Source organism: Papaver somniferum, unplaced genomic scaffold (genome assembly GCF_003573695.1).
Source record: "Papaver somniferum cultivar HN1 unplaced genomic scaffold, ASM357369v1 unplaced-scaffold_128, whole genome shotgun sequence".
NCBI lineage: Eukaryota > Viridiplantae > Streptophyta > Magnoliopsida > Ranunculales > Papaveraceae > Papaver > Papaver somniferum.
Window position 1 is genome coordinate 12079997 of NW_020621936.1, and position 72089 is coordinate 12152085.

The following is a 72089-nucleotide window of genomic DNA, read 5'->3' on the forward strand; positions in this document are numbered from 1 at the left end:
TGTTAATTTTGAAAAATCTGCTCTAGCTTTTAGTAAGAAAGTCCCCAATTCTGTTAAGAATGACATTGCCAATATCTTGAGAATTAGAAGAACGTCACTAAATGAGAAATATTTAGGTGTTCTTCTTCTGTTACAAAAAAGAAAATCCCAATCCTTTAGTCATCTGGTTGATAATGCAAAAGGTAGACTTGCTCATTGGAAACCAATTTATTTAGCTCCTCCTGGAAGAACTATTATGAACCAATCAGTTCTAGGTAGTTTAGCTAGTCGCCACCTAGCTGTTTTCCCCATGCCTAAGGAGATTACTGATAAATTGGATAGCCCGCAAATGAGATTTTGGTGGGGTAAAAAAGATGAGGAAAAAGGTTGTTATACTAAAGGATAGAAGGACATTGCTCTCCCTAAAGAGTTAGGAGGTTTAAACATAAGAAGAACTGATGTTTTAAATCTTGCTCTCCTTACTAAACGAGCTTGGAGATTGATTGAAAACCCTGATGATAAATGGACTGTTATCCTAAGAGGTAAATACTTTATGGATTCTAACCCTTTGTGTGACAATGTTTCAAAACAGGGTTCATGGATCTGGAATGACATTTGTAAAGGTTTGGAAATTGATAAAAAGTTTCATGTGTGGGAAATTGGTAATGGTAAGTCTGTGCATATATGGAAACACAATTGGATTCCTAATATGCGCAGACCCCCTTCATCTCAATTCCTAACATGAAATATGTGAGCCAACTAATTGATCAAGATTTGAAATGTTGGAAAGTAGATACTATCTCTGTTATTTTTGATAACAATACTGTGAAGGAAATCCTAAAGATTAGAATACCTTTCAATGGTGAAGACAAGCTAAGATGGGAAGCAAGTAGTAATGGCCATTTCACAGTTAAGTTTGCCTATCAAGTGATACTGAATGACAATCTCTTATCCAGACCTAGTAAAACAACATGCATATTAATTGGAAAGTTTTCTGGAAACATAAGCTACCTCCCAGAATTCAACATTTTATGTGGAAGTTTTTGCATGGTTGTCTGCCAATTAGGGTTAAGCTTGCTAGAATTACTAAACACAAGGAAACTGCTTGCCATCTCTGTGATCAGAATGTGGAATGTCCTCAACATCTTTTTATTTCTTGTAATGTTTCCAGGAGTATTTGGATTAAGATTGATGACATATTATTTAATACAATTAGTAATTCTGATCTGCATCAGTGGGTAAGTCACTTTTTCCCTATAGGTAATAACTTAACTACTTTGGATTTCAAACAGTATGAGACTGCAGCTTTCTGTATGTGGTCAATCTGGAAAGCACGCTGTGCTAAATCCTTTGATAATGTTCAACCAAATGCCAACAATATTCCAAGCACAACTATGGTGCATATGAATGATTGGAGAAGTGCTCAGTTGGCACAACCAAGTGCAGTTCATGTTTTAACTCAACCACAGCATTACTGGACTCCTCCAGATAATGACTGCATGAAATTAAATTTTGATGTTTCTTTTGTGGATAATAATGCTTTCTCTAGTTGGGCTCTAATATCTAGAAACTCTGCAGGTGACTGCGATGGACTGCGAGGAGGTGCAGCTCACGCAATAGATCCAGAACAAGCAGAGGCGCAAGCACTTTTGGAAGCAGTTCTATGGGCAAAACAAAAGGGCTTGACAAAGTTGCAACTGGAGGGCGACTGTTTAAATGTCATAAGTGTTGTGAATGGATCTCTCACAGCTGTGAAGTGGACTACTCATAACCTAATAAAAGATGCACTAGATATCCTTAGTTCTTTCTCTTTTTGGTCATGCACCTATGTGCACAGAGATGCAAATCATATAGCAGACAGCTTAGCTAAATTTGCAAGATCTCAAATTATCTGTTTTCAGTATTACAATGATTTTCCTGCTTGGATTCAAACCTTGATTCAGCAGGATAAAACGCTTATTTAAGTTTATTCAATCAATCTATCTTTGCTATTAAAAAAAAAAGTCAAAACCAATTGGCAATGAGTGGAGCGGCCCTTCCATATTATATTTAAGTTAATTAAGCGGATATAGCGATGTGGGCTATTTGTCCTTTCACACGCCCCCTCACGTGTAAGGCCAGTCACTGGACCTCACACGTGGACCTACGTATGAGTTACCAGTCCATCGGTAACAGGTGTACACAGGTGAGTGACAAAATCAGGGGGTAACACCTCGGCCAGTATCGATAATGGCCTACACCCCGGGTGTACATGTGACAAAATCGGTTAAACACTTCGGCCAACTCGGTCTACACCCGGCATACGCAGGTCTGGGTCTGGGACTTACCTCTGATACCATGTTAAAATCTGTGGGCATCCAAGTCAAAACCAATTGACAATAAGTGAAGCGGCCCTTCCATATTATATTTAAGTTAATTAAGCGGATTATAACGATGTGGAACTATTTTTCCTTTCACTACTCAGTATCTTCAAGGACTTACAAAACTTGATCGACTTCGTTACTCAGTCTTTACTTGACAAGACTTATAAAACTTAATCCACATCATTACTGATTTTAAGCTTAATTATGACTTGGTTTCCATTTGTTAAACTAACTTAAGGACTACGAATCCTTCCCTATCATAAGTTCCAAAATAAAAGAGACTTACCAGTGAAGTATTTTCTGCTTTTGCTTTGTCCCAAAGAAATAAAACAAGAGAATGAAAAGAAAAGGATCCATTAAAAGAAAAGATAAAGAAAATTAACCAAAAGAGAAGAGATTTGAGGGAAAAGTCAAAGTTGATATATGTTTTTAAGTCGAAGGTCATCCCTTTGGGCCTTTTCCTACGTCGGATACACCACATATTTACATGCTTTTTGATTCCCATGTTTAGACATTCCACAATTCCCATATAATCTAACTTAGTTTTCGTACCTTTTTTTTTTCTTGATGAGGTTTTTCTTTTTCAAAATGAGTATCTCTTACTTTTCGCGATTCTCCATTGAGCTTCGATTACTTCCTTCCATTGATTTATGGTCTTTAAGTGGCTAGCTTCTCCCTGTACTGTATAGTAGGGAGAGCATCCAAATTAAGTATCTGGTCATTGGTTTATGAGGTTTCAATGGCTAGCTTATCTGTGATTCTGTGTATACTAGCTAGGGAAGCACCCAAAATGAGAATCTGAAATCGATTTAGTAATGTCCTATTCTTGACTTTTGAATATTAAACCAAGGACAGTTGCATTAATATTCTACATATTCGATATTAAAACAAGGACATCGGTGATTCTATGTGTTTCTGCTTTTGTAAATTTACGCAGATGTCGTAAGAAAAGCGGGTCGTGGTATGGTCGACGATTCTAACCTGCGAAATATATGAGCCTGAGTTCGATTTTATGCATACTCTTTATCGAGTGTGGATATTTTAATCTCCACCATTGATTTGATTTAAGAAATTATAGAAAGAGGATTGAGATTTTAAATATGACAGTATCATTAGTTAACTAATTAACCAATCAAATGAATATATCAAATATACAACCTATGGCCATGGGGAATGATTTTTTGATTTTGGATGTATACTTAATAGTTTTTTTTTGATCGGTAAAGAAAGGATGTATTGATAATAAAAAAACGGTATAAAAGAATTATACCACCCCTTGCCAAAGTACAAAGAAAAAGGTGCTCAAAACAAGCTAAGAGCACTCAAACAAAAACATCAAGCAATATCAAAGTAAATTTTACAATAGTTTTTCATCACTTCCTTTGAATCAATATCCTCAAAGTCTTTGAAAGCCAAGGACCAAGTGAACAAGACATAGATTGCCTTATGAGCAACAGTAGCAGCAGAGTTAGGACTGTCATTGAATACCCTGTTATTTCTCTCATTCCATCAGCACCAAATTATAGCTATTGGAACAAGCTTCCAGATTTCACTTCTAGCATTGTCAGATAAAGAAAGCTTTCATGCTTGAATTGCAGGTACAACATCTTCAGGCATTGCATAAAGGCATTTTAAATTGGCATTCATAATATCCCAAACTGATCTTGCAAAGGAACAATGAAGAAATATGTGAGAAGCATTTTCTGGAGCAGTGCAAAAAAGACAATTCTCATGCACATTAATTCTTCTTTTGATGAGCATATTTCTTATTGAAAGTCTGCCATGAACAATTAGCCAAAGAAAGAAACCAACTTTTGGAGGACATTTTAAACTCCAAATATAAGAAAAAGCAGTAGAATTTGGATGAGAATCTTCCACAGATAACCTGTCATACATTGACTTTACTGAAAAAATCTTCTTTGAGGTGAAAGGCCAAAACAACTCATCCGCATTACTCTAATTGAATTTAAAGGATTGCAAGTCGGCTAGAAGAAGTTCTAACTCAGATCTTGCTGCAACATTAAGTCTGTAGGATCAGAATCTCGCAGCGATAATGCCTCAGTGAAATTATCAACAACACAACACAACAGCGTCGCAGAACAATTTTAGAAGTGACATAATAAACGACGTCAGCTAAAATCATGAGAAAAATGTAATGATTCTGCGAAAATAAGAGAGTTTGCGAGAGTAACATTTGTAAGGTTGTGAGAATGTCGCGAGACATATCCGAAAATAAAGGACAAATTAGCTGTCATCCACTAGGTACTTCCCTATAAATAGTCGTTCAATTGTAAAGGAAAGGGAGAGATCTTTTTTGAGTAAGAAACAAATAAATAGGAGAGAGAAAATCTAGAGCAGTGGTTATTCTTGATTCCGTTATCTTTTCTTGTAAGATTGTTCAAAGATTCATCAATAAAATTAAGATTGTTAATCTAAAATGAGTTGAGTATTAATGAAATCATATGAGGGGTGTAGTGTAGGATTTCCTGCAACTACATAATGGCGCTAGAAACAGGGAGGCATCGAAGATTATTCTAGAAAAAATTGAAGATTAATATTGAGATTTGTGAAGATTTGGAGTGATTGATTAAGAATTTTACATAATTTCTTGCAATTCGTTAACATTGAAGAAATGGCTAGAAGAAGAAATACATTAGAACAACCAACTACTGTTAGAAGAAGCAAGAGAATTGCTGGAAGGGAAAAAAGTGAAATGGGAGAATCTACTAGAATGAGAAGTAATAGAGAAAATCAAATTCAACCACCAGTTCAACAAACACTAGTACAAGGGAGGAATACAGATTATCATAGGGTGAGTGTACACACTTGGCAATCAAATTCAGCAGAAGAAGTAGAAGAAAAGCAACAAACCAGAAACCATAGACAGGTAGAGAGAAATCAAGAAGCAGATGAAGGAATAATTCATGCAGATAAGGAAATTGGAGCGTTATAAACGTTGAGACGAAGAATACACGAAGAAAGAAGAGCTGAGGCAGAAGAACGTGCGAATTTAACAAGACAAAATCACGAATTGAGGATGGAAAATATGAGACTACAGAGTAGAAGATCGAGAAGTATTACAAAATCACATTCAAGATCTACTAGAAGAGAGATGAGGCGAAACTCACCCACAATTAATGCTGGAAACAATATTCAATAAGAAATATCAAATCCTAATGAAGAATATTGCGAAAATAGAGAAAGACCTAATGATCGTTATGTTCCACAAAATGAAACTTTTGATGATAGGAAAAATGGTAGAAATCAAGAGAATGGACAACGTCAGGGACGAAATGATCAAGATGGCGAAGGAAATCGAGAGGAAGGAAGGAGAATTTTACATGAAAGAGAAACTCAAAGAAATCAACAGACGATTGAAGAAGAAATTGAAAGACATTATGCTGAACAAGCACGTTTAGTTTGCGAACGTGAAAGATTGAGAGCAGAAATGGAAGAACAAGAGCTTCAGGAGACAATTCGCCAGAACAATCACGACAATTGAGAAAGAAGGCGTACACAAAACCGGAATAACGGTAATATCAATGAAGAGTATGATAGAATACAAAGGATGGTTGAAAGACAGCGAATGGAATTAATAAGAAATGAACAAAATCATGAAGGGGAAAATGAGAGACATAAGCATATGCGAATTCAAGATAGAGATGAAGAAGAAACTCGTAGAAGAAGACGAGATGAGGATAATGAAGAAGAAATGCAAAATTTCGCGAGAGAAGAAAGACATGAACGCAAAAGAAGAGAGGCGAAATTAAAAAGACCAATGGATCAAAATTCAGGTGTAAATAAACAAATCTTGAAAGAGTTAGAAGAAGTGAGAGGAATGCTAAATAATAGAGGAGAAGTAGGCAGAAAACAATTGGATGAAGCTATAGAAGAAGCTGCGAAAACTTCATTTACAAGGGAAGTACAATTAGGAAGAATACCACCGAAATGCAATTTGCCCGCATTAACCAACATTTTTGATGGAACAACTTGTGGAATTCAATACATTAAAGCCTACGTGAGGTGCATGTTGCAGTGGGAAAATCATGATGCTGTATTATGCAAGTATTTCGCATCCAGCTTAACGGGGGAGGCGTTAAAATGGTTCGAAAGTCTACCAAAAAATACAATAGCATCCTTCAATCATTTGCAGACTACATTCCTGGGGGCATATATAAGTAATAATTCTTCGCGACCTGGTATTGAAGACGTGTTTGGATTAAAACAAAGGATTGGTGAAAGTTTAAAGCACCTAACTAAAAGATGGAGGACTATGTGTAGCGAAATGGCTGGCCGTGTAGATGAGAGATATCTTATATTATCATTTATCAATGCTATGTTTGCAACCAACCTATTGTATGTCCAAATTTTCAGAGTCAAGAATACAATCACAACTGAATTGCGAGAACTTCAAGAAGAATATATTGCTCTAGAGGAAAGGCAAAATGAAATGGAATCATACCCAGTTGCGAACACCAGTTCACAAACAGTGAATGCAAGCTTATTACCCAAGCTAATAAACACAATAGCGAATACTTCGCAAGTACAACAAGAGAAGATGACGGGTAACAATCAACAGAAACTGGTAGCTATGGGAAGCCGAGATCAAGAGGAGTATGAAGGAGAAAGAAATTTCTACAATCGTGGTGGAAATAACAAGATTCAAAGACTCGATCAACCACAAGAAACTTATGGAGGTCAAAGACAAAACTATAATAGAGGACAAGGAGGTCACAAGGTAGTATGGGAAGAAATCAAGATGCCACCTCTAAATGCAAGTGTGGAGAAAATATGGGAAGCTATAATTTTGATGGAGAATATACCAACACCATGGAACATGGGAACGGAGCCACCTCCAAACCACAGAAGTCATGAGTTTTGTTCTTATCATCATTTTCATGGACATACAACAAATGATTGCAGAAATGTAAAAAGAATTATTTTGAGAATGATAGATCAAGGAAAGCTAAACCTCTTTTTGGTAGGGAACCCACAATCTCAACCATTGCCACCACCACCAGAGCATCACAAAGTAAACACTATGAAAAAGAAGGAAACATTCTGCATAGAAGTTGGTGCAAAAGCAAAGAATCTATTTTGTCACTCTATCGTACATTCATACAAGACAATTGAAGATTTTCATGACAATGTTTTAAGTAGAGTGTTCGCAAGATATAATGATGGAAGAGAAGTTATGAATATTGCGAAAATCTCGCCACTAAAGGAATGGCAGAAACAGATCATTTCTTTTACCGCGGAAGAAATCCCCAAAGGTGAAGAGGTACATGATAATCCATTGGTAGTAAAATTAGAAATTAATCCAAAACCAAAAGAAGATGAGGATGATGAAGCTGAAGATTCATGGGCAATTAATAGAATTCTAATCGATACTAGAAGCTCTGTGAACATCTTATTTTATCATACTTATAAAACTATGGGAGGAAGAGATGATGATCTTATACCATCAACATATAAGATATATGGTTTTAATGGTACTGCTAACAAGCCTAAAGGGGAGGTTACTATGCGAATTCCATTGAAGGGAATATCTTCTGAAACCCTATTCTGTGTCGTTGATGTAGAATCACCCTACAATGCATTAATTAGTCGACCTTGGCTACATGGGATTCTAGGTGTAGCTTCAACTTTCCACCAGTGTATCAAATTCCCTCACCCCGGCGGTGTAGGAATCATAAAGGGAGATTAGGTTGAAGGAAAGAGGTGTTACTAAACTGAGATAGAATCTTGCGAAGGAAGAGCAAACAAAAAGGAACATTGGCGACACAAAATCAAAGAGACACAAAGAAATGAGAGGTTGATGGTGGATGCAATCGAAAGAAAAGAAGAAGATATGTTGCGAAACTAATGCTAGCTCTGAATAAAAATGATGAACATACCACTACCAAGGAAACAGTAACAGAAAATAATAAAGAAGCAGAGGATGGCAAAGGTAATAAAAACAAGAAATGTATGAATGATTAATTTGTTGCGACACTCTCGCAATAAGTAAAATTCTCAAAAATACATTTTATTGGATGAAAAAATTGAGATTGCGAAATGCAAATACGATATGATAATATGCGAGAATCTCGCAGAGATAATGAATTTTACAGAAGACAATCAGAGAACAATGACAAAAGAGAAAGGGGCGAACCTTTATGGCGTACACCCTAGTTCGCGAATACAATTTCGCAAGAGGCAAATGTAACACCTAAAGTACGTCATATAAGGGGGTACCTGTTGCATGGCTCAGGAAAAGGCTACACCGCCACTGGAACCTGAGTCATGGAGATTTGGGGTCAATAAAGCCCATCCGGGAGAGGCACCTTGGATTCTCAGCTTAAGCATATGACTTAGGTTGGGCGACTAAGGTAATAAGGACTCTCCCAAGGAGTGCAGAATCTGATCAAGGCGCCGAGGTACACGGTTGAGTCAAGAGTGCCAGGGACGTTTGAAGCGTACCTTGCCATTCTTGACAAGTCTTGGCTTATACTGCACTCGGCCCGAAGAAAACCCCACTTAGGGTGCAGTCTCGTAACCATAAACCCTATAGGTAAAAGGGATAAGAGGCTGCGAAAACAACTGGTTGTTGTTAAGACCGGATGGGAGGAGCCAACCTTGTATGGTAGAGGTACGCCTCCTTAAAGGGGCAACCAGGGGGAAGATAAGGGCGGCACCCTCCATTAGGGAGCTGATAAGTGTCTTAAGACGCAAATGTCATGAGGATTTTTACTCGCAAGGGTATTAAGGCTTGTCATATTTGTGTGACAATCCTGAAGAGGCAATAATACAAAAGAAAAAGATAAGACGAGATCAATGGGTTTTCGCATGAAAGTGCGAAGACGTCCTGCGATTTCGTCGCAAGACGGCAATGTCATGGGGCTTTATTTTCGCAAGAATATTTAGGCATGTCATATTGTCGCAACATTCCTGAAGAGGCCATAATACAAAAGAAAAATTTAAGGCAAGATCAATGGGTTTTTCCATGAAAATGCAAGGACGTCCTGCGATTTTGCCGCAATGACAAGAGATGGCATAATAAGACCTTTAATTAGGAAGGAAAAATAAGACCACACAGGAATGAGATTTTGAAAAGAATCAAAATTCACTTCGCATAAGATTGCGAAATTATACATAAATAACTGCAAAGTTGAGGAACAAAATAAGAAAATTCTGCAAAATCTCTCATTTGGATACAAATAACAGAGGCAAGTATGGGAATGAATGAAATCAGAAAATGTTATTTGTCTCCATATGATAGATTTACACAAAAATTCAACTCATATGATTATATTGATTAACTGTATTGCAAGGAAGAATTATTTTAATGAATGCAGGTCAAAATGAAAGAAACTCATATATTAAGGAATATGGGGAACCAAAAGAATTCGCAAATATACAGAAAGAAGGAATAAATGTACAAGTATTACAGAAGATCAAAGAAAGAAACAAAGACTACTTCTTAGTTGATCCTTCATCATCTTCATCAGACTTGTTCCCTTCTTCGTCTGCGAACTTTCATCTCCATCAGAACCTTCATCACCATCAGATTCTTCATCATCAGCTTCGCTATCAGAAATAATCAGACTGGGAATATTCTTTGGGATCTCTCCAAGAGACAAGGATAATCAGAATGAGGATACTATGGTCATCACAAACCATTTGATAGTTTGATTGCGAAAATGCATAGCATCATTCTTAAAGTTCGCAACAGTGATCTTGATTTGATTCTTTAATCTAGAATACTTGTCGTTGCGAGAAGAAAGATTCTTTGCGAGTTCCTCTTTTTCAGCTTCAAGTTCCTCAATCTTTTCACGATATCTACTTTCAGAATCTGCGAGCAAAAGACAATCAATTATAACTTGATGAAAATTCATAAGAAACAAAAGATTAGTAAGAAGAACAGTTAATAACCTTCTCTGTCAGAAATCATATCTCTAATCAAGGCTGTATGCTCAACTTGGAGACTAACATTTACACCTAAATCTTTTCTGGCATCATCTAAGATTTTCGCAGCCCAAGCAAATTCATCCTCATTACTTATAAGAAGACGAGAACGAATTTGGTTTTCTCTTTCGCAGAGCTCGATGTTCTTGCGGTTAGCTTCATCTCGTTCAAGTTGAACTTCAAGAAGGTCTCTTGGAATTTCGCCAAAGCCTTAGCACCTTGATCAGAGATGCGATCCTTATCATCTATGAGACCGCTAATTTTGGTTCTCAACTCATTGATTTTCTCTTTAGAATTAAGAAGGAGACGCTTAAATCGGTTGGCTAAGCCTAAACTAGATCTATGGTCAATTTCTAAGAGGCGAAATTTGGATCTAGTTCATTCAGAGAAAGAGATGAAATTCTATCGTTTGAGAAACTATTTAAATATTTATTAAGACGTTCGAGAAGGGTATCATTATCCAAGGCATTGGTAAATGAACGAATAATGGTAGCTTCATCAAAAAGACCATAAATGTCTGCAAAAAGGATCGTTTAAATAAGATAAAACGACAAGATGAATGAATGAAGGGAAAGGAGAAAAGTAACATACCATAGAGCTGATTATTAGCTTGCTGAAGGCTAGAGATTTTGTTCTTATATGAAGAAGAATCAATTTCTAGTTGTCTGTTTTTCTCGCGAAGACATTTGACTTCAGCTTCCAGTTCTTCATTCTTTGTACGAAATTGAAGATTCTTCTTTTCAAGATTTTCGCGTCTCCTCTCTAGATCTGAGGCAACAGCGAAAGAAGCTTTTCCAGCCTGCGATAAATAATATAGAAAGAGATTTTGAGTTACAACAATGAAGAAGTAAAAGGATGAAAGTATACCAGAGTATTAAGAGAATGCAGGAAATCGGGAGTCACTGATCTAGAAACTCCACGAAGAGAACTATCACCATCCAGTAAAGGGACATCGCAAACTGTAGCGAGATCTTTGCAGGTATTAGCGAATTGGCTATCTCTCATTCCTTGCAAAGAATCAGAAAAGAGGCCAGAGAGCTTAGCCATAGAAGATTCAGGTGGAGAATCTTCACTTGCGGCAAGGTCATCATTATCCTCATCATCCTTGTCACTCTCGGAGTTTTCATGAGATGGAATAGTTGAAGGAGAAGAAGAACGGATTTTTCTCTTCTTTGAAGGAGGAGCAGTTGATTTTTCCCTACGAAGAACACCTTTACCTCTATCACCAGTCTTCGCAACATTGGAAAGCTCTTCTATTTCAACAATAATCTTCACACACAAATAGAAGTAAGAAATGGAGGCAACAATATACTGTTTAAAATCATAAAAGGATATTTCTTACCTCATCTGTGTAGAGCGAAGAGCTAATAAGGTACTAGCCTTCCCAGTCCTGTGATAGCTATCTTTCAGTTTCTGGATCTGTAGAATTTCACAAGAGTTGGCGAATAAAAGAATAAAAATAAATAAAGAGATGGAAATGAGCGAAACTGGAAGAAACATACCTCTTTCTCCTTCTCGGGCCAAGAGAATACCCAAGGTTGATAAGTAGCGAGATTCTCAGGAAGAACATTTGACCCAGCAATGTAAGGTCCTTTCAGCATCAAGGGAAAAATACACCATTTATCATCTTTGGATTGGCGAGGAGTTGTGTTCTTACCAGAATGCCAATCAATGTCTTGCATGAGTATTTTAGCTTCATCAATGTTATCTTTCCTTTTCAAACGAATACCCCAGCGAGTATTCTCTTTCTTCATGGAGATCAATTCATAATTTTCAAAGAAACTCGCTACTGTGTATTTCTCAGCAATTATCTCCAAGTATGCTAATTTAGGATCCCTAAGTTCTTTGGAATACAAAGATCCTTTACCAGCACCACGGTTAGCGAACTCTAGCATCAGACGGATGCAATCCCCACTCAACTGAAAGATAACTCACGAAAATCCCAAATGAGCGAGAATTTCATAGAACAGAGGAATATCTGGGTCGTAAAGAGGAATGGGGAGACCTGCGAGAATTTGACCTAGCGAAGATGATTGATTGATCATCATAATATTGATCAGAAAAAAGTTTGATATAAAGAATTGACTTGGCACTTTCACCAAGAATGGTAGAAAGTGTGAAACCTTTCTCTGCAAGATCTTTTGGACGTCTTTTAATTTTTTCTCATGTTTATGGCCACTTGGAGGCATATTTGAATATAGAGTATGGGAATGAATAAAAAGTAAGAAGATTGAAGAAGGAAGGATTACAGTAGCGGAACTTACGGAAGAACAATAGAGTTGCAGAGATGAGAATAAAAAGAGAAGAGAAAGAAAAAATAAAGTGGAAAGAAGAGTAAGAAGAATATATAAAGAAGAGTTTTTACTCGAAGAAATAAACACCATTAAGACGAAAAGACATGAGCGGTTGAAAAGCAGCGGTTACAGAAGACGTGTCAAGAAACAGATGGAAGAAAGAATATGTGTTATAAATGCAGAATATGAAGAGATGAACAGCTGCGGCATTCCTCACATCATTCTCTACTTTGAAGAGAAGATATGAGAAGAGGCAAGATGTAGGATCAGAATCTCGCAGCGATAATGCCTCAGCGAAATTATCAACAACACAACACAACACAACAGCGTCGCGTAACAATTTTAGAAGTGACATAATAAACGACGTCAGCTAAAATCATGAGAAAAATGTAATGACTCTGCGAAAATAAGAGAGTTTGCGAGAGTAACATTTGTAAGGTTGCGAGAATGTCGCGAGACATATCCGAAAATAAAGGACAGATTAGCTGTCATCCACTAGGTACTTCCCTATAAATAGTCGTTCAATTGTAAAGGAAAGGGAGAGATCTTTTTTGAGTAAGAAACAAGTAAATAGGAGAGAGAAAATCTAGAGCAGTGGTTATTCTTGATTCCTTTATCTTTTCTTGTAAGATTGTTCAAAGATTCATCAATAAAATTAAGATTGTTAATCTAAAATGAGTTGAGTGTTAATGAAATCATATGAGGGGTGTAGTGTAGGATTTCCTGCAACTACAAAGTCTTCTAGGAATGTTAAGATTCCAAGTAACCACATTGTCACTTATCACACCCATAGCTGCAACTGTAAAAAATTTAGCTCTAGATAAACCAAATAGAATTGGATAATAAGTTTTGTGGTTGTTCATACAACCAATTGTCATGCCAAAATTTTACAAGAACTCCATCATTAACTTTGAACCTGACATGCTTTAAGAAATAAGAATTAAGTCCCGTTTGGGATTGCTTTTTTCAACCAAAAGCACTTTGTAACAAACTTTTACCAAAAATTGTGTTTGGTAAAAAATTTTCAAAGTGCTTTTGGAGATAAGCACTTTCATTTTAGGCCTGCTTTTAAAAGCTACTCAGCACTAGATTTTAAAAGCTGGAAAAGCAGAAGCTGTGGACCCACATAATTCAATTTAATTGATTCTCTATTTAACCTTGTTAATTTATCATAAAGACAAGTTTTACCCTCCAATATTGTACATTTAACATTATATTTCTAAATTTTATTTTATTTCTCCTTTCTTTTCATTTTTTTGTTTAATATAATAAATACAATAATAATTAAAAATTATTATTTGAAATAATAAAAATTTAAAAAATATTAAAATAATGATATTTTCTAAGCAAACCATAATCAAAAAAAATTTATTAAAAAAAAAAATATTACTTATATTTTATTAAATATGTTAAAATTAGAAATATAATTTATTATAATAAATGTATTTAAAACTAGTTTTTGAAATATGTCTATTTTCGTCAACTACATCACCAACACTTTTAAATACCAGTTTACCAAACAGAATTTACAGTTTGTTAATTGCACGGTGCTTTTTAAATTATAGTTTACCAAACGTCATGCCGATTTATTTCCACAGCACAGCACATCAACGCATAGCACAACACAACAAAAAAGCGCTTTTCTGTAATTCACAGCAATACCAAACTAGCCTTTAGTCTTCATAATAGCTCTCCAAACTGATCTACCATACGAGCATTTAGGAATTTTAGGACACCACACAGAATCACTAACACCATACTTTTCATCAATAACTTGCTTCCGTAGAACATCCTCTTCAGTTGCATACCTCCAAGACCACTTAGAGAGTAAAGATTGATTGACTAGCTTAAAATTTTTAATACCCAAACCTCCAAACTTTTTCTTTTTACATAAAGCATTCCATTTAACAGGATGTATCTTATTTTTCCCCTTATTATCACTCCAAAGAAATTTCCTCATAATTTGTTCAAGCTTCCTCAAGACAGAAACTGGAATTTCATAAAGAGACATGTAATAGACTGGTAGACTTGCAAGAACACTATTGATTAAAGTAATTTTACATGCTCTTGAAATAAGTGGTTTCATCCATCCAGGCAATCTAGCAATGAATTTGTCCACCACTTTGTCCCATTCTGCAACAGCTCCACATTTGTCACCCAATGGCAAACCTAAGTAAGTTGTAGGAAGAACTCCATTGTAGCAACCAAGAAGAGAGGAGAAAGCATGCAAGTCACCATCATATCCAACTCCAAAAATCTGGCTCTTAGCAAAATTGATCTTCAAACCTGTAAGCATCTCAAAAGAAAGAAGAATAATTCTTTAGTTTTTAACTTGCTCAATGTCAGCGTCTAGAAAAATAAGAGTGTCATCTGCAAATTTCAAGTGACCAATCAATAAACCATCAGGCTTAAATTGAAAACCAGATAATAATCCTTGTTCTTGAGCTCTCTTGATCATAAATGTCAAAGCTTCACCCACTAAAAGAAACAAGAAAGGTGAAATTGGATCACCTTGTATTATTCATTTTTTACTTTTGAAATAACCAGTTGCACTCCCATTCAATACAACATCTAATCCATTGTCTCCACTTGACTCCAAAACCCATTAGCTGAAAAAATTCATCCAAGAAATCCCAATTTACATGATCAAAGGCCTTTTCAAAATCCACTTTACACAAAATTATTGGCTTTCCACTTCTTATTCTTGAATCAATCGATTCATTTGCAATTAAGACTCCATCTAAAATTTGTCTCTTTTTGACAAAAGCAGTTTGATGTTGAGATATAATAGTAGGCAGCACTGTTTTTAAATCTTTCTGCTAAAATCTTAAAGACAATCTTATAATCCCCATGAATGAGACTAATTGGCCTCAAATCTTTAATTTGTTCAATAGAATCCTTTTTGGGTATTAGAGCTATGAAATTGTTCTTCAGTCTCCTGTCAAGAAAAGATTTAACCTGTAATTCTTTGACAATGTTAAGAAAATATTGCTTAATGAAATCCCAGCATAAGAGATAAAACTTTACAGGAAAACCATCTGGCCCTGGGGCTTTGTTGTGTCCCAAGTTTTTGATAGTTGCAACACATTCCTCCTCATCAACATCTCTTTCTAACCAAGTACATAAATCTTCTGAAATAGTTAGAAAAGTCGTACCATTCATGTTAACTGTTCTTTGAGATTGAGACTGAAAAATATTTTGAAAAAAATCTACAATACCATTCTTGATTTCACCTTCATCAGTAGTAAGAGTACCATTAACTTTGATCGATCCAATATAGCTTCTTCTTCTCTTACCATTTACAATTATGTGGAAGTATTTAGTGTTGTGCTCAAATTTCTTTGTGTGATTAACTCTTGCTTTGCTCCTCAATTTTTCAGCTCTCAGAATTGTAAGTTTGCAGTATTGTTGTCTTGCTGCAGCTCTCTCCTCCCATTGAGTTTCAGTGAGACCATTGTTTTCATTTTTCAAAGCATCTAAATCCACAAAAATATTCTCCAGCTCTTCAAGTTGCAGTTCCAAATCCACAAAATGCTCTTTGCTCCATTCCTTCAACTTTGGCTTTAAGAGTTGCAGTTTTTTGCAGAAGATAAAACCTGCACTACCTGTAACATTGAAAGACAGCCACATTTCTTTGATAAAAGGAATAAAATCAGGATGAGAAAGCCAGAAATACTCACAACGAAATGGAGAGGGTCCATGCTTCACTCCTTTACAGATTAAGGTAATTGGATTACGGTAAGAGCAGGGTCTGGCAAGTGCTTGTTAAATTACATTAGGGTAGAAACTTTCCCAAGAAGAAGAGATTAGAATTCTATCAATACGGCTTTTAATACTTTGAGATTGATTGTTTGTCCAAGTGTATGTTGCACCTAGAAGAGGAAGATCAACCAATTGATGCTTGGATATAAAATTATTGAATCTTCTCATGCCATTAGTATAATCACCACCTGAAGATCTCTCATGAGTAAATCTTATTTCATTAAAATCTCCCCCAATAACCCATGGAAGCTGCCAGTAACACCTAACTTCTTCAATCTCCCTCCAAAAAAATTTGATTTCATCAGAATTAGAAGGACATGGTGCATACACACATGTGAACATCCACTCAAAGGAATTTGAGATAGTCTTGCAATGAAGAGTTATAGAGTATGGCCCAATTAAATAATCAATAACTTCTACTTTAGAAGAATCCCACATGCATAAAATTCCTCCCGAGCTTCCTTGAGATGGAGAATCCAACCATTTAATATCCTTATTACTCCAACATTGCCACACTAGAAGATCATTACATTGCTGCAATTTAGTTTCCTGCAAAAGAACAATACTTGGCTTCCAATATTGTATTTTTTTCTTTACAATGTCTCTCCGATTCATATCATTGAGACTTCTTATGTTCCAAAAGATTGTTTTAAAATCCATATAATATTTAACCAAAATACCAGAAAAATAAGAAACTCTAATGAGCCTTCATGTTTTCCAAATTTGAAGTTATGCAAATGAACTTTCAATATATCCATCATAGCATCATCCATGTCTGTCTTTGTACCCTTGAAATGAATTCCCAGTTTTGGACAAATGTGAATCATCTGCATTAAGACCACTTCAAAGTCCTGTCTTAGAATTGGATCAACTTTTAACTTCAATGTACTCCATTTCTCAGATGTGTTTAAGAAGTAATCAAAATTCTTTGATGTGTGAGTTGATTGAACCAAATTCGATGAGGGAATAAAATCTGAAGGCGATACAAATGAGGACCCAGAAGCATCAATCATCTGTAAGTATGGAATAAAACCTGCGGTCTTCAGATAATCATTAACTTCATCTTCATTTTGAAAGGTTGCTAAGATAGCCGTTGAAGTCAAGTCCTTTGAATTTGAAGAGGTAGTTGAATCTGAGTCATCCACACGTGTTAAAATGTTACCGTTACTACATTTTTGGTTTGCTTAAAAAACACCTGAATCCATATCCGAAGTCCGCACCCTTTTCCATTAGTGTTTGAAGTAAATTCAAAATTTAAATTATCAGTAACCAACTTTCCTTTTTCAGCCTGAGAAAATTTCTTAAACATATTTTTACGGCGAGAATCATGTGGATGTAGAATATTTCGAGGAATTTGAGGCCACTCTACATTGAATGAGAGATTCTTTACCGTATCTTCATCTGCAGAATCAACCGAGACCATTTCCAACCTTTGAACCCTCACTTTTTGATGACTATGATCAAAAACTCCATTGATGATTTTGGAAGTAGTAACAAGTATTGGAAAGAAAGCTTCTCCAAAACGAAAATTAAACGAAGTGTTAAGACCATTAAAATTTTTGACCTTAATTTTGATTGCTAAAGCATCAGTCCATGCAAGAGTTGATGAATGAACTTCAGGTAAACCGCCAAAAATGGAACCCAATTCTTCAAATAATTTTGAACCCCAAAGATCAAATGGAACGCCTTTAACCTCCATCCAAGAACCTTCTGAAGTTAAAGTTGGTAGTGCTATAGAGTTTGTTGCATTCCACCAAGGCATTAATCTAATGAAACACCCATCAAAATCCCAATGGCCTTTGCTTAATAAAGCCGCTTTATCATTCATGGATGCAAAGAAAAAAGCTTCCTTAGCTGAAGATGGGAAAATATCGAAGCCAACATCCAACGAAAAGTGTTTCGCTATTTCAATTCCAACTGAGTTCCAAGAAGATACTTCAATATAAGTTTTTATCAGAACAGCTTTCTCCCAATTTCCTGTTGCTGAGTTCTCAGAAGAATTGTTTTGAAAACATACATCAGAACTGGGGATTGATGTAACTTCTTCAGCAAGTTACGACTCAACCTGTTCATTTGAGACATTCTTCATCGAATCAGTCTGTGTGTTCTTAAGCATGACAATATTTGAAAAACCTTCAAAAAAAGGTAGCCATTTGGAGGTGTCGTCTTCAGCAAGAAAACACATATAATGCTTTACTTTATCGTAGGAATAAGAAACTCGAAAAAGTTCTCCAAATCTATTTTGATCCCGAGAGAAAAGAATATGTTCACTACCTCTGTGAAAAATCCAATACCACTTCCCATAAAAGCTTTTCTTTGATTCTCGTTTCATAATATTTTTCATCCATATCACCCCTGCATTACTGATCACGACCTGTAAATTCTTTTTTGTATCCCTGGTTTTTTCATCAAAGAAAATGCCATTAGATCTGGATGTAAGGATAAAAGATTTAAACTTACAATCGACAACAATCTCGTTTCCTGAAAGACCTTGGTTGTTGTTAGATTTCTTCTTCCTAGAAGCTGTATGCCAATCTTGCATCTCATTATCCTTTGAATCCTTAGAAGCTTCTCCATTAATTGTACCACGAACTTTCTCAACCCATGATGTAGATCCTTGTCTAAGTTTTGCAATACTCTGTAATCTCTGCCTTCCCTGAAAACCCTGCTCGACCTGTTGCTGCGAATCCAAAAACCCTAAACTACGAATTTGAGAAGATGAACTTCTCACCATTTTTGCCGCGAGAAATCCAGACATTCTCTCACCTACTTCTTTACTGAGTTATGTTTGAGTCATTTAATAGAATTTGGTTCGTATCCTTAATAGTTGATATTATGAAAACCAAAATGAGTTGAAGAAAAATTTAAATATTTTCCCATGATTGTAATACCCCAAATTTCAGAATTCCGATTTGAATCCAAAACTTCAAGTGGTATGTAAATATCATAATCGAAGTTTGCTAACTAAGTCCAAACTAATTAACCAATTTATTGGAGCAAAATTATTCATGTTTTGTGTTAATATAGTTCTGCCGCAATGGATATTAGAGAATTAGTTAGAGTAATCCAACCATCTACGAATAGAAATTTTAAAACCACTTAGAACTATAAGACCATATATCAAAAATATAAATCCACCATGAAAGATCAATAATCCATTTCAGAAAATAAAGTTTTCCACACTGACTTAATACGAACCCGATTAAGGTGTATACTTACAATATTACGTTTTTTTGTGTAAACTCCAAAGTTTATCATCATTACATATTTAAAACTATTTAGAAAAAGTATTCATCTATTAACCGAAATTACAAAACCAACGGAACAATAAGACATTGTAGATTATTAAGAAAATTTAGATCCACCATCAAAGATCATCACTCCATTCCAGAAATAAAATTTTCAACATTGATTTAAAACTGATACAGACCAAGATGTACTCTTATAATTTTACGGTCTTTATATGAACTATAAATTTTATCATCATTACATATTTGAAACTCTTACAATAAATACCTTAAAACTAACTTTCAAGAATTTAGTAAATTCCTTAATACTACCTTTCAAGAATTTACTAAATTCCTTAATACTATCTTTCAAGAATTTAGTAAATTCCTTAAAACTAACTTTCCAAAATTTATAGATTATGAAAAATGCCATAAGACTAGTGTCAAACATTTGATTGATAGCTCAAATCGGGATCATAACTGTGTGCTTTAAAAAATTCATATCAAAGAAACTACTCAGAATTGAATAACGCTTGTCATTCTAAAAAGATAACGAATAAATTACGTTAAGGTCTACAAATCATTGGATCATACTTTTAAAGTAGGATAAATTTGATAAAAGTAAAATTATCGGAAAAATCTGGATTCTTTATCGATATAAAGAATTATTATTATAATACTTTTAAAACTCATAAAATTATGAAACGTTTTACTATATATTCCAAAAAGAGGTTCACACTCGCCACAAAAAAAATGAAACCAAAAGTTATTATATACAATTGTTTGTACCTAAAATTTGGTCCTTGGTTAAACAATGTACTATCGAAGTACTTTATTTAGGTTCGGTAAACAAAATCGTACAGGACGAGCCTAAACCAATACGATGGTCGTTCACGTCCTACTTCGGTTACAAGGAGAGAAGATGGGTTGATCTTAGGGGAGGAAAAGCAGAAAATTTGAGAAATCACAGTGGTAACGGATTGTGTGTGTTAGGTTGTTGATAAATGTGCAAAATCAGAGCTCTGAATGGTAAGCTTATTATGTTCTGACGAATAGACAAACGAGTCTATTTATAGTTGTAGGGGACACGCAGTGTTTCCTCGTAAGTAGTCGAGTTCGTGAAGATATTGATAGGTGAAGAGATTGAGAGATGGAGACATTGAGGGTAATGGTAAAGCCATACCCATCAGTAAAAACTCCGTATATTGATACTCCATATATTAATAAACTCTATGTATTAATAAAAAATCATGGTCCCAACTTAGGCCAGTTATAAATAGTGATAAACTCCACATTTTATTATTAATAGATTTTTCTAGTCCCACCATAAGGAATTTACCTCTATATATTAATATAATAGACATAATCGGAAAATTATAGATCTTGTTACACCAAAATTTAAGATAAAAAAAAATATTTTGTTTGAGAAAATGATGTAATTTCTTAGATTGTTATCGCATCTTTTGATTTACATATGCTTAAGACCTCGTTACTATGTGCACCTTCTTATTGAAGCTAAAATATTTCCAACTTGTCAAACATGTTTAAAGCTTCTTGTCGAGCAATTTTTTTAGGTATACCTCCTATATTAATAAACTCCATATATTAATAATTTTGTGAAGTCCCAAGTCTATTAATATATGGAGTTTTTACTGTACTAGGGAAGTTTCTGGAAAATTCTAGACCATTACTCCATCATCTCTTCAACTGTTTTTAAATGTCATCATTATTCGTCACTTTCTCATCACGGGGTGTTGCCACACCACATGCTACTATAAGCCACCAGGCCAATACCCCATGAAGAATCCCCATATGTAACATGTTTTGATTTCTTGTAGGAATTAGAGGAGTCATGGACTACCTCTTGTTTTGATTAAGTTAATTATAGCCATGATGTGCTTTGAATGAGTATCCATCTCTCAATAGGTTGTCCAGATCTCGTGTACCAATGTTTAAGATTCAATAATAACTCAGATTCAAAGTTTGTATGAGTAATAAGAAGTTTGTCGTAGGATAGCATTACCAATAGGTTCATGGTCATGTAACATGGTAGTGGTATATTTGTGGCATGTTTGTGTCATGTTTGCAACATGCAAGTTGTGCTAGCAACAATAAAGCACAATAGGTGTCATAAACATGGACGAGGCATTACTACCACATACTAGTGTCGTGGCCATGGCTTGGCCAATGTTAGCGATGGATCATTTGGTGTCACAGCCAAGATATTTCCAATTAAATCCCCTTAATGTCGTGGCCATGACTTTGGCAGTTTTGACAGCACGTATTAGTGTTGCGGACACATCCTGGATGCTTCAAGCTCTTATACTCGGGAAAACAAGATAGTGGTGAGGGATATCGCTGGAGAGGATATTTCCAGATCTAGGAGACGAGAGCTATTGAAGCTAGCACATAATGGCGCAGCCGCCAGTACTGGCAAGGTGGTGCTGCTGGCACAGACAACTTAGAAGGCAGGGATGCTGGCAGGCTATATCCATGTGCTGGGGAGAATAACATTGACAAGCAAGCGAGGGATGACGTTGATGAAGACGCAGTCAAGAGCTGCTGGCACAGACATGGGATGAATTATTACTGGCGTAGTCAAGCGAGGAAGCTGCTGGCCCTGACAGCTTGGGATAGCGCTGGTATGGGCGGGCGTTGTAGCTAGCGCTGGCATCTTGACAGGGATTCAAAAGTGCGATCGATACTTCCACCTCAACAATATCATAGATGAATCTTATAAGGTAATCATGGCATTTATGCATCTGGATGGTAAGGCTGATAAACATTTATCTAACCTACAGTCATCTAGATCATTTACTTGTTGGTTTGGATTGTGTGAACAAGACGTATTAGACTTGAAAATCCTTCTCATGATAATATTCTAAGAATTTTTAACAAATTATCTCAAATAACTACTGTTGATGATTTAAAGATTTGAAGGCCTTCCTGGTCAGTCAGTACTCATTCTTGACTGAGCATTACTTTGTTATGAATTTTATTTGGGGTTTGAAGGAAGAGATATAACATTTGTTCTCATGTTCCAACCTACTGCTCTTATGCAAGTGTTTTCTCTTGTCAGAATGCAAGATCAAACTCTGGTCGATCCACAAAAGAATACTAAACCAACTCGAAAACCTTTTTAACAATCATTCTCTTCTACTAGGCAATTAAACCAACCACAATTCCTTTCAATACCACTATTAGTACCACCCCTGAATCAGAAATATCAACCTCATTCTTCTCCCACTACCAGTCCCACCCTCCCTCCCATTAAACTCCTTACTCGTGAACAAATGAAGGTTCGAAAAGACAAAGGGTTGTGTCACAATTGTGATGAAGTTTATAAGAAGGTACATATATGCAAAACTCAACAATTATTTTGGATAGCTGGTGAAAGGACAGAAGAAGGTTCAGGATTAAGCGGAGGTCTCCAATAATGAAGTACTTGCTTCTCCAGTGGAGAGTGACATGGAGATTTCATTACATGCTCTGACTGGTAATCACAATAGTGATACTATTATAATTCCTGGTTTTCTACATAAACATGTTATTATTTATACTTATTGACATTGGCAGTACCCATAGTTTTTTGGATTTTGACTTAGCTAGGTCCTTAAAATTGGTTGTTCAACCAACTGATAATCTACTTATTAATGTTTCCAATGGTGATAAGACAATCAGTTTTGGGTTATGTGCTACTTTACAGTGGCAGCGTCAAGGGCATGATTTTTCTGGAGATCTTAGATTATTTCCTTTGGGTGGATATCACATGGTTTTGGGTGTTGATTGGTTAAAAAATCTTGGGGAGTCTTATTCAATTTTTCCAAATTAAGCATCATCTTCAAACATGATGGCAAGAAGATCACTCTAGTTGGGGCTAAGGACAGAGCTTCTTTTATGATGATGAGTAGTAGTGCTGCAGTGGACTACTTTAAGAAATCTTCTTATGGAAATTGTTGGTCACGTATGCTCAGTTTCTGCTACCCCTCCACCTACTGACATTCCTGAGGTTATCTCTGACCTTATTCATTCTTACTTTGATGTGTCAATACACCATCTACCTTGCCACCTCACAGATCACAAAATCATATCCAGAAATCTGTTGTTGAAAACTTAGTGCAAGAAATGTTATCTTATGTTATCATACAACTAAGCCATAGTCCCTTTGCTTCTCCCATTATGTTGGTTAAGAAGAAAGATAACACCTGGAGGTTCTTTGTTGATTACAAAAAACTCAACGACATAACTATCAAAGATAAGTTTCCAATCCCTGTAATAGATGAGTTATTTGATGAGTTAAACAAGGCCATCATTTTTACTAAGATTGATCTTAAATCTTGATAACATCAGATTCGAGCGCATCTTTCTGACATTTACAAAAATGCCTTTAGAACTCATCATTGCCATTATGAGTTTAAAGTGATGCTATCTGGCCTCACTAATGCGCCTTCTACAGTTTAGGCGCTAATGAATGACATCTTTTTATCCTTATCCAAGAAAATTTATCTTAATGTTTTCTGATGGTATTTTGGTGTATAGCCCATCCTAAAGGAACATGTGCAACACCTGGAAGTTACTCTACAACTCCTTAGACAACACCAGCGTTATGCCAATCTTTCCAAGTGTAGTTTTTCTTAACCAGAATTGGAGTACCTTGGACATATCATCACATCTAAAGGGGTGGTAGTTGACCCTGCTAAAATCTCTTGCGTGGTACAATGGCCAATTCCTAAAAACATTAAATAGATTGTAGGATTTCTAAGACTTACATGCTATTACAAAAAATTTGTGAACAGTTATGTTTCCATTTGTAAACCACTAACAGATTCATTAAAGAAAAATGTTTTTTCTTGGTCACCTCAGGCTACTGCTGCTTTTAACTTTTTTAAGGAAGCAATGCCATCTGCACCAGTTCTTGCTTTACCTACTCTACAAAGCCATTTTTCCTTGAGGCTGATGCTTCTGGTACTGGTATCGATGCATTATTGTTGTAAGAAGGGATACCAACTGTTTATTTTAACAAGCCTCTAGGGATTAAAGCTAGTGCACTTTCTACGTATGAGAAAGAATTATTGGTCATTGTTCAAGTTGTTACTAGATGGAGACACTACTTACAAGGTCATCATTTTATCATCAAAACTGACCAACAAAGCATCAGATTTTTCTTGGAACAGAAAATCACTATCGTGTGTCAGCAAAAATGGTTGATGAAATTGTTGGGTTTTGACTATGAAATCCATTATAAAAAAAAAGGTAGACAATAAGGTAGTTGATGCTCTTTCCAGACTTCCTCATTCTGAAGCTACTTGAAATATTGTGACAATTTCTTCACCAACTTAGATTCAAGATATTTTAGAAAGCTAGAAAGGAGATGAGAAGGTGCACACACTTATTTATCAACTTCTAGTGACTCACAATGGTGTTCCACATTACAGTCTTGTTGAGGGTATACAGAGATAAAAAAACAGATTGTACATTGGAGAGACTAATTTAAAACATTGGACAAACTATCATGGCCTTTGTCCATTCTTCAGCTGTGGGGGGTCATTATGGTACTTATGCTACTTACACATGAGCCAAAGCTTATTTTTTTTTGGCATGGTATGAAAAAAGATATTTTTTGGTTTGTTAGTTCTTGTGACATTTGTCAAATGAACAAGGGAGAACACACTCATCCTCCTGGTCTTTCACAACCACTCCCAGTCCCTGAGCAGGCTTGGCAGCATATCTCAATGAATTTCATTGAAGGGTTACCAAAGAGTGAGAGGAAGCCTGTTATCTTAGTAGTGTTAGACAGATTAACTAAGTACAACCATTTTAGTGGGATGTCTCATCCTTATACTACTATCACTATTTCTAGAGCACTCATCACAATGTCTTCAAGATTCATGGTCTACCCTTTTTTATAGACTCAGACAGGGACAATGTATTCACTAGCAACTTCTGGCAAGACCTTTTCAAATCCTTGGGTACAAAGTTGAAGCTTAGCATAACATATCACCCTCAGATAGATGGCCAGACTGAGAGGGTCAACGCTTGTTTAGAGAAATATCTTAGATCCATGACTGCGTTTCATCCTAAACATGGTTTTGATTGATACCTTTAGCTTAATGGTGGTACAACGCCAATTATCATTCTAGTATTATGATGAGTCCATTCCAAGATTTGTATGTCTATCATCCACCATTTGGATTTTCTAGTGCAGACTACAACTTCTGTGGAGGCAGTTGAGACTTATTTGAAACAAAAGGAAACTGTTCTGGAGATTTTGAAGGACACATTACACAAAGCTCAAGAGAATGAAAGGTTTTGCTGACAAGAAGATATGTGACGTAGTCTTTGAGGTAGGTAACTCGGTGTATCTTAAACTTCAGCTTTATAGATAAACCTCTATGGCTCCGCGTAAGAATTTTAAGTTGTCTGCAAAGTATTATGGTCCATTCCAAGTGTCGCAGAAAGTTGGTACATTGGCTTACAAGTTGCAGTTACCTGCTGGAACCAGAATACATCATGTTTTTCATGCTTCTCAGCTGAAGAAACACAAGACATTATCTATGACATGTCTCATAGCGAACTATGCATCTCATCAATCTTATCAAATAATAATAATATGTCGGAGCGAGAAAAGAAGAATCGGGCGAACAACTCGGCGAACAAATCGGAGTGACTCGTTTTTTCTGAATAATCAAATCTTACTTCCGATCATTTACTTCTCCACTTGCATGTTAATTTAATCACTTTCTTTATACTTGATCATTTTTTATTTTCTAATTTATGGATTATGTTATCTCTATTCACTAAGTACTGGCTTCGGTGCTGAAAGGTTGCTTGAAGATTGGAGTGGTTTTGCCTAATTTTCTTGTAATCTCTGCTTAACGGTTCCATGGCTCTACTTTTGGTTCTCATATGGCACGCGATGATACAATTACCACCTTTGTGTTCTGTGTATCTGTATGAAGTATTAATTGATATCGGTTTATTCTCCCCGTGGCTCCTTTTTAAGGTTTTGAAGCAAGTTAGCCATCTATCAATTAATTCTAAGTTTAAATTATGTAGATGTAAAAACTTTTCATCCAGGTGTAGAACATTCACCCATCAAAAAAGAGGGAATGGATTACTTATGTTAATCGTCTACCTCGTTGTTTTCTCCCAGTTGTTTTTTTACTACTTCTGCTCTCTTTCAATGGATTTTGAGCTGGTTCAGGTCCAAGAGAAAATGGAGTTTACATCGATAACTGATATATTGAGAGCTTTGAGAGAACCAGATATTTCAACAGAAGATATTCTACAGGGAGCAGTGCAGTTTAAGTTCATTTTTTGTAGGCAAGGTGTATAGCACTAAGGTTTACACAGTTAGTGAACTTGACAAAGAATTGAAAAATCTTTGGACAAAAAGCAAATACATCTTTATCAAAAGAGAGGAAAATGACTGCTATCTGATAAAGTTTCACACTTCGGACGAATATGATATTGTTCTCAAATTTAGACCCTGGTTTCTAGAAGGAGACTTGCTTGTGTTGGAGCCTTGGAATCCTCAGATACCAAAAAGTCTAGTGGATTTAACTAAAGTACTTCTTTGGTTACGTCTCTACAACATGCAGTCGGGGTTTACATATCCAAATATTGTTAATGGCATAGTATCTGTAATGGGAGAAGTGAGAGAACTTGATCCACCTGATTGTGTAGTTCCAAAAGGAAAAGTTCAAAAAGCACTTGTTCTATTAGATGTCAGAGATCCACTCAGGAGAGGCTTTTGGATCAAAAATGCTGCAGGGGAGGAAGTTTGGATTAGGTTGTTTTATGAAAAGCAACCATTTAATTTATGTGGTTACTGCTATACAATAGATTATAAAGAGCTTGAATGTGAAACCATAGCAGCATATCTTTTACAACAACAAAGAGGATATCTCTCATCAACCTCAATTCTTGATCCTCCATCATGGACAAACCTAGATACAAGAGGGGTTAAACCTGTAAACCAACATGCAACAGCTGATTCACTGGAACAGAGCTCTAAGGAAATGGAACAAGTTGGTTCTCATTAGAGAGTTGAAGATAAAGTAATAGTGGATGGTTCCTCAGACATGCATGCAGCACCTAAAAACATTCTTCCGGCGCAATTTAATATAGAAGTGTCCAAAGATGCAGTCAGTTTGAAGGAGCAAGGTGCAGACAACAACATTAGGAACATTCATATGTCCTCTTCTTCTCCAGTAATTGTGGTTGGATGTAACTCTCAAGGTATGATTGAGGTTTATATTAATAACAATAAAACATCAAGTCAAGTGGTCCATAGATAAGGAAAGAGAATCACATTTGAGTATGGTGGTCCTAGTACTATTAAAAATACGTATCATGGTTTCAACCACAACTTAGGGAGCAGTAATATCTTAGGAAATGTGTCTGAAGGTGATGTGGAGCAACAGTTACAGGATTTTAATGCTTCCATGGGTCAGGAAGGTGGATATGGGTCAAATATGGATCTGTTAAAATCCTACATTGCTTTAGGTGAATTGGATGTATCGTTTGATGATTTTAATGCTAGCAATTTAGATCCAGATTCATATCACCCAGAGCAAGCTTTTAAGGAACCTCTCCAAGAGCTAGTTAATCAAATTGAAGATAATTTGTCTGGTTATCATTCTTCTAGATATATTGTGGATGTCTCTGGCAATGAACGTGTTAGTCATGATGAGTTTTCTCCATCTCCTAACTCATACCTCATTTCATGGAACTGTTTCAGAGCAAAACCATTCTAAAAGACGCAAAACAATCTCTTCAAGCACTAATGGCCAGGTAATTCCTCTTCTCATCTTAAATTTACACAATATCCATTTTCCATTTCAAATCTTATTGCTTCAGATCTATTTTGCTGGTTCAATATCATTTCCTAGAATTTTATCAGGAACAACTTTCTTTCTTAACACTATGAAGATTGTGTCATGGAATGTCTAAGGTTTAGCTGGTAAAGAAACCAGAGATCATCTAAAAGATATTATTAGAATACATAATCCAGATATCATTTTCCTCGTGGAAACTAAATGTGGAGCTCTTAGAGCAAAATATTTAACTTCGCCTTTAAATTATCAAAATTCCCACTTTGTTAGTTCTATTGGATTATTTGGGGGTTTAGCTCTTCTTTGGAATGATGGATTTCATTGTGACATAATTTGTAGTAAAGATAATATGGTTCACATTATCATTACTTCAAATTCCTCAAAACAAGAATGTCTTCTTTCCTATGTTTATGGGTCAACACAACATGATTTGAAGAAACAACAATGGGAATTCTTAAAGGATCTCGGTGAAAAAAATTTCAACCATGGATTGTAATGGGAGACCTCAATGTTCATATCTCAGCAGAAGATGCATCAATTGGTGTTGCCTCTCTGGACTATTGGATTTGTAATATTATTAACAGTACAGGTCTAATGGATATGGGGTTTACCAGTTCAAGGCATACATGGTCAAACAAATTTAATGGAAAGGGGTACAAAAGAGCAAGAATAGATTTAGTCCTTCATAACTCGAATTGGATCAGAGATTACCCAGACTCCAAAGTTCTCCATCTCCCATTCTTAGGTTCTGATCATTGCCCTTTACTTTTAATCACAGAGACAGAATCATTTAAACCTAGGAATGTGTGAAAATTCTATAGATGCTGGATTAAGGATTTAAACTGTTCTGATGTCATATCAAATGCTTGGGCGGTGTCTAACAATCATAATTTATCGCAGAAACTCTGTCTGACTAGGGTAAGCTCCCTAGATGGAATAGAGAGTATTTTGGGCGCATAGATTTCCATGTCAAGAATTTAAGAGATCAGTTATCCACTCTCCAAGCACAACCATATAGTGAGGATATCTCGAATAAGATACATCACATTATTCAAAGGTTAAATCATTGGGAAAAGGTGGAAGCAGATTTTTGGCATCAATAATCAAGAGATAATTGCTGAAGAGATTCTGATAATAATACATCCCATTTTCATACTCTGGCAAATAGAAGGAAAGCAAGGAACCGTATCTCAGCTCTTAGAGATGAACATGGTCAATGGCATCATTCCTACAATGACCTTCAGAATATTCTTATCAACCATTTTTCTTCCATTGCCAAGTCAACTAATCCTGTTTTTTCGGAACATACTTTTGACATCATTTCCCCAATTATTACACAAGAGGAGAATGATTCTTTAGTATCATTGCCTACAGAAGAAGAAATCCTAAATGTTCTAAAAAGTATGCCTAGTTGGAATTCACCAGGACCTGATGGTTTCCAGATAGGATTCTACTTATCACAATGGGCAACAATGGGTAATGACATAGTGCAATTAGTGCAACAATTCTTCATTAATAAAACAATGCCTTGTTCTATAAACCAAACTGTTACTTTTCTGATACCAAAAACTCATCATCATCCGACACCAAGTGATTACAGGCCAATTGGCCTTTGTAATATCACTTACAAAATTATTTTTAAGTTGATGGTAACAAGAATGAAACCACTAATGGGGAAGATAATCTCACTAACACAAGCTGTTTATGTCCCAAGGAGGTATATTAATGACAATATTGTAATGGCATATGAGTTAATTCACTCCATGAAGAAATCTAAGAAAAAGCAAGAATTAATGGCACTTAAATTAGACATGTCGAAGGCCTTTTATAAAGTAGAATAGGTGTTTGTTGACAAAATGTTGTTGTCTTTGGGATTCTGTGAAAAATGGCGTACTATCATATATCAGTGTATTTCGACAACAACTGTCTCAATACGTTTAAATGGTAGTAATTGCAAGTTCTATATTCCATCGAGAGGTCTGAGGAAAGGGGATCCAATATCCCCTTACCTCTTCATTATATCAATGGAATACCTAGTTAGATCCTTGATAAATGCAGAGGCTCAGAATTTGTTGCGTGGAATTCAGGTGGTGAAGAATTCAATTTCTATAAATCACCTTCTATTCGCAGATGGCTGCATTCTATTCTTTCAAGCTGATAGTAAAAGCATTGAGCAGGTTAAGTTATACTTGCATAATTTCAGTAATGTCTCAGTACAACTAATTAATTTTTCGAAATCTTCAGCTTATGTTACGTGAGACCTTACACATAATGCTAAGATATCTATCACACAGGAACTTGGGGTTAAACAACTTTGTACTTCAGATAAGTACTTAGGTTTACCTATTCTTTTGGGGAAATCAATGCAGCAATCTTTTAGCTTCATCCAAAATTCTTATGAAAAAATATTCCAAGGTTGGTGTTCCAAAACTCTTAACCAAGCAACACAATCCACTTTGGTTAAGTCGGTTCTGAACTCTATACCTACCCATTATATGAGCAATTTCAAGCTTCCAAAAAAACTCATTAGAAAACTAGATTCAGCTCAAAGAAGGTTTTGGTGGGTCCATAAATCTAACAGAGGACTAAATCTTGTTGCATGGAATTCTATGTGTGTTTCTAAAGATGAAGACGGCCTGTCATTTAGGAACTTAGAGCAATTTAATGTAGATTTAATAACTAAGATAGATTGGAGGTTGTGCACAGAGGAGGACAAACCTTGGGTTCAGCTTATGAAATCAAAGTATTCTCCTCATTGCAATTTTCTGCATCTTCAAGACTCTCCCTATATTTCTTCTTGGATTTGGAAGGGTCTGGAGGTTGGTCTTCATTATGTAAGAATGTTTCACGGATGGGATGTTAGAAGTGGAAACAAAATTTTAGTGTCGTATGATAAATGGGTAAGGGGTTTAAATTCACCACCAACCCCGAAAGATACTTTTCGAGAACCAGCTAGAATTGTACTAGTATCTGACCCGATGCTGGATAATCCAAGAAGATGGAATACACAATTAGTCTGTGATCTATTCCCAGAAAATATTGCAAAAATGATCTTTCAAATGAACTTTGTACAACAAGGAACTGATAAGCTTATATGGGAACCAAGTAGGAACAGAGAATTCTCGGTTAAAACAACATATAAAGCTCTATCTAACATGCATCGCAATGATAGGTCAACTTCAGGTATCAACTGGAAAGGATAGTGGAGATCTGGTGCTCCATATAAAGTTAAGTTGTTTATATGGAAGTGCCTTAAAGGAATAGTACCGACTAGAGTCAAACTTCACAGTTGTAATCCTAATTTAGAGATAATATGCCCTATGTTCCCAAACATAAGAAATACTGCAACATTTATTACTTGACTGCGATCATTCAAGATTTGTTTGTTTATCAATGAATATAAATGTGGCAGTACTTCAACAACAACAAGTACAAGTTTCTGATTGAATTTCTAGTTGGTTTCAGACTCAATCTAGCTCGAATAACCAAGATAGAGCTTATTGAATGTTGAAGCTTATGATCACTGCTTGGTTTATTTGGAAGAACAGATGTTCAAAGCTGTTTGAAAATAAAAATCAAAACTTACTTTGCACATCTTATTCGATTAATAACATGCTCAAGCAATGTTCTCCTGTGGTAGATTTTAAAATAAAAAAACAGAAGGAAGCTTGGTCTCCACCACAAGACAGGGAATTCAAAATAAATATGGATGCTGCTTTTGATTATCATACCAACACTTTTGGAATCGGTTTACTAATTCGAGATTCTACAGGGAATTGTCTTTGAATCAGGTGCAGGCACTTCGATGGAGGAGTAGACCCAGAACAGGCGGAGTGTCTAGCCATGAAAGAAGCTATCTTATGGGCTGGACAATGCAAATTAAAGGAAGTAGTGTTGGAAAGTGACTGTCTTAATGTAATTAACTATATCAAGCATGCCAATCCTTCAGTTCACTGGATGAACCAAGGTGCAGTAGATGAAATAAGGCATTTGCTCTTTTATGTTTCTTGTGTAAAGTTCAACCATGTTAAAAGATCAACTAATAATGCTGCTCATGTAATTGCTAAAACGACTAGATCTAATAGGTTGTCCTTGGATTACTATGTTAACATCCCAGACAAGTTCTATAATGCAATCAGGGATGATCAGTTAGTCTGTTAATCTAAGTTATGTAAACAAACTTAATTTATAAAATATGTTTTTGCATCAAAAAAAAAAAAAAACTGAAGAAACAAATTGGCCTCTCTTACACTCCATCTCTACAACTTTTTCTGGTTGATCATGAAAGACAAGTGTTTGTTGATCCAGTTGCCGTCTTGGACACTCGACATATCCTCAGAAATGGTGTGCAGATTCCTCAATTAGGCAATTACTCATTCAGTGGACCAACTCTTCTGTGGAGGATGCAACTTGGGAAGACACTTCAACTATTTCTGCTTATTTCCTTGATTTCCATCATTGAGGACAATGATGCTTTCATGGCGGGAGTATTATCATGGACCTGTGTTGGAGTAGTCTTTAGCCTTTGGGTTTAGAGTGGGTGCCCTGTACTTTGGTATCCCTTAGCTTAAATTCTGTCTGCTTTATAATTCCTTGTCTGTGTGCGAGAGAAGAGATTGAGTGGATATTAGTCTGCCAGATGGCACGTTCTCGGTGGGTAGAATGTCCGGGTCTGTTACCCGGTATTAAATATGTAAGAGGAACATCCCTTCTCTCATGAATAATCAAATAACTTTATGTTTAGGCTGCAATTGCAGTGGTTACTCTTATTCTTCATTCTCTGATCTGCTAATTGTATAGGGTTCAGTACACCGTCATCCAACTTTCATGACGACTTATGATAAATATCAAATGTCGTCATGGTGAGTGAAAAATCGACTATTATGACTAGAACCCTGAAAAATCACTATTTTCAATGTTTTGACTTAATATACCAATCATATGACAAAATAAAGCAATGTGATTGAATTTAGATCATCACTTTCTGTCCTTTTCTCGCCATTGATGGTTTTTTTTCAACAGTTTTATTGATCTCTTCAACGAGTTCACTGGTTGCAACTTTTCAATTACCTTTTTTCAGTTGACCGGTTAATTTTGGGATTGATAGTTGCTTCAGGTTTCATATTTAATTATTGCAGATCATTCATTTTTCTAGGAGATTAAACGATGATGATTTTGAGAGAATTGATAGAAGATGAAGGAGTGGATAAAAAGAAAAAAGGTTTAATTTTTTGGTTAAAGTGATTTGATTTAGGTTAAACTGATTTTATGAAATGAAGGCTACTTTTAATTCTAATTAGGTCAAGGATATTAAGGTAAATTTTACATTGTTTTACCTTCCCCTAACATATTTTTTTGGTCCACTTAAATTTTTATAACCCCTATTGATCCACCTACCTATATCCAAACCGGCCAGTAGGCCCAGTATCCCATCAATTCCAGTAAGGAGAAAGTTAGGGGTTCGATCTCCACCGTAGTAGAGACTTGTATTTAAATTTGTTGTATAGAGGGGTTTGGCGGGGTTGGGTTTAGCAGTGGGACTAGTCCAACTGGCTGGATTTGGGTAAGGGTCTGGGTCCGTCTTTAGCCTATCATAAAAGAACGGGCACCTAGCTCAGCTGGTCATCCCGTTTTCCAAAAAGTTTCATGCGCTCCAGAAGGTCCCAGGTTCGAGCCCCCAATGACGTAATATTGCAGGAATTAACATGGAAGGTAGAGTTAGCTTGCCCCCTTGTGACACAATCTCAGCCCCCATCCGCTTCGGCTCCTTTGGATAGGTTACCCATGAGGCTGGCTGGTAGGTTAGCACAACAACCTGTTCAATTAATGTAGTAGTATGTTGTTGGAGCTTAACTTGTTAGGCTTCCAACTAGTTAATGTAATACTCTTTATCCAATAATTAATATTTAGAAAAGAAAAAGAAAATTATAATCCAAAATAATTTTTTCATGTAATTTTTTTAGCACCCATTGTTATAGATGCTTTGATGTTTCTTTTTTTTTTTTATTTTTGTTGGTAATAAACAATATATATTACAACAGAAAACAAAATGAACCTTACAGATCTACGGAAGGCTCTCTCCGTTGTATCACCAAGCAAAATATTTTGTACAGAAATGAGGGGATTATGCACTCGTACATTCAATATACATCCGTTAGCAATTTTTTTATTTTTTTTTGCGAACAAAATATGAGCTCCGAAATCCCCTCCCTATAGTGATGTTGGAAGACCACCACCTGTTCGAAAAGAAGAGATAAAGCACAAATCATTAGTACAAAACAAAGTTAGGATAAGTTAGCTTGTGTTAATGGTGGTCAGGATTTGTCCAGACAAAGATAAGTTAAGGGTTGTGGTTCTCCTGACCACCTCCTACAACTCGCACGCGTGGCATTAATTCCAATATTATGAATGAAAAATGAATACTCAAACCAAGATATGGATTTTCAAAAATTATAACGGGGAGGTTCGAACTCATGACCCATTGTGTCATAAGAGTGGCCTCTAACCAGTATTCCACTTTGGTTGGAATTAATAGAAAAGATAAATCAATGGTGGTGGTTTGTTCAACTTAAATATCATAATTGCTTTATTAATTAGTATTTCACTAATTGCACATAATAAATAATCTATTCATTATAAAGTGTTTTATTAATATGTGTTTCACTAATTGCTCATAATAAATGACTAATCATTTTTTAATTATAAATATTTTCTTAATTAATTATAATATGTATTTGTATTAATAAGTAATTTTGATAAATAATATCAATAGACATTTTTGGCGACAATGAGTAGTAAAAGAGGTGGAGGCCGAAAGATTAGTGGTGGTTAAGGGCGGCACCAAGCACAATTATATTTATTTTTTTTCTTTTATCATAAAATCCGATACAAAGTCCATTTTTCACATGTACCCAACTTGCCAAGAGTTTTTTCTCCCTCTTTCCTCAAAATCCTGGCTTCGCCCCTGGTTTGTGGTGGAAGAAGTAGTGACGGTGAGTGCTGTGAGTAGTGATGGGCAATATTAATTTTATGTTGTCGTTACAACATCGATAACATCGTAGTGTGGAAGATGTGGTTGGTTGTTTTTAACACTTTTGATAAAGGAAGGTACCATATATTTCTGGGATGATATCATACAAGATAATATTTTCATGATCGTAGTTGGATCACCCAAATGGTACCCCTGTTATCTTTGGTACTATATCGTATAAATCGTGATTTTTTAATGTTCAAATAAAATTGATTGCAATACAAAAAAGAATATATACACGGAAAAAAAATAATGAAACCAATCAATTGACGACATTTTGTTCAATCTAAACCTCATACATGGCATTTGTAATTGAAAATTAGAATTGCGTCCAAGAACCTACATGGGGTGGGCGGCAGTGATGGAGTCAAAAATTGACATTGGGGAGGCATATTCTTAAAAAAAAAAGAACACATGTAAACTTTGTTGGACTAAACCATAAATATATATGGACAAAATACTATTTATAAAATAAACTAAAAAATTCATGTAGTTATTAAAAATTTAAGGGGTTAGAGCCAGGTTAGTCAACCCTTGGCTCTGCCACTAGGTGGTGGTGGATAAAAAAAATGGATTCATATGGTTTTATGGTGGTGGAGGGTATTGGTGAACAAAAACATATCATGCTAATTTTGTAATGCCACAAAATATGTAATGTTATATTATAAAGTATAAAACGTGGTTGATCATTCTAATGTTAAAATAAATTCGATAAAACACATGTCCATTTTAAAAAATTGGTGCAATCAATTGCCATGTTATGTAATAACTAAACGAACGACACGAATCAAGATCAGAACATAAGAAATTATTTATTATCAATTTGTCTATGTAAAGAATGGTCAGGATTTGTCCTTGGCAAAGATAAATTTATCGCTGGGGTTTGTTTAACTTAACCATTTTTAAATACTTTATTGATTAGTGTCACATTGATTGTTCATAATGATTAATTAAATTTCTATTATAAATGTCCCTTTAATAATCTAACATAAATACATAATTTTATTAATAAATAATTGTACTAAAAGCTATATTAATTCTAATGGTGGTAGTGGAAGTAGGGTTAGTATAAACGGTGGCGGGTGTTTGTGAATGGTGGAGGCGGTAACATTACTATTGGTGGAAGAAATAGTGGAAGTGGATGGTTTTTATGGTGGTGGGTGTTGGTAATAGTAGTGGATAATACTAGTTTTTGCTTTTTAGTGAGTTTTATTGACCAAGTAAAAAAAAATCTTCACAAAACATGCAACATTGTATTGTGAAAGATGTAATTGGTTGTTTTTAGCATCATTGATAAGGACAAAAATCAAATATTTCGAGGATGATACCAGAACGTATAAGACAATATGATCATGACTGTTGGATCACCAAAACGGTACCCGTATTATATAAAGGCAATTGGTGTGCCCGCGTAAGAGAACATTATCGCTCTCTCAAGTACTATTACATTTTTTTCCTGAAAGACCATCAATGTCGAGTTGTTTCGCGACAACTACCTACAAAGACAACAAATATTTGAAAATATTTATTTGTTCATCAAAATCATCATAAAAAACTCTAAATCATAAATCTAAATTTCACCTCCGATGTTTATAGAATACTTTTTATATTTTACATTCTCAAATCATGCGACCTCTTGATTACAAATCAAATATCAAATACGGATCAATATGTATAGGTTTCATTCACTGGGTTAGAAGGTAGAGTAGATACAGATGGGTAGATCACACAAAGCAGAACATGACTGAGAATACTTCAATAATTTGGTCAAGAAATAAGGTCAAAAATTTAAGATTAACTTTCTATAGGACTAATTAGATCGGCTTCGATAGGAGCAGACTAAAATATGGATTAATAATAATTTCCACGTAAGACAATTTCAAAACATAATTTGGCTAACTCTGCCTATGTAAAGAGTGCTCAAGATTTGTCCATCCTCAATTGCTATGTTATGTGAGAAGAAGGTGATATCTAAGATTGAGGTACAATTCAAATCCATTAGATTCATACCATTTACAACTGGACGCCTTGAAAAAAATTGACGTGTTGTTATCATTATTACAGGTAAGGGATACATTGACCACACTTGCGCAAATAGCTCACTTCGCAAATGATTAGTGTTGCATGTACTGTCTAGAATGCAACGATGAATTTGAGGAAACAAGGCACCAGAAGCAGTGTCCGGAGTATTTTGGATATAATAACTTAGACCCGATGAAATACTTATGTTTTTTTTCTTTTTTAGTTTTTCAACAATCTATTTATTTAAGAAAATGAACATTACAAATACATAACATCAACAAAAATTAGATAGATTGCATTTGATAATAATGGCTACTGATGGTCCGGAAACGGCAAAAGAAAGGAATTGTTGTAGAAGAATTGTTGGGATATACGATGGATTACTTGATACGAATGAAAGAGGTATAACTATTTCGATTCTGAAATCACATAAAGTTCACAGTAGAAGATGACATCAAGTTTAAAGTTAGTAACAAACATAATATGGCTAACTAAAATGTTAAAAACAAACATGATATATAAACTTAGAAATCCGTGGGACTTTAAGAGACCAATTTTGAAAACTAAAATCTTAGAAAGCAACGATCCACAATACCATAATTTTTTTTTATAAATATTCAATGTAGAAGATGTCAACTTTTGGTAACGGATCTATTGACAACCTATAAATTTGAGATAGGATCAGGGAGTACAATATGTGTTCAAGGTTCTTTATGAGGTAATGTGTCGCCAGATTGTATTCCAAGTGAAGGTAGGAACATATGGAAGTGACAAAATTTCCAAGACTTTTGAAGTTACCAAAGCCTTCGTTAAGACGAACAGTTGGGCACAATACTTTGTTGAAGATTTAATGGCAGAGGTTTGCATATATACAATCCCTTCGAAAAGGTAATTGGTACACATTTTAAACATTGTCATCTGATGGGTGTTGAAAAATTACAGAAAAATCATGTCACATTGGAGAGTTTGTATCATCTGTTCGATGCAGAAAAATATTATTCTCTGCCTATTTGGAGGATCGATAGCATGACCATGATAAATGAGTCAGCTGGAGCGAAATAGGAGCACGGGGAGACTTTTATGGACGATATTGATTAGTTGATTTCACTGAGATGAGCGTTGCTGACGACATATCTCCAAAAAATATTTAAACTTCCATGTTCATGTAGAGCATTATCTCATTATAAGCAATGAACCTAAATAAAAAATTGTCTAGAAGTTAAGATTATATTTCTTTTGTTTGAGCAAATCTCCGGCGGTAAAATATTAAAGGAAAAAACAAGAAAAAAAGAGAAGAAAATCTCGACTATTTTTATGACAAACCCATATTAAATCATAAGGAGTTGATAAGTAGACGATATATTAAAAATGAACCAACATCGTGGCCCGTGCTGTTACGGCACGGGTTAAGGGCTAGTATTTTTAAACAAAACATCACAAACCTTTAAAGCATTTCGTTTGTGCAAATTGAATGCCACAACTAGGAATTACTGGTTAATCCAGTTTTAGAAGAACCGCTTAGTGTGTGGTCCAGTAATAAAATAAATTTAATCGCTGGTCCAAAAACATGTTTTTGGACCAGATTCTTTACTCGGTCGTCCATAAAACATGCGAGACGTTATGCTGCCTTTTCTTAAATGCCGAAATCACCCTTTGTGTATAATACCGATAGAGATGATATACTTCAGTTCTATACAAACAAAGTTCTCGATCTCTTCTCTGATGATGACGATTTCTCGATCTATTCTGTGTTGATGGCGATTTTCGTTAGGTTTTTCAAATCGTTATTATGGTAAGTTAGGTTTTATCTCATCAAATCTGATTTTTTTTGTTCTTAATTTCTATTTTATTTATGAGTTTTAATCGAATTGGATCTGTTTTTTTTCTATCTTTTTGTGATTCATAGATTCATACCTTGTTTTAATTGAATTGGATCTACTTGTTTTGAATGAATTTGATACTGAAATCGATAAAAGGTTCTTCCATGGGAGTGATTGTAATGGACTCATTGGGTTCTCTAGGTTAGAAGGACTTGCCGGTAAGCAAAAGAGTTTTGCTGATATCTTTCAGGTGACCTGCTTTTACTATCTTCAATAGTTTTGCTTTTTTAAGTTTTTTGGTTTGTGTTATGTATTATAATTTGGATCAGTTTACATGACCAGGCTCAATATTTGATTTTTATACCATCACTAGACTAGTTTGCTCTGCCTCTTGCGAGGGATTGAGTGGAATACCGAAGTAAATTGGAAGTATCATCATATTAGAATACAAGTGGATTCCTTTTTGAGATTTTAATGCGTTCAATAGCCTTTTCATGTTCGTTTGATGTTTCTTGCAGTGGTATTGTATACCTTAGATATTACTAGGCTCAAAATTTTAATTGTGCGTTGCTTTTAAGGCTAAAGGGTTGAATATGACTTATACCTTAGACATTCGTGTGTATGTTACTCATTATAAGTCTCATATGGTGAATTTGTTATTAGTTTGCTTGGAAAATCACTAGTTAACTAGAATTACCTTTAATCAGCATGTTAGATTAGTGGTGCAAGCCATGGTTTTAAAAAGTCGCCTCGCGCTTTAACACCTATTTTTTGTGTTTTTATGCAGTACATATCGAGACGTACTAGGTTTTCACTTAGTACATATTAATGTCTGCTAGCTTTTTATGCAGTACATATCAATGCCTATTAGGTTTTTACACAGTATATATCAATGCGTTGATTTGCCAGTTTTCAGGAATGAGGCTTCTTTGGAAGACGAATCGAATGGGTTAGTGAAGATACGGAACTCAGATGATTTTAATCTTAGTTTCAGCATCTCTTCAGTTGGCTGCACCCTTGTAGCTTTGGATTTAAGATGCTAAAAATATGAAACTTTTTTTGCCTGTAAGTATCTAATCGCTACATATCAACATGAATCTTTTTTTTCCTGTAAGTATCTAATCGCTACATATCAACATGTACTAGGTTTTCACTCTGTACATGTGAATATGTACTAGGGTTTTCACTTTGTACATGTGAATATGTGGTTATCCAACAATACGGGGGATATTTACTAAGTTTTTAATCGCTACATATCAATATGTACTAGGTTTTCACTCTGTACATGTGAATATGTTCTAGGGTTTCACTATGTACAAATCAATATGTACTGCTGCAAAGGAAACCCGAGACTCGCAAGAGGTACAAATTGATCTTGACATTTTGTACTGTAGGGTAGATTTTTCCGTTTTAAGAGCATCTCATTTTGTATCATAGGCAATCATATCATTAGGGTAATGTTTACCTGAAATTGATTTTCATAGCATTTTCGTTAATACATATTCGTATTTTGTCACTACAAATTTTGTCATTGAATATGTAACCCCAAAACTAGTATTATTGAAGCATACTTTTGGGAATTATCAGGTCTTTTGGATCAAATAATACATTGATCAATCTACTAGGGTTTCACTCAGTACATATCGGTATATACTTGGTTTCACTTGGTACATATCAATATGTAATGTAGTTGGTTGAGTTACGTTTTTAGTGGGTTTTCACTTGGTACATATAAATATGTATTGTAGTTGGCTGAGTTTTGTTTTAGTACATATCGGTATGTACTGTGGGATCGATCATACACTTTATCCTTCAGTACATATCAATATGTACTGCTGAATCATACATAACTAGATTTGTGGTACGTATCCAAGAGTAAATATATAATTAAGACTTCTTAACGGGGGTCGAGGGGGCAACGCCCCCTCGTAAACAAGAAATTTATTTAACTGAATGGATCAAGATCCTATTGGTTACTCAACTACTGGTATAATATGAAGGAAAATCATATTTGCAGCTTTTAGTATGACGGAATATTCATCTTTGTCTCATGTTTGCAGCTTTTAGTATTAAGGAAAATCAGTTTGGTTGAGTTTTATCCTTCGTAATTCTTGAACAACGATGGCTAAATCATAAATTTTATGGTAATGCAGTAGCGCACTCAAGCATATGTACCAAGTTAAAATGAACTTTGTGTACATTCATTCCAATTACGTGAGTACTGTCCACCGTAAGTCAGTTATTTGAACCCTTTGTTTATATTTAACGTATTAGTACTATGTTTACAAGAGCTTCCTGTCAAATCTATTACAGAAATGGATGCGCTCAGTGGTGCAAGCTTGCTAGACTAATTTTAGTCAAAATATTTTTTCACTAGGAATAGTTGAGAGACATAATAAAGTACTGAGCGAATTTTCATTTTTCCATTATCCAACAGTACATATGTGATATATAATGAAAGTAATATGTTTGTTGTGCATCTACAATAGTATCCATTTTTGTCTAAGATCTCTAAGTTTATAAATCTAATATGCCGTTTTTGTTTTTTCAATTGAGTACATATTTTGATGTATCGGAATGGAAATGAACTATGCGTTTGATGGACTGCAGGGAAATGACTAACAAATATGCATAAGAAGGGGCAAGCATGGAGATAAAGGCACTATCTTTGCAAGGTTTTGGAAGTACATCTCCATATATAGAGTACATATTATGTTTTGACAATTCAGTATATTTTTTTCACAGTACATATGTATATGTACTCTGATAACTAGTAGGTTTTAGCTAAATATATATCGGTATTTTATAGGTTTTTACTTAATACATATCAATATGTCTTAGTACATATTAATATGTACTAGGCTTTCAATTCTTATTTTCTTCACATGTATCTATGTACTGCAATTTTCTGTTTCTATTTGAATTTTATGACAAGTTTCTTTCAAATAAATCTTCATCAGATTAGGTACTTTGTTGACGACAACATATCACACTCCGGGTTTGCGCAGAGAAAATCACACGCCGGGCTTGACAGCTTGCTTACCCGGCATACTATTCACCTGACGCGTGTCATCTTATGGAGAAAGAGGTGTTGCGTGGCGGTGAATTGTGCAACCACATTTTAAGATATAACTCTAGAATATGCTAAACCAGATCCTCACACTCCAAAAAAAGGCTCATCCAACGGAATTTCTTATTTTTAATAGAATTAATAATAGACTTGAACTTGTAGTACTTGATAAGTTTCCAGGGAGGATGTATATTGTTAGTAAAATCGTCATTTTTGTTTATTTTCTTCCTATTAGTCGTTGTTAAAGGAGATCTTTTGCAGGGTCTGGCTAAGACCTCGTATAAGGGATAATTTTATGCCTTTTTCTCCTCTTCCATGCTGCAGATTGTGCATTATCTTTTGATTTTGTTAATGAAAAACTGCTGATCATTTTTAACAATACCTAGTTTATGATATTTTTTTGTAGTCCTTTCTGTTCTAAAAAAATTCTGAGTATAAAGTTCCAATTTTCTTATGTGTGTCATTTTTTACATTACATGCAAATATGTACTGTAGGTATTCAATGCTTCTTACTTATTTTTCAGTCTTCATAATGACAGTATAGAACGACAATATAACACTGCAAATAATGGTTAAGAAAAAAAAACTGCAAATAAAAAGCATGACATTTGCATTGAATCCGAAAGAGCGATTACAAGTTTTTTTTTTAAAAAAAATAGATTCTGATAGATGAACATACTTCATCATTTACATTATAAGATTTTAAAATTCCGAACTTATAAGTAATGCCAACTAAAATCTACTTTAGGGAAAGTTTTCATAAAATGGATTCAAATTTTTTCTGGTGACAAAAACAGTGTGTTGGCATTGTAAGCACACCATAATATTCGATGGCTCTGCAGAAAAGTGCTTGATGAGGGGCAATTGCTCTTTTCCTGCAGTGAGTTAGCATAATCCCCCAAGTTAGCAATTCCGAGCGCCTAGTACAAAATCACCAGCTGCAAGATCAATAGGTCTTGGAAGATAAATCTGTGGACTAAACTATGAGTACCTATAGCATCCCACATACGACATGTTTTATCATCTGATGACATGTGCGAAAAAGAGAAACAACGACATATAAATTACAAAGCAATGTAAAATCAAACAAAATACGCACTGCTATTTCATATTATCGTAAAAAAACGGTCGATCTATATAGATAACTAGTTATGCAGTACATGGGAAATATGGCTGACTGCTTTCATGTAGTACATATCATAGCTACTGCTTTCAACCAGTACATATCAGTATCTACTGTGGTATCATAATAATGGTACATATTTGTTCATACTAGGGTTTATACAGTATACATTGACATGTAGTGCACAAATTGATGCAATACATATATGTATCTACTGCTCCCATCAAGTACATATCAGCTTATATAGGGGTTTATACAGTACATAATGACATGTACTGTGTCAATCAACAAAAATGATGTGAGTAATAATGATAAACCAGCACGAATTTTCAGGCAATGAATCATAAGAATTAAAAAGAAATATGTACTGCAGTTTTTACCAGTACATATGGATTTTTCTTTCATATTAGTTGTATAATCAACAAGATTATTACATAAGAAAACGAAGTAACAAGAACATGGTGATATGTACTGACGAATACGTACTTTCAACAATATATGTAATCTATTTGAGAACACTGCATATTGATTTGCACTAATACATATTCGTATTAATATGTCCTCAAGCTTTTAACTCTAGTACAAAGTAACCTATATTTATCAGATATAGCATGAACTTAAAATTTAAGAATAAACTACTGCATAAATCAGCAAAATCATATGAGTAATAATGATAAACCACCACAAATTTTCAGGCAATGAATCATCAAAATTACGAAGAATCACTGAGAGGAACAAAACAGATTCAATATAAGGATCGAGAGGATGCATTATATACACAACACAACTTAACAACAGATGCATTACAATTTAAAGTGAAAAAACGTACCACGTTTCAAGATTGACCATGTTTCTCATTTCTTTCCATGTGTTGGTCCTCTAGACATAAAATCCACAACTTCTGAACCTAGAAAACAGTTGGTAAAGCTTCACATTTTCATTTTCATAAAAGTATCCTTTTCATTTTCATAAACACATATAACATGTTTTTTGTTGGTATATAAGCATATAGGTACAAGGGTTTATCCAGTACATATAGATATGTAAGCATAAACTAGAATTTTTGCATACATGATGGTATGTACTGCATCTAAAAATTACTCTTTCCCTAAGTACATATCATGATAAACTGGTGCATCTAAAAATCACACTTTTTCAAGCATGAACTAAGGGTTCATATAGTACGTATCAGTACATAATTAAGCTCAAGAATTAAGCATTAAGAAATCACTACATATTGATATGTATCAACATTAAGAATTAAGAATATATATAAGAGTAATATTGATATGTAATTCAAGTAACACAACAATGATATGACAGATTTTCTTATACCGATGGTCTGCTGCGTAACAAAGATCGTATAGTTATGCCATCAACCTCTGCATGTATGAGCAATCACTACATATTCATATCAAACACAACAAAACATAACAGATTTTCCACATTTTGCAAATCTACCAACACTACATATTGGTATGTAGTCTAAAGATTTTGAATAGATGTTTACCTTTTTTCAAGGGTACAATTGATTTCTTTCCTTTTGCTTATGTTGAAGGAGTATCGTCGTTTTTGTTGGTGAAGGAGTAACAGATTCAATAGATTTTGTCATACTTCTTACTGTTGGTGAACTTGCAGTGGGTTTTTCTTTGGTTTTTGCTGTTGGTGAATCGACGGTAGTTTTCTTTTGGGTTTTTGCTGGTGAAGAAGTTTCTTCTATAATTACTTCTCTAATTGTTCGTTTAATCTCCCTTTTGGTAACCGTTTTAGGGTTGCTGATGAACAAGATTAGAGTTAGGGTTGCTGATAATGAAGTTAGGGTTTGCTGAAGAAGATTGATCGATTTTTAGAGATGATTTTTTATTGGTGTTGATTTTATTGTTGATGTTGTTGATTGTGAAGAAGGAAGAAGGAGTTTCATCTGTCGTCTGTAAATGAAAACGATGAGAAGAAGAATGAAGAAGGGTAGTTAAGTACTTTTAAGTTTTTAAAACTTTTTTGGACCTCCGGTTATTTTATTTTTTACCGCTGGACTACAGGTTAACCCCGGTCGGGTTTTCTGGACTAAACAGGAAATTCCTCACGCCACAATCCAAAGCCCACCGCATACCATCCCGAACGGCCCAATTCTCTGCCATGTTGTGATGCTTTAACGGTTGGATCCTTGACATGAGGTATAGCGAAAATCATCAAAAACGATAGACGTGTCCGACAGCTAATACTGAAATCCAACATGATTAAAATCCTAGACTATTAGACCCTAACAATCATATAAATTACATCGTTACCACTAGACTCCTTCAAATTTTTCCTTGTTTATGTTTCTACGCTTTCCCTAAAAACCCTAATCCTCTCTCTGTCTGATTTCCCCAAAAAGAAGAGCACAAATTCTCTGTTTCTGCAAAGGTATGTTTCACTTCCTCTAACTCATCACTTCATCACATTCTAGAATCCATGTTTTCTACTCTGACTCGTTATTCAGTTTTTTATCGGAAATCTACGTATTCCTAAAACCCTAATTCGTACATTCTGTATTTTGATTATCACATTGTAGGACTTGGTACATTAATTCTTAGTTACTATGTCATTCTCCGTGACGCCGTCGAAGAGACCGCATGATCGGAACGATCAAAATGGAAAAGGGAAGTGGCAAAAGACACAAGGATATTATCCACCATTACAACCATTGAAAATCGCACCTGGTAGTATTGTTTTCCGTGTGTTATGTCCTGTTTCGAAATCGGGTAGTGTAATTGGGAAAGGCGGTACCATTGTGTCACAAATTCGACAAGTTACTGGTGCTAAAGTTAGAGTTGAAGAGCCTGTTCCTGGTGATGATGAGAGAGTTATTGTTATAGTAGGTCCTGAGAAAGAAGTAGTAGAAGTGAATGGAGAACAAATTAAAGAGGATGGGGAGAATAATAATAATGGGGTTAATGAGGGTGGTGATGTGAAAGAGAACGATAAGATAGAGACTGAGAGTAACAAGGATACGGTTCATATGGAAATTAAGGAGGAAAAGGGAGTGGAGGATGATGTGGAAGTGAAGGAGGAGTCCAAGGAAGTTAAGGTGGAAATGGGAGTCGTGGATGATATGGAAGTGAAGAAAGAATCCAAGGAAGGTTTGCAGTCAATGGAAGTTACGGAGGAAAAGGGAGTCGAGGATGATTTTAAATCAAAGGAAGTTAAGGAGGAGATGGGAGTTGAGGATGATAAGGAAGCTTCGAAATCCGAGGAACCTAAGGAGGAGGAGAAGGTAGTTGAGGATGTTAAGGAAGATTCAGAATCCAATGAAGTTAAGGAGAAGGGAGTTGAGGATGTTAAGGAACATTCGGAACTCAATGAAGTTAAGGAGGATAAGGAAGCTAAGGGCACTGCTTCTGCTGAAGATTCACAAGCCGAAAAAGGAAATTCTGCTGTTCAGAGGGCTCTTTTCCTTGTTTTTGAAAGGATGGTTGAAGGAGAGCTCGAAGGAGATGAAGGAGAGAAAGCTTCAACCGTTGTTAGATTACTTGTGCTGTCCACCCAAGTTGGTTGCCTCCTAGGAAAAGGGGGGAGCGTAATCAAGCAAATGGCCTCTGATAGTGGGGCACAGATCAGGATTCTTCCAAGAGACAAACTTCCTCTTTGTGCTTCACAAACTGATGAACTGGTTCAGGTATTTCATTGTGTGGTTTATTCTCGGTTTCCATTTGTTTCTGTATATTTGTGGGTTGCAATATAACTTTTCTTAACTTTGAATTAGTTTGAGATCGGCGTTCAACTATCAATTTTGTAGTGTTCCGTCTATTTTCCTGTCACGTGATTTTAATTATCACTCCTCCTTGAACTGTCATATGTTATCGAACTTTTCCATCCTAGCAGCTATTTGTGCATTTAAATATTTTATGGTAATGTGATTGGTATATATGAATCCGTTATGTTTATGCTTATTTTCTATTGGTGCAGCTCACGGGGGGATTAGATGCAGTTAGGAAGGCTCTTCAATCTGTATCTCAACAACTTCTGGATAATCCACCTCGTGATCGTGACACGTTTCCTGCAAGCAAACATACTGGATCATCAAATAATTCTTTTGGTCCTCCTGTTCCTAAGCCTGACGTTCGTGCACCCCCAAATCATCATTTTTCTGGCCAAGGAGCAACTTATGCTGCTGGACCTCATGAACGAACTGATTTTGAGCATCCACCACAAAAGTATCATGAACATGTCATACCAAACAGAATGGAAACTGTGCAGCCAATCACCTTCCGTCTATTGTGCTTCAACGAGAATGTTGGAGGTGTAATAGGGAAGGGCGGAACCATAGTCAAGGCACTTCAGCATGAATCCGGCTGTGACATCAAAGTCTTGGATAGTATTCCAGATTCAGAGGATCGTATTATTCTCATTACTGGCCCAGTGGTAAGCTTTGACTCGACGAGTTGAATATGATGCTTTCATGTTTTTCTTGCTTAACTAATCAGCGTGTTTTCCCTTATATTAATAAGATTCTGTATGCAAAGTTTTCTTTTTTGAAATACCTCAAATCTGATGCAGCATCCAGATGATAGGTTTTCTGCTGCACAAGATGGAGTTCTCCGTGTGCAGAATAGGATAGCAAGGGCGGTATCTGATAACGGTGAAAAAGTATTAGCTAGGATACTTGTGTCGTCCAATCAGATTGGTTGCATTCTTGGGAAGGGTGGTTCAATAATCACTGAAATAAGGAAATTTACTGGGGCTTACATTCGTATAGTAGCAAGAGACCAGATGCCAAAATGGACCTCTGATATTGATGAAATTGTGCAGGTTTGTTCGTTTTAATTCTTTGTTATTATGGTAATGGCTGAGCATGTAATTCTATTGTGAGGATTAAAATTGTTGAAAAAATACGATTGACTAGTCAAGATTTGCACAACGTTTTTGGTGGGGCTTGTATGCAGATAATTTTGGATTGGAACAATGATGATTACTTCACCATGTGCATCTTTTTCATTGAAACTCACATCTTTTAACCTTCTATTCCCATCGAAAACTGGGCAGCATAAACCTACTTTGTTGGAAATTGTAGTTTAAGACCGTGGTGATTATTTGGGGATGTCCTGTATCAGAGGAGAATATAGTTACTTGCACAGGAATTCTGTCTGTAGGCCCACTTTAACTTTGGCTGCTCACTCTAGCTCTACATTAAGCTGTCTAATTTCGAAATTGTAGAGTAATACTGACATAAGATTTGTTGCTTAGAAGTGGTCAATTAATTTTTAATGTGTGGGTCTTGTAACTCTTGGGAGGCATCTTACAGTTGAGTCCTTTAACAGATGTCTGGGGAATTTGAGGCAGTGCAAGAAGCTCTAGTGCAGATAACTGGCAGGCTGCAACATCATTTCTATCGTGACATGTATCCCACTGTTAACCATCCACCGCATCCTCCTTTTGCTGATCAAGTAGCACCATATCCTCCATTTGGGGGGAGGAGGGACCGTTCACCTCCTGGAATGTATTCCAATTTAGGGCCACCATTTCATAATTTTGATGGTATCGGTGGTTTTCCTCCTCATGGGCATGTTCATCCCAGCGATGAGCGATTTGTACACAACAGTCACATACAGGGTAACCCCCATCTTGGTTCTGGAAGACTGCCACCTCCAGCACCATGGGAATATCAGGTATGCTATTTATTTCCTTTGTTTATTTGGATAGTCTGAAATTAAAATAATTTGGATCATCTGAAATTAATATAGGTAGCGATATTCAGATGTATAAAACAACTTAGATAGTTTCAATGCATGTTTTGCCTTTGCTATTGCATAGCATGTGACAAGAACTGATTGGAACTTCTTCAGCGTATTGTTCAAGTTGCTTATCGCTCGTTTATTGATGGTCAAACATTTAGTATCAGTCAATGACAATAACAGTTTCCCATTGACTGCTGTTAATGACTTCTAGGGAAGAATGCGTGACGGTGTTGGTCCCTTGGGGATCCCAGATTACGCAGGAGTTCCTCCCCATAGAAGAAATGCAGGGTTTGGCGGGTATGTTCCTTTATTTTAATAAGTCATCTGACACTATTTTGTAGCTTCTGAAGCAACTTAATTGTGACCAGTTGCCCATTTGATTGATTTTTTTTTGAATGCAGTGGGAATCAGCCTGCTTTTATCACAAGCACAACTGTAGAAGTTTCTGTCCCCCGAGCGGTTGTTCCATCTATATATGGAGAAAATGGAAATTCTTTGAAACAGATTCGCCAGGTTTTTTCTCTAGACATTTTTTTAATTAATTCTTTTTTTTTTTTTGATGATTGGGCCGCTGATTATTAGAAGCCAACATTCAGATTTCTGGTGCAAAAATTACCATTACTGATTCCCGACCTGGAGCCACCGACACCGCAATTATCTTATCTGGAACACCTGAACAAACACATGCTGCACAAAGCCTTCTTCAGGCATTTGTAATGGCCGGGTCTGGTTCACCTTGATCGTACATGGCAGAAAGGTACTCACATTTATGTCTATCTTTTTGTATGAAATGTTCTGGAATCACTGTTGGTTAATATTGGGTAAACCTAGACTCTAAATCTATATAACCAAGACATTCCACTTTCTATGATTAGCTATCTCATACTCCATATAAAAATCATATGATTCATACCTGTGTGTTGGGTACGCAAAGAACTCCTTCAGCTAAATGAGTCTTGAGCTATCCAGCTGTGTCTTTTTCAGCTAGTGAATTGTTTATCACATCTTTAATATATGTTGGTTACTTTGAGAAGTAAGGCCGACTCACTTTCTGAAATATTAAATTTTTCCTGGTCAAAATCGCGATTGAGTTTTTTATGGGTGTATAAGAAAAATAATAATTTAATACCAGGTATCTCATCTTTGTTATTAGAAACTGGAAACGTCTGCTGGAGATCAAGTGGCCTGGAATGAGAGAATTTTGAAGTTGTAGTTTTGGGATCATCCTCAAACTCAGGTGAAGCTTTCAAGGGGGAGATATCATTCTTCTGCAGGTACACAAGATTGTTCATGCAAACCATGCTATACACTTCCAATTGAAGGCATTTCAAAGTTAGTTATATCTCATGTATCGATGATGAGAACTGTAGAAAGGGTTCAATTCAAATCTATGTATATCTGAAAGTAGCACTTTGTAGTTTTACCCAAGAGTAAGTTATGCTTGCCAGAGATCATAGTGTTTCCAGTCTTCAACACAAGTTAATTAGGCCACATGTAGTAAATTTAGGTGTCAGAACAAAAACTATTATTTAATGAATTATGCAAGCTTTTATTATCTACTCTTTGATCTTATTAGTATTTTTATCGTGAAAGGGTTGATACATTTCTCAGTTAGGAAGATTATCTGTGAGGAAGTTCAATATCATAGGATATTCTATGATCTATTTTTAACAGATAAAAAATACTGGTGATGCAATTGTTTAAGCTGCAAAAAAGTGTTAACATAGTAACATATATGACTGGCCACACGACACAGTTTGAAGGTCGACATTGTTAGGATACTCTGTGTGATATTACGTGGAACACACATTGGAGATCCTACAAGATTATTACGTCTTCATAAGGGCGCTCAACATTAACTAATCCTAATGCAGCTCCAATTCAGGATCCACAGGGAGAATATATTCCCAATTGCTTCCACTCGACAGCTAAACTTAGGGTATTAGCCATTAGGTAACTGGTAGGTGCTCTAGGTGCTCTTTGTATATGTAAACAGTCCCATATCTATGGAAGATATTGTTGCTTTACAATGACACAAATCCAAGCGTAATTGTTAGTATGGATACCAGCCTATGACACTGAAACTTCACTCCTCTTTCGCCTTTCGGAAGTATGAATCTAATTTTGAGCGGGAACCTTACTGGCTGTTTAGGCGATCACCGGATTTCCACCAGTAGTGGTGTTATAACTTTGTAGGTTGTAACACAGTAACTAGAGTTATGAACTGCAGAACAAGTGTCTGTTGTGTTTTTTTGTTTTTTTTTTTGTGACAAATATTGACACATTGTTGATTTCAGATATCTAGTGTCTGTGTTATGTTTGTCGTTGTGTTCTTTTTCGTAGCTTAACTTTTAGTCTGCTTCAATATATAGATCAACTTTGTTTTTTGCTAGATAGTGTAATACGTGCATTATCCTTGATTTGTTTGTCTTCAATGCATTTTGTATGACAGATAGTATCACTCTCCATGACGATGTTTGATGGCTTCAAAGATGTACATATCCAGGTTTGTTTTCAAAAGATAAAGTAACTTTACATTCTTTGAACTACCTAATTTTAATGAAACAGCTATCTGTTCGGAGGATTTTGTTGGTAGGGTATCTTAATGAATGGTCAGTATTGCTGTAACTTAAAGTATCATCCTATAGCTTGTATGATTCCGCAAATTCAATGTTTATACACTTCCACTTGCAAGTTGCACTGGTCCACCGATCCAATCGAAAGTTCATGAATATTAAACTCAATCTTACTAGGTAGGGTCATTTGACAATTTTGATATTGGGAGATAAGTTTTTCATCAGTGGTACTGGAATAATCTTCCACATGTGTCATCAACGTGAATTTATACTGTTCTTTACTAATTATCCATCTCATTAGAATATCCGTGTAGTGTAATATGCTAGCTGAACAAATATTTTGTATGATTATCCTCAATGGATGAATAATTGAATAAGCAGTACTAGTCTTTGGACTTGGAATCTTTAACCTATCTGTTGATTCTGTTCCTAGTTGATTGTACATTTTTTGCTTTGCCGTTCCACTCATACATGCTAGTAATACCTGAGATGTACATGACACCATTATATACATCTAAGCAGGTGCAATAGGTCGATCTTGTGGTAATTTGAGAACCTGAATTTTACAGAAGGATTAGGAATCTTTCATAAATCTACTTTTGTTATATTCGGGTATACTGCTTTAGATTAATATAGGCCTTCTCAAGGTTACCTAAAGTAGGCATATTTTTAGTGAGTGGAGCCATATTACATACTGATATCTCTAGAAGCCTTATATCAGTTAGACAGATAAATAAGAATAGAAAATATAACTGCTTATATTGCATTAATTCACGTTAGTTTGAAGGGGTGTTCTGTTGATTGGCTATGGCCAAGTCAGTGCAAGTAGGAAAGTCACAACTACAATAATTTTTGCCCTAACTCCAAGAGCATCTCCTGTGGAATGTAGTTTCCCGAAAATATAGATGACAAATAAGAAAATATCTTAAATAATCATTAAGGAATTTCATTTTCTTGTGTGATCTCTTAAAATGGTACTACCTCCGTTTTTTAAAAAGAGGATATCATCACTTTTTCATTTTAGCCTAAAAATAGGCCAAGTTGAGAACATAATAAAATTGTCTGTTTTAGGTATTCTGGTAACGTATCTGCCATATTTTTGGGAGATGCTCTAAACATGTTTATGAATTTTGTAGTTGTGCTGTATTGGGCCATGTTAGTCATTGGAAATGTACGCGCATAGGAGCCATATTTTCATAAGGATGTAACATTTTTGATTATCATTGCTTCAGACGAGCTGTTGGATGTTGTTATCAAGACTATAGTTTAATCAAATCCTTGGAGGATTTCTAGGAGTTGGTTCTTATTTTCTAGTTGGATTCAATTTGCAAAGTTCTCTTTTCATTTTGTTTTGTTCACAATCTTACCATGTATTACTTGTGGCACTATGTCTCTTGGAAGTCGTTTATTTCGAGCGGTCTCTACTCTCTACCCAAGCATGCTTCATCAATTGTTAAAGAAATAGTAGGTGGAGGTTGATCGCTGTAGTGAGATTACATGGGGAGATATATAGGTGGGGCAGGTAATAGATGGGGTTTATGAGTTGCAATGCTAGTTAACTATTCTTTACTTGAGGTTTTATTTGATCAAAGTTATAATAATTCTTATGGAGGTCATAATTGCTGATTTTACAAAACTGCATCTAAACTAAAGACAAGATTCTTGAAACAGTAGTATGCTTCAAAATCAATGTCTAGCTTTTAAGTAATGCCGTGCTTAAATAGGAGACCAATCGATTAATGCTTAACTGAGAGAAACAGAAGAGATCCTTTTTGGTCTGAGGGTCATGCTTTTTACATGGATTAGTGATGTCAGGCCAGGAATACTACTCACAGGAGATACGCGATTGTGGGATGATGGGGCATGTAAATGAAATGATCACATGGAATTGATTCCTGAATAAAAACTGATAATGAATCTATCGTTGATCCAGACTGTCCTTTTGTTTTAAAATATCATTTCATCAACTCCTAACTAGCTACTTCTGCACGCTTTCAGCAGGAAATCACAAGGACTGACAAGTATCAAGTACTCGAGAAGAAAGAAACAAACTCATTTAGCAAGTCGTCAGGCCTTGAAAAAATTTGTCGAAGCCAGAATGAGTTTTTGAGAGTTTTTTTTTCTGACAAAAGTTAGCTCAAGATATTAACCGGTTGTATTGCCGGTTGCATCACTTATTCCCGTGGTGGTGAGTTCAGAGCGTCTTATGGACTAGGCCAGCTAGGTTGTTGCCTCCTATAATTTAAAAGTTTAGTTATTTTTAAAGCTTGTTGCTCTTACGTAGTGGTCTACCTTTGTTCTTGTTGACAGTCATATCTTTTAGTTATTATCGAAATCAGTTCGGTTTGTAATCACTGGTACTATTTTCCAATTCTAGCCATTACTCACTTTTACGTAAGAACATTAGCATTCACTACATTAGGCAATTTTTTTCAAGCTAATTTAAGTTATCCTCCTTTGCAGTAAATTCATTCAAAATCTGATGAATACCGCTATCAGAAAGACCAAATTTTTACGTGTCCATACGTTATTCTCATGGAGTCATCAATTACGTATTCTTAAAAAGTCAATTAACTAAGCAGCTCAGTCATCAAGTACATATTATCTTAAAAAATCAATTACATATTATCTTAAAGAGTGCTTCCTATATCCTGAAAAGTGGTTTCAAAAGATCTCTGTAAACTTCTCTCTAAAGTTAGATTTGCTAGTGTATCCGACTAGTTGGCCTCTTTATCAATGTGGTGGATTTTATGACGTAGAATCGAAAAGTGGTTTCAAAAGATCTCTGTCAACTTCTCTCTAAAGTTAGATTTGCTAGTGCATCCGACTAGTTGACCTCTTTATCGATGCGGTGGATTGTACGATGTAGAATTGATTATCAGTAGTCTCTGATGTAGTTGATCATATGCTGCAATTACAATGTTTTGTGAGTCAGACTCCAAGTATCATCTTGTTTGTTTGCAGCTGACTCGGCGTCTGGATCTGAGTCAATCTCTGATTCGGGCCGAGTCAGCAATCAGACCGTTTGTTTTGCATTTTGAGTCAGATCTGACTCGACCTATGACTCAGACATAACCCCTGATTCGGACCCATTTGAGTCAGGTAACAAAATACTCCTGATTCACGGGACCAAACCACTGACTCACGTTTTTTGAGTCAGATGAGTCAGATCTGACTCAAAACAAACATATTGAGTCAGATCCAGATGAGTCAGGTGATTTCACTCAGATCCAGATGACTCAGATCCAGACGACTCAGATGAGTCAGGAGTAAACTAACATAGTGTATGTCTCTGATTTAGTTGATCATACGCTGCAATTACAATGTTTTGTGAGTCAGACTCCAAGCAGACTTTTATCTATAGTATATTTGTTATAAGTAGACTTTTATCTATATTATATTTGCTATTGTTATAACCTCTATAAGTATGCCTCGTGTTTCGCCACTAGAATCGTGGTTATTTCCAGAGGTTGTGACATTGCTACGATCGTGGTAGTTGAGCAGTTCCTGCATAAAATCCCCATTATTAGTTTGATGCTATAATTTATGGGCAAAAAATATATTACAACAAAAATTATCATATTGGAAAAAGACCAAAACATCAAGTATTAACTATTTGAAATCAAGATCTCTTTCTCGTAACTGAACAAAAATTACTGAACCTGGTCATCCAAAGAAAAATCTAATTTTTGTGTTTAACTGATTTGATTTTCGTGGTTAGGAAAAAACTCAATGTTATTACAGTGTTTTTAGAAAATAAGAGATTAATCCATCAAGATTTGAATGAAGCATTTATTCTAATTGAGATTTTGAGCTTGTTTATGATGAGAAAGACGACCATGGGGAGAACTCGAAAGTTTTTGTAAAGGATAAAAAGCAAGGAAATTGTATATTCGTAAAACTTTCGCAACCATCATCTCTCAGTCCAGTTCAAGTAATTTATTCTGATGAAGGAGAGGATGTGGAAATTATCGTAGGAATAGATTTGATACTGGGAAAATGACAGCGTTCATGGAACTCTCCATCTCAACCTATTTACTCTCCGATAACTCCATACCGTGAAATTTCGGATTCAGGGCTCCTTCAAGATGTAGTTAATTAGATCTTATCAACACCACAAATTTCTGAAGATTTCTTACCATTAGAAATGGGTATGTCTCATCTCGATGAGCAAATGGATCAGTTTTTTACACCTGAAGAAGAAATTTCTCAATTCAGTGAACTTCCAAAACCGGCTTTTTGCATAACATTCTCAGATTCTTCTGCATCCATTGAGTCGCCTAGACCAGGCTTTACTATTGCAATCTCTGATTCATTTGCATCTTTAAGCTCATCGCGCTCATCCATTGCATCTAACGATTCAATCACTTTAGTAGTGGAAGATTCTCTCTTTCCTGCATCCTTTGAAACTAAGAATGAATCTGGATCTGCGAATTGTTTTGAAATCGGTAACATAAACCAATTTGGCTCCTTTGATGTGGGATCCTCATCACTTGCTAAGGATACCCTCTTCATAAATTAAAAGATTGAACAATTACAAGTTAGAGTTGCAGAAAAAGGAAAAGAGAAAATTCAGGTATGCATCAATATTCTGATATCTATAAATCCTTTTCTTTGATATTACTGCCCAGTTTAATCTCTTGTCAAGAGGTCTGTGACATAATCTTATGACATTCACTGTTTGCCTTTTCATTAGGAAAACTTAGTTAAAATTTTCATTATTAGGAACACTGCTCTCTGTGTTAGGAGTACTTTTTAGATCTCTCTGAAGGAAGATATCCCAAGCATGTTGCTTTTTTTTTTTTTATCTTTGTTAAAATTATGAAAATTTTGGCATGGAACACTCAGGGGTGTGGCCAAAAGAAAACACAACAACATTTACAAACTATAATAGACTTTGAGAAACCATATGTTATATTCCTCTCTGAAACTAAATCTAAGAGGAACTTAATGAGGAACATATTGAATTACTTCCCAAAAATCCACATTGTAGACCCAGATGGAATAGCTGGGGGACTTGCAATTGCTTGGGTGGATGGATTTCACTTTGAGGTAATACAGTCTAATCTCAATATGATTAATGTTATTATAAAAAATAATTTCCATTCACATGAATGGTTACTTACATGCTTTTATGGTTCACCAAAAAATGACCTAAAATTACAAGTGATGGGATATTTAGAAGATATCTCTCAAAGGGTTAATCTGAACCAAATGCCATGGATGGTAATTTGGGACTTAAATATCATCTTCAATGAAGATGAGAAAGAAGGATGATTAACCTTTAACAGAAAAAAAAAATAGAACCAGTCATGAGCTTACTTCAGAGGACTGGATTAGAAGACATAGGATATAAAGTTAACATATTCACTTGGAATTATAAAAGGGAAGGTAAGGCTAATATCAAGCAGAGGATTGATAGGGCAATAGAAAACGCCAAGTGGATTTTAGAGTTCAGTGAAGCTTCCTTAGAAAATTTTCCTGCAATTGCATCAGACCACAGTCCTATAAGCTTATCTTTGATAGTTAGAATTATGCATCTAGTTCCTACTTTTAAGTTTTATGATACTTGGTTAAAGGAACCATCTTGCATAGAAGTTATTAAGAAGTCCTGGAACACTGATACTAATGAGCAAGTAACTAACCTCTTAGATAACTTAGCAACACTAGGGGAGAATCTTAGCAGATGGAAAAAAGATGTTTTTGGAAAGCCTAACAAGAAAATCAAATGTTTAATCAAAAATATTGAAAACCTGTCAGCAAGACATTTTGATGAAAAGACAATAACCTTGATTAACAAAAAAACACCAGAACTAGAGGCTTTGTATGACACACAAGAAGCCATTGCTAAGCAACAATCTAGGAACAACACAATAACCTTGGGAGAAAGAAACACGACTTTTTTTCATGTTACAACTCTGAAAAGAAGAAAAAGAAATCACATTGAGTGCATACAGGATAAGAATGACAATGTGGTCAAATCTATAGATGAAGTTGAAGAAGTGCTGACTTCTTACTTCAAAGATCTATTCACTGAAACTAGTTCATACATTTACACACAAATATTTAAAAACATTAAACCTTGTATTTCAGTGGAGGATAACTTAGCTCTAACTGGCATTCCTTCTAGGGAGGAGATTTGGAGTGTAGTCAAAAACCTAAAATCAAATAAAGCTCCGGGACCAGATGGGTTCCCGGTCAGCTTTTTCAAACATAACTGGGATATTGTAGGAACCCAATTAGTAACAACAATACAAGATTTCTTCAAAAACAAACAGCTGCACAACAACTAAACAAAACTTTCTTGTTTCTTATCCCCAAGATAAAAAATCCAAAATCACCAGCAGATTTTAGACCTATAGGGCTATGTGACACACCATATAAGGTTATAGCAAAACTAATGGCTAATAGGTTCAAGAAAACACTAGAAAAAATAATCTCTCCATTACAATCTGCCTTTCTATCTTATAGGCAAATCTCAGACAACATAATAGTGGCCCATGAGATAGTTCATTCAATGAAAAACACTATGAGAGCTTCTGGATTTACTGAGGAATGGTGTCAACTGATTTTTCAGTGTATCTCTTCTTCCTCAATGGCAGTTCTCCTCAATGGTAATCCCTGTAAGGAATTTAAACCCTCTAGAGGGATTAGGCAGGGAGACCCATTGTCTCCATACTTGTTCATTCTTTGTATGGAGGTTTTCTCGCGTCTTCTTTGTCATCTGCAATCTTCGAAAGAAGTTCAGGGAATAAAGTTAACTCCTAGAGTTACATCTATTTCACATTTATTTTTCGCAGATGACCTGCTGCTATTTACTAGAGCTGACCTAGATAGCTGTAAAAATCTCCTTGATGCTATTAACCTCTTCAGTTCTGCTTCTGGCCAAGTTATAAACTTTTCCAAATCAGTCTTGTTTTTTAGTAAGAAAGTGCATAACAAGCACCAAGGGATAATCTGTAGACTGCTAAAGATAAAGAAGATAAACATAAAACATACCCATCTAGGAGTCTCATTATTCATAGATAGATCAAAGTTGAAAACTTTTGATGGTATCATAGAAAAATGGAACATAAGATTAAAAACTGGCTAGGAAATGTTTTATCACAACCTAGTAAGATTGTGCTGAATAAATCTATCTTATCTAGCATGCCAGTCTTTTCCATGAGCTGTTTTGTCCTACAAAAAAAAATCACTAAGAGAATCAATGATATTCAGCACGACTTTTGGTGGGGAAAACACACTAACTCTAAGGGAGTTTATATCAAAGCTTTTGATTTCCTATGTAAACCAATTGAACAAGGAGGCTTAGGTTTTAAAGAAGCTAACAAAATGAACCAAGCTATGATAAGTAGAATAGCATGGAGATTAGTCAGCAGACATGATGATCTGTGGGATCAAATTCTCAAAGGAAAATATTTCTGGTGCCCTAATATCCAAGAAGAATTCTAATGCATCTTGGATATGGAACTGCATACTTCAAGGAATACAACACATAAAGAGATACAGTGTCTGGGAAGTGGGGGATGGTAAATCCATCAACATTTGGGAAGATAAGTGGCTACCGACAAGAGAAGAGGTCTTGCTTAGATCATCCCTCAAAACTAACTCCAACTTAACACTTGTATCAGAACTAATCAACTCTGAAACAAAGAAGTGGAACACCAACTTACTGAACTCTATTTTTGAAAAACCTCTAGTAGAAGAAATATTGAACATCAATTTGTTTACTTCATACGATGGATCTCTGAAAAGAGATAACATCAGATGGACTCTAACAAGAAATGGTGATTTTACAGTAAAATCACTATATGCTAAGTTACAAAATCAATCTGCTGATAATAATGCTACAACTAAAAAGTTCTGGAAGGGTCTATGGAGCATGGACACTTCTCAAAGAATAAAATTATTCATATGGAAATGCCTACAAGATGTTCTACCAACAAGAGTGAAGCTGGGAATTGACGAAAAATGTGTCTTCTGCATTCCATCTATTTTTTGACTGTGATTACGCAAAAGCAGTGTGGAAATTACAGCCATTCACAGTTCATGGAGTATTTCCTAACTCTCAAAATCTCTCATTCTTAGATATATACAATGTTTGGAAGGAAGGTGATATAAACTCTATGTCCATGGCTCTAGCAGCAACTAAGTGCTGGTTCATATGGAAAGAACGCTGCCTAAGAGTGTTTGAAAACAAAAAGAGATCACCTGATCAAATAGCCTTAGTAATATCACAGCATTATGAATACTGACATCCAAGTACTCACAGAATAGCAACAAAAATACAAGATGGCACAAAAATTAATCCTAAACACACTTGGGAATTCCCAAGGCCTAGGACTTTAAAAATAAATTGTGATGCCTCTTGGATATCTTCTAAAACTGATGCGGGTATTGGTTTTATCTTACGTAACTGGAAAGGTGCTTACCAAGGAGGTGGATTGGCAAAGTGTAGAACTTCATCATCTGAAGAAGCAGAAGCTTTAGCTCTGCTAAGAACCACAGAATGGGCCATCACAAACGAACTGCAAAATCTGGTCATTGAAGGGGACAACAGATCAACCATTAACTATCTACAAGGACAAGACTCTACAATCAGCTGGCAGAGTAAGGCAATCTTAGATGAAGTAACAAAACAAGCAACAAAGTTAGTTTCTTTTGGAGGTTTTCAGCTAGTCAACAGAAGGGGCAACAAGGCACAAGATCTTTTGGCAAAGAAAGGAAAAACACAAACCCCGACTGCTTTCAATTCCTTTAAAGTACCAATGTTTTTAATTCCTGTAATAGCCTATGACACTGTCAAGGAATTAAAATCATGTAATATGAACACTATCTCTGTTTCTTTTTCAGCGGATGCTTATCACACGGATTCAGCCATCGGACGGACTGCTCATTCAGAGCTTGTTCCAAATGAGCCTGAATCTGTAGATTAGCTCTCCCTGCTAGTAATATATCTCTTTTATCTTCAAAAAAAAAGAATTTTTATAAGAGAAACTAGTAGTATTAAGGATAAAGTGGAAAGAAAGTACCTTTTTATTTTCACTATCGAGATAGTGATTACCCACTATATAGAGTCCCACCACTACATAGTGATGGATAATGAACAACCAAAATCTGTAATGGAAAAAACAAACATATTCTTACATAACGATCTGTACCGATTTTTAATTTAGGATTGAGCCATTATTCATGTCATAATTGATATGACCGAAAACTAAATTTGATGTAAAAATATGATCTTGGTTTAGATTTAGATTTTGACTTTATTTTATTTCTCATTTTTCTTGCACCAACAAAGATGAATATCGACACCGTTTACCCTCTTATATGAAATTCAACTTTGAATTATCAAAAAAAAAAATGGATTTTTTTTGAAGTTTGGTACCTAGATTTTGTCAAGAACTTATTGTTGGACCAACATTCTTCTAGGTAGGAGTTTGTTACCTAAACCGTACATTGATTACCATTACCTAATTGAATTTTCAAAAAATAAAATGAATGTAATAAATAATAACAACGCTAAATTATTAATAACGCGTTTTTTATCCTCACCCGAATCTTGAGGCAATCTTCAGTGAGCGATAGCAATTTGAAAAAAGGAGGGTACCTACCTCACCACAACCTTTTGCGTTTCGAAATTAATAGACAATTTCATCTTGAACTTTTAATTAATTTTAAAAGAAGACAAGGAATATCCTTGGATAATCTCTAATTGAGATTCTTGAATCACAAAGATGATTAGCATATATACAATTTGCTTGTACTTCTGCTACAAAGGATAAACCAATATAGTGCGGAAAACCAATAAATCTTGAATGACCATATAGCAACACATAATGACCTGTAGAATAAACAAGAATTATATAACATATCAAATCAAGATATAAGTTTCGAAGCTATCAAAGGAACAAAGTTCTACCTGCGCTTCACGAATCTACAAGTGAAGTCTCTCAAAGTCTCAACTTAGTTCTAAAAGAACCTTCGGTGTTGGTAAACAAACTTTGCAACAAGATACACAACATATAAGGGATTAATATCATGCATTGCAGGATATCTCCAACATATAGTAATTAATATTGAGGCAAGGTTTCTTTATATATAAGCAATAATTTATTTCAACCCAAGAAATTCTCAATGTTGCTAAGTTTAACTTCTTTCATCAAATACAAAAGGTTTTTTTCTTTGGTTAGAACTTTCCTTGCATTTGGGTCTTTCCATAATTAGAAGTGTTGAAAAAAAATTAAGCATCAAACAATTAACATAAGTAGATTACTTCCGAAAATAACTTCAAATTGCTAATATTAGGTGTGTGCATTCAAAGTCGCAACTGCCTGAATTGAGGCTGAAATGAAGAGGTTATCGATTACACCACAATCACTTTGTATCAACCAATTACACACACACTGTTAGAGCATTGCTCGGTTAAATCCGCCAAACGTTAGTATGTCAAGTTTGGTTGTCATATTTTAGTATCAAAACTCAATTAGAGTCGCTTGACCAAATGTAGTAGAGACCAACTTCGTTTAGGTTAGACTAGAAAGTCTAGGAATGTTGAGACATACAAGTATTACCTTGAACACCTGAAGATTGTGAAGACGTATCGAATATAATGAAGACATCGTCATTCCACTTGAGGTATAATGATACCGACTTGACTTGTTTCCATTCCTATTGTTGCTTTCAATTCGTTTAAGACTGAAACATAACATGTGAAGTTATATTTAATACTCTAGTATTAGACTTGGTCATTTTGGTATGATCAGAGTGTCAAGGAAGAATATTTGATTATGAAGTATAATGTTTATTTTTTGAACTTCGTAAATGTGCCATCGACATAATCTATGTAACTCGTTACTTGATTGTGTATTGGATATAGGTGTAATTTCATCCCAGGAAACCACGTTTGATTATATATGTTTAAAGGAAGTACATATACGAAACTTGTTTCGTAATCGAAGGGAAATCAATATGCGTTTTGGTCCGAGTTTCATTGAAGATCTATTGGATGACCAATTCGAACCTAGGTAAGAACTTTGGTAGAACTGATATTGACTTATGTTGAGAGATATGGTAAAACCGATCTTTACCTAGTTTGGGATATGCGGTATAACCGATCTTGACTTATGTTAATAACCTTGGTAGAACCGATCCTTACCTCTTTTTGGATACATGGTAGAACCGATCGTGGCTATTGTTCGGAGTCTTAGTAGAACCAATCCTTACTATATTGGGATCCTTGGTAGAACCAATCCTACCGATTGTTGGGAGTCATGGTATAATCGATCCCAACTTATATTTTGAGCCTTAGTAGAACCGATCTTAACCTATGTCATGAGTCAAGGTAGAACTGGTCCCAAGATAAAAACCGATTCTTCGTATTCACATATTACTTTATAGTTTTGTATGAGTTTGGGATTGGGGTTTGGTAAATAGGAAAGTTCCAGATGTCGACATAATTTGTACATGAGTATAATTCTTATCTTTTATTGTCCAAAGATATTGCTTGTGTTAGAGCATAGCTCGGTTGAACTCACCAAGCGTTGGTATGTCAAGTTTGGTTGTCATATTTTAGTATCAAAACTCATCTAGAGTTGCTTGATTAAATACTAGAGTCAACTTAGTTTTGGTTAGACTAGAAAGTCTACGAATGTTGAGACGTACAAGTATTACTCCGAAGACCTGAGGAATGAGAAGAAGTAACGACTGCAACGAGGACATCATCCTTCCACTTGAGGTTAGTAATATTGACTTGATTTGTTTTCATTCCTAACGTATCTTTCAAGTCGTATTATAGTGAAAACATAACATGGGAAGTTGTAGATATATAATACTCTGGTGATTAGACTTCGTCATATCATTATGATCAAAGTGTAAAGGAATCTATTTAATTACGAAATATAAACACTTACTTGATTATGTGTAAGTTATTGGTGTTGATTTCATCCTAAGAAAAAATGTTTTATAATATTTGTTTAAAGGAAGTACATATACTAACTTATTCTGTAATCGAAAGGAAATCATGATTAGTCCAGTTCTTTATTGAATATCTTGTGGATGACCAATACAAAATGACTAGGTAGAACCTGTATTAACTTATGTTGAGAATTGAGGTATAACCGGTCATGGCCTATAATATGTAACATGTTGTAATTGGTCACAAGCTACTTTATATATCAAGGATTAACTAGTCACAAGCTACATTGGGAAGTTAGTTGTAATCGGTCACAAGCTACGTTTGGAAGCAAGGTGTAACCGATCAAAAGCTAACTCGGTAAGTAAGGTGTAACCGATCACAACCTACCTTCGGGAAGCATGGTGTAACCGATCACAACCTATTCTGGGAAGCATGGTGTAACCTTTCAGATCTAGTTTTGGAAGCATTGTATAACCGGTCACAAATTACATTGTGAGTCGTGGTACAACAGATCCCAAGGAGCAAAACCGAGTTTCCATATTCACATATCTTTTTATGTTTTTTGTGAACTTGAAATTAGGGTTTGCTGAGAGAAACTTCTAGATGTTGACATCATTTGAACATGTAAATAACTCGTATCATTAATTGTTCAAAGATATTCCTTGATACTCAAGGTGATCCCAAACCGAAATATTGAAAAGCATTTAGTTATAATTTTCATAATATATGGTTTAATTATTTGCAATTAAAGCATATCCTCTGGAAAATATTATTAGTTAATGTGCTACACTAATAATAGAAGTTTTCTATGAGAGATTTCGGAAAGTTGGTTTGGCATTTAAGTGAAAATAGGAAAACCGAAACTAGGTACTTTAATGTTAATATCTTGAGAATATTTTTGGTTTTGGAATTTCCTTGTAACAAACAACCTTGGTCTATAAATATTTGAGTTTGCATTTCTTGCAAACTATCCTAATAGCTAGGCAAACTTCACTTTTTGTTGTTTCCGGTGGAGCCTTCTATCCGGAGAGAAAAGTATCCTAATTAGGAGAAATCTCTTACAACCGCTCGTTTAAAGACTTCTGTGGAATCAAGAATCTCTAATGGTGGGTTTGTATGTAGAATTTTAAAGGTGGGATTTATGGGTCCAGGGGATTTGGAATCACGTTTTCCTCGGTACGTTTAGTTGCCCAAATCCCTGGAATCACGTTTCCCATGGGAATTACTTTTCCAGCAAATCCTCCATATGGAGTCCGACCCCTCCCCCCTAAGATTTGCTGGGAAACTTCTCAAGGAGGACCCACTTTTTTTAACTCTAAATGTCATATATTTACAATTTTAAGATTCTAAAATAATGCCAAACAATATATGGACTTTAAAAACAAGATAATTTTATGAATCCTGGAATTTTAACTAAGTTACCAAACACACGAAGGATTCACTTGAATCCCAGAATTTGTAATCCCATGGGATTATAAATCTGGAAATCGTGAATTCTGCAAACAAATCCACCATAAGAGTACCGTTGGTGGGAATCTAGATAATTGCATTGTTATTTTAGTTTTCGATTATTGATTTGATTGACTAATGATTATTGAATCTTTGATTGCACCTAGTTTTTTTGTTTTATGATCCTTCTCTTCTGATATAAGGACACTCAAACTAGATCAAAGATCTAACGTTTCTACGCATCTAAGTTATTCTAGATCTGTGAGATAAATTTATTGACTTTCCATTGTTAGTAGACTCCGTTATGTGTGACAAATCTATAAGGAATCAAGTTTCTTTTTGCAGGTTGTTGCTTTGAAGATTAAATTGAAGATTGGAGACTTTGAAGATTTGAAGACTTTGTTCTTGTTTTTTGATCTTGGTGTAACTTTTTGTGACTTGATTTTCCAGGATTAAAAGGTTGTTTATTTCAATAAATATAAACCTTTTGAGATATACAAGTTGTTTGTGATTTTATCATAAACCTTGTAATCAAGATTGATTATTTTGATAATCATTATCTTGTTTGATCTCGTAACATAGGAGCTTCGGATTTGGTAACGGATCTTAAAAATAGAAGATCTGTAACCGTGCTTTTATCATATATTTCGGTATTGTGATTGGAAAGTGAGTTTGGTTACCAAACATTTTTGATCCTTTACTGTTTTACATACTATCCAAAGGAATCTTGTCTTACCAGTTGAAAGATTGGTAGCAGAAGTCATTGTGAACCATTAAGAAGATCTAACAGATAGATCTACTAGATCTTGTCCTAAAGAGAACTTCTGTTCTGCTAGGATATCTAGTATTTAACGTCTATTGAGAACTTGTTCTGCTAGATATTGTCAAAACAAGAATATTTCTAAAGATGAGTAACTAGGAATTTAGATTGCTTGGTCTCGTCTACACGAAGTTGCAGGTTTACTTTTTGTAGCGTCTTAATTCATTGAGTATTCAAACTGGACTAGGTCCAGGAGTTTTTCTACAAGATTGTAGTTTTCCTCATTAACAAAATTCTGGTGTGTGCTTTATTTTATTTCCGCATTATAATTATCTTTATATTATAATTAAAGTATTTGCACTTGTACGTTAACTAGGCACTTGATATTGATCCTATAGTGTTTCGGTCTTGTACAATAACCATTATCAAGTGAACATCTTGTTGTTGTATTCTCTTGATCTTATATCCATAGTCGATCGCACAAGGTGTATTGTGATTCGACACTTGAGTTTGATTTTTCACATTGTTAGGCCAGTCCGAACTATCCCTAATCCAAGTGGACACCGTGTTGAAATATTTGTTTAGTGATTGTTGCTTAATGAGGTTTATATACTGTGGGTCTTGAATAGACAAACGAAAAGATTTGGTGTACTTGGGTACCCTCATCATTTCACCTTGATACTCAAGGTGATGCCAATCCCAAAATATTAAGAATCTTTTAATTGAGATTTTCGATTATATGCTTTTGGTTTTCCAGCAAATCAAAACATATTTGTGGGAAAGTTATATTAATTAAGTGCTAAACTAATATTAGATATTTCTAATGAGAGATTTGGGAATCACAGGTTGGATATTAGTTGGAAATATGAAAACCGAAATTAGGTACTTATTGAATATCTTGAGAATATTTTCTGTTTTGGGATTTCCTTGTTGTCCAAACAACCTTGGTCTATAAATAGTTGAGTTTGCATTTCTTGCAAACTATCCTAAGAGCCAGGCAAACTTCATTCGTGTTGTTTCTGGTGGAGCCGTCTATCCAGAGAGGAAAGTACCCTAATTAAGTGAAATCTCTTACGAACGCTCGTTTATAGACTTCTGTGGGATCAAGAAGCTCTACGAGTACCGTTGGTGGGAAACTAGAATTGCATTGTTATTTTAGTTGATTATTAATTTGATTACCTAAAGGTTGTTAAAACTTTGGTTGCACCTAGTTTGATTATTCTCCTTCTCTTCTGGCATAAGGGTCACTCAAACTAGATTAAAGTATTGACGGGATCGTTAGAACCATTTTTAGATCTAAAGACAACTTGTGATCCTCCATTGTTAACAGACTCCATTATGTGTATGATCGATCATAAGTGGATTCAATTTTGTGGTGTGCAGGTGCATAAGAATGCAATTGAAGATTTTAAGAACAAGAAGATTTTTCTTATTGGTTTTCGTCTTTCGTGATTTGTGCACACATCTTGATCGGATGAGATTCGACTTAGATTTGATTTTTCTTTGATAGATTTGATCATAAAGTTGAATAGATCGAAAACTATCATTTAGTGGTGTTCTTTTAGTATCCAAATCTGATAGTTGTGAATCTGAATCTAAGTTACTAATTTGGATATATCTTACACGGCAAAGGAATTTGCTAGTTTAAACGGAAGAACCTTTGTCACAAACTCAACGAATATTTTTCTAAAATATTATTGGAGTAGTTACCAAACAACTTTATTCCTTTAATATTTGGAAGACGATCAAATGGAGTTGAGTGATTTAAACTTTACATCGGTAAAACAACTCAAGATAATGATTTCTGCCTTGGGATTCATGTGCGTGACCAGATGGTCGTAGACACATGGATACTGAGGGAACTAAGTAACTAGGGGTAGATTACTTGGTCTTAACTATACGAAGTTGGGTTTGTACTTTGTTTAGCAGCTTAATTATGAGAGTATTCATAACAGGACTAGGTTCCGGGGTTTTTCTGTATTTGTGGTTTCCTCGTTAACAAAATCTTGTTGTGTGATTTAATTTTACTTTCCACAATTATAATTGTTTTATTATAATTAAAAGTAAACGCACTAGTACGTTAATCCTAATCACTTGATATTGATCCTATAGTAAATCGGTTTTGAACCATAACTATTATCAAGTGAATACCTAGTTCTTGTATTGTCTCCACTTTGTCCATAGACGATCACACTTGGTATCAGACTTATAGGTTGAAATGAAAAACGTGGTGTATTTGGGTACCCTCGTCATGTCACACACCTTGTGTAATTTTACAGGAAAAATAACTGCCAAAAAACAATTTCAACAAGGTGTAACTTGGTATATAATCTAAGTTCGTGATCGAGCAAATTATAGGATCGAACCAAGTGGATTAACATACAAGTGCTATCACTTAATTATAGCTATAACAATAATTATAATGCGAAAAGTAAATAAATGACACGACACATAAGATTTTCTTAACGAGGAAAACTGCAAGAAAAAGAACCCTGAGACCTAGTCCAGTTTCGAATACTCTTAAAATTAAGCCGTTATACAAATGGACTACCGCAACTTCGTATAGTAGATACAAAGTAAAATACTCCAAGTTAATCAGTTAAGTATCCTTGTTCCTACAACCAATTTGGTTTATGCCCCAAGACAAAGTCCACTATCTTGAGTCGCTTCACATACTAGAAAGGCTTCCGCTCTCAACTGTTTTGGATCATAACCCGAAAACTAAATCTGTTTAAGTAACCAACTCACTTATCAATCTTCCAAATCCTGCAATGATCAAAGATAAAGTTGAGCATAAATTATCTTTCGTTTAATCAATATAAACTCCTTTGATCAAACCAAGGCAGAGTTTATCGAAAATTTTAGAGCATTGCTTGTTTTAAACCGACAACCATTGGTATATCAATATTGGTTGCCATATTTTAGTTTCAAAACTCAAGATCGCTTGATTAAAATATTAGAATCAACTTCGTTGGGTTATACTAGAAAGTCTAGAAACGTTGAGACATACAAGTATTACTTTAAAGACCCGGAGAATCCAAGGACGTAGCGCTATCAATGAACACATCATCCTTCAACCCGAGGTTAGTAATACAAGACTTGACTTGTTTCCATTTATATTTTCAAGACGTATAGATTGAAAATATAACATGCAAATTTACATATATTAAACTATAGTATTAGAGAGACTTGATCATCTTGTTGTCATCAAAGTGTCAATGAAAAATATACAAGTTGTATCAAAACTTTGGTATATTGAATTACGAAATATAACACTTATCTTTTGAACTCCGTAATTACAACATAAACACTAACTTGTTACTAGATTTATATTGAACTTATACCTAAAAAACTATGTCAAATTACATGAGTTTAAGGAAGTAGACTTGCAGAATTTTTTTTCGCAGTTGAAAGGAATCAATGAGATTGGTGGTACGATTACTATTGGGGATCTATAGTAGGGCCGATCCCTATTAAGAATATCTAGCAGAACCGTTTCACGTATTCTCTAAGGTTGGTGTGATTTTCGGCATGTGGGTTTTCTAAATAGGAAAGTTCAAGATGTCGACATTGTGAGTAATTTTAACATGTATAAAATCATATTCTCTTATTGTTCAAATATATTCCTTGATACTCAAGATGAGATCCCAAACCGAAATGTTTGAGAATCCTTATTGAGATTTTCAGTATTATAGTTGGATATTGGTTGGAATTAGACAAAACCGAAAACTAGTGTTTATTGCATATCTTGAGAATATTTTCGGTTATGGAAATTCCTTGGTGTCCGAACTACCATTGTCTATGAATAGTGAAGTTTTTTCTTCTTACAAACTTATCCTAAAGCAGACACTTCATTTTGTAGTCACTGTTGTAGCTAACTAATAACGTTACTTGTAATATTATATTGGAGAGAACAGTGACCTAATTAGGCGGAATCTCTTACCCACGCTAGTTTAAAGACTTTTGTGGGATCAAGAAGCGTTTAGATATTACCGTTGGTGGGAAACTAAAATTTGCATTGTTATTTTAGTTTCGATTATTGAATTGATTGACTGTTAAACCTTTATCTCACCTAGTTTGATTATTCTTGAGATATTTCTCTTCTGACATAAGGTCACTCAAACTAGATCAAGGGATTAATGGTGGTTCATACATGTCTTTACATATGACGATAGACTTGTGATCATCCATTGCTAACATATTGTATTATATATGTGAACGACCATAAGTGGAATTAAGTTTATTTGTGCAGATACATTGAAGATTTGAAGACAAGAAGATTTCTTGTTGGTTTCATATCTTTGTGATTTACATCGTGCACATAATTGATCGGCCGGGATACGACTTACCTTTTTTTTAATCTTTTGATAGACATCTTATTTCTAGTTATATTAGATCGGAAAATTATCATTTGGTGGTATTATTTAGTATCCGAATCTGATAGTTTGTAGACCTAGATCTGGTTATCTTGATAATCTAGATCCTGGTTGATCTAACCAAACAAAGGAGTTTATTAGATTAAATGGAAGAGCTTTTGTTTGAGTTAACATAAATCTCTGATTTACTTCTTGAGATTGAGAGAGAAGTTACCGAATACCGTTTAGGCCTTTACTATTTCATAATACGATCCAAAGGAGTTGAGTGCAACAAGTCTTCACGATTGGTGAAGCAACTTAAGATTGGACTTTATCTTAAGATTCACGTACATTTTACAGATTGGTTGTAGACGCAGGGATAATGAGGAAACTAGGTAACTAGGGGTAGATTACTTGGTTTCAACTATACGAAGTTTGTAGTGGTCTTTGTATAACGGCTTAATTCTGAGAGTAATCAAAACTGGACTAGGTCCCGTGGTTTTTTTCATTTGCGATTTCCTCGTTAACAAAATCTTATTGTATGCCTTTACTTTACTTTCCCCATTATAAATATTGTTTATTTACAATAAAGTAATTGCACTTGTACGTTAATAAAAACACTTGGGTCGATCCCTAAAGTTAGGTTCCACTTCAGAATCTATTATATGTATATACCAAGTGTACACCTTATGGTTGCTACCTTCTTGACATTCTCTGTCTATATTTGACCGCGCAAGGTATATGTCATATAGGTTGCTATCAAAAAGATTATGGTGCACTTGGTACCCTCGTCATTCCAGAAATAATCTATCTCAGTGAACAAGCTCTATCCAAGCAACTCTACAAAGGGAAACAATTTTTTTGACCTTTACAACAAGTCTTAAAGTTTACAGAGATAAACTACTTGTTTGGATCCTAGAGAATCAAGTGTGCAAGAAGAATCATAAAAACAAGAAACCCAAAGTAAAAGTCTTTAAGTCTCCAGTCTTCAAAATAACCATTGCACAAACAACTAAATTTCTAGCAATGATTAATCACACACATAATGAAGTCTGTTAACAATGGATGATTATTGATACCTGAAAAATAAGTACCTATTGTTAAAGGGAAGGCACCCTTAGAAGAGGCCCAGGCCCATGAAGTAGAATAGGAATTCGGGGACTAAGCCCAAGTTCTCTTAGGGTTATTATAAAAATAAAGGATATGGAAAAGAGTAAGGTCAATAGAAAAGAACGGCAGTATTAGTAGTAAGGAAGTCTTGAAGGGACATGTTTTAGAGCATTGGTCTGTTGAACCCACCAAGCGTTGGTATGTCATGGTTGGCTGTCATATTTTAGTATCAAAACTCATAAGTCGCTTGATTAGATTACTAGAGTCAACATCGTTAGGTTAGACTAGGAAGTCTAGAAATGTTGAGACATACAAGTATTACTCTAAATACTTGAAGATTGAAGACGTATCGACATCAATGATTACATCATCCTTCCTATTGAGGTTAGTAATACATGACTTGATCACTTGTTTCCATTTCTATATCATAAGCTTTCAAGTCATTTGTGATCCAAAACATAACATGAGAAGTTATATATATGAAACTCTAGTATAATAGACTTAATCATCATATTGTGGTCAAAGTTTCAAAGAACAATATCAATAGTGATAAGTGATTTATATTGGTATATTGAATTACGAAGAATAATGCTTATCTATTGAACTTCGTAATTGCAACATCGATATAATCTTTGTAATTCGTTACTAGATTGTATAGTGAACATAGGTTCGATTTCATACCTAGAAAACCATGTTTAATTACATGAGTTTAATGAAGTAGGCGTATGAAC

At 35.1% G+C, this 72089-nt stretch overlaps 2 protein-coding genes across 9 annotated transcripts; both read left to right on the forward strand.

Moving 5' to 3' along the window:
• The first annotated feature begins 501 nt into the window (after positions 1 to 501).
• Positions 502 to 1943, forward strand: LOC113331914. Its single transcript, XM_026578554.1, has 5 exons — positions 502 to 521; positions 572 to 647; positions 811 to 893; positions 1151 to 1217; positions 1272 to 1943. Exons 1-5 carry the CDS (start codon positions 502 to 504, stop codon positions 1941 to 1943), a joined length of 918 nt encoding a protein of 305 aa, XP_026434339.1.
• Positions 1944 to 45768: 43825 nt separating this feature from the next.
• On the forward strand, positions 45769 to 54183 carry LOC113331812 (RNA-binding KH domain-containing protein RCF3-like). 8 transcript variants are annotated; one of them, XR_003351208.1, is made up of 12 exons: positions 45769 to 45880; positions 46029 to 47132; positions 47423 to 47878; positions 48014 to 48265; positions 48775 to 49122; positions 49403 to 49488; positions 49593 to 49704; positions 49788 to 49948; positions 50345 to 50465; positions 51644 to 51697; positions 53169 to 53289; positions 53766 to 54183. XR_003351208.1 is itself a non-coding variant. In XM_026578450.1 (9 exons), exons 2-8 carry the CDS (start codon positions 46056 to 46058, stop codon positions 49929 to 49931), a joined length of 2475 nt encoding a protein of 824 aa, XP_026434235.1. In that variant the 5' UTR covers positions 45769 to 45880; positions 46029 to 46055; the 3' UTR covers positions 49932 to 49948; positions 50345 to 50769. The 8 variants fall into 8 exon arrangements, 1 of the variants encoding a protein (XP_026434235.1); XR_003351209.1 differs by having other exon boundaries at positions 53769 to 54183; XR_003351210.1 differs by having other exon boundaries at positions 53169 to 53280.
• Positions 54184 to 72089: the final 17906 nt, after the last annotated feature.

Bases quoted from the DNA above. Each gene is read 5' to 3' on its own strand.
- LOC113331914 (XM_026578554.1), top strand. From the start codon at position 502: ATGGACTGTTATCCTAAGAG. The intron at 648-810 runs GTAAGTCTGTGC...AATACTGTGAAG, and splicing joins TGTGTGGGAAATTGGTAATG to GAAATCCTAAAGATTAGAAT. The intron at 894-1,150 runs GTTTGCCTATCA...TAATGTTTCCAG, and splicing joins AATGGCCATTTCACAGTTAA to GAGTATTTGGATTAAGATTG.
- LOC113331812 (XM_026578450.1), top strand. From the start codon at position 46,056: ATGTCATTCTCCGTGACGCCGTCGAAGAGACCGCATGATCGGAACGAT. The intron at 47,133-47,422 runs GTATTTCATTGT...CTATTGGTGCAG, and splicing joins AAACTGATGAACTGGTTCAG to CTCACGGGGGGATTAGATGC. The intron at 49,489-49,592 runs GTATGTTCCTTT...TTTTGAATGCAG, and splicing joins AGAAATGCAGGGTTTGGCGG to TGGGAATCAGCCTGCTTTTA.